This window comes from Oryctolagus cuniculus, chromosome 1 (genome assembly GCF_051225735.1).
Source record: "Oryctolagus cuniculus isolate XC-2025 breed Fujian yellow rabbit chromosome 1, ASM5122573v1, whole genome shotgun sequence".
In the NCBI taxonomy this organism is placed as follows: Eukaryota; Metazoa; Chordata; class Mammalia; order Lagomorpha; family Leporidae; genus Oryctolagus; species Oryctolagus cuniculus.
The window spans coordinates 127,876,260-127,948,348 of record NC_142867.1 but is presented as its reverse complement, the minus strand read 5'-3'; the positions used below and the strand labels follow the sequence as shown (position 1 = coordinate 127,948,348).

Sequence of the window (72,089 nt, the reverse complement as noted above, 5' to 3'; positions counted from 1 at the left end):
AGTGGGTGCCTGTGAGGAATGAGAGGACTGGGGTGGTGATCAGGAAGGAAGGGGAGAATTCCCAGCTCAGATTGTGTTCAGCTCCTGAGAATAACAACCTGTCAACCAGAGATCTTGGAAAGCTTGATACCCTGTGTCTCGGCTTTGAGGAGAAAGAGTTTTATTCTGTGATTACAAACATACTTCCTGTAGTCATATCTAATGGTCATATAATTCTTTTAGGACAGCTTTATTATCTACTGGTATTTATTTTTCTGCAAGTTTTTAATTAGGGATATAACCTAATTCTCTTCTCATTAATAGTTAATTGTTCTAACACCATTAAAAGACCCGTGCCTTACTAAGTTGAACCACAACCCAGATATGTGTTCCACTCATGGTTATGGATGTTTTCATGCTATTTTAATTGCTATAACTTTGTGAAATGCTTGTATATCCTGCCAGACAAAGCTGCACCAATTGTTTCTTTATTTAAGCTTTTTTATCTTCCAGATTAATTCCATAATCAGCTTATACATTTCATAAAACATTCTACAGACACCTTGGAGGTAGTTTAGTTTGTGGAACTTCTAGTTCAGTTGAGGGAGAACACTTGTGGTCCTGAGTCCTCTTGTCCAGGTACATGGCTTGCCTCTCTCAGGTCTCTCTTTTCTTCAGTAAAGCTGAAGATTTTGGGGTTAGGATTGTGGTGTGGTGGGTTAAGCTCGCATCCCACATGGTTTGAGTCCTAGCTGTTCCATTTCCAATCCAGCTCCCTGCTAATGCATCTGGGAAAGCAGCAGAAGATGACCCAAGTCTTTGAGGTGCTGCTACCCATGCGGGAGACATGGATGGAGTTCCAGGCTCCTGGTTTGGCCTGGCCCAGCCACAGCCTTTGCAGCTATATGAGGAGTGAAGCAGTGGATGGAAAATTCTCTCTCACTCTTTTTCTCTCTCTTTCTGCAACTGTTTTTCAAATGAAATATTTCTTAAAAAGCAGTAGAGTTTTGTTCATATTGGACTGACAAATTCTATTTTAGGCTTCTTCATGCATATTTTATAGATTTTCCCATTATTATAATCATTTCTATTACAATTCTGTAACTTAATATTGCGAGATATTCAAGCTTTTGATGTTGATCTTGTATCTATTCATCTTGGTGAAATGCTGTCAATTAATTCTAATAGTCTGATGTTTATTCCTTTGGGTTTAGTTTAGGTAGACAAGTATATATTTAACAAATAGTGACAACTTAGTTTCTCTGAAACATTTTTATTTTTTTTTCATATTGTGCTGTGAGGCTCCCATTATAGTGCTGTTCAGTAACGTTGAACTTGATGACTCACCAGTTAGTATTTGATTTGCTTAATTTTCTGATAAATCCTTATTTTAAGTTATTTATTTTATTCTAATTGAAAGAAAGAGTGACAGAGAGGGAGAAGGAGAAAGAGAGAGTGAGCGAGCGAGCAAGCAAATCTTTTACCTGCTGTTCCACTCTCCAAATGGCTGTAATGACTGGGGTTTGGCCAGGTGGGAGCCAAAAGCCTGGAACTCCATGTGGATCTCCCACATGGACGGCAGGGACCCAAGTACTTGCTATCTTCCACTGCCTTCCCAGGTGTATTAGCAGAAAGCAGGGTTGGGACTCAAACTGGTGTCTTGATATCGGATGCTAGCATTGCAAGTGGCTGCTTAACCACGGTGCCACAACACCAGTCTCCAATAATTTTTGTTAGCGGCAGAGAGACAGAGTGTGGGGAGAAAGAGAAAGCACTCCCATCTGCTTATTTATTACCCAAATGCCCATGATAGCCAGGGCTGGGCTGGGGCTGAGGAATGCAGTTCAGGTCTACCATGTGGGTGGCCGGAACCCAATTACTTGCATGGCCACTCTGCCTCCCAGGGCCTGCAGCAGCAGGAGGCTGGAGTCAGGAGTTTGGAGTTGGTACCAGGCACTCTGATGTGGCACACAAGTGTCCTCACCAACATTTTAATCACTAGACTTAGTGTGTGCTCCGGTAAATATTTCTTACTGAGTTTGCCTTACATTACAAATTTTCTAATTTTCTTCGTTGTTCAGAAAAAGTGAAGAACAGTTATTAAGCCTTCCCTTCTCCCCACCTCTGCCTCTCTTATTGTGATAAGGCCATGTGGGTTTTCTCTTTTAACTGCTTTAATTTTCTCAGAAACTCAGTGAGGCAGATATTCATATACACACTTTACAGAGAAGGGAACGGAACAGCATAGAAGTTGAGAAGGTTCCGCAAGATAGAAGAGTAGTGTGGAGCAATGGGCGGGTCCAGCTGGCTCTTCTGCATGTTGCCTGTGAAACAAAGGTGGGGATGGCACATGATCTGAAGTGCTGAATTGCTGCTTCCACTTTTGAGGATGTGCCCTCAGAAAACAGTGTGTGCTCAATTTATGAGCAGTGGCATTTACCACATCAAAAACTACAAGGAGAGAACAAAGTCGAAAAGTGGAATAAGAAATGAAGTGTCATCCATAACACAGTCATTGAACAAAATATTATGTCCCTATTAAAAATATTCTTGACAACTATTAGTCGCAAGAGAAATGTTCTTGATAACATAATATGTGTATAAAAGCCCTAAGTATAGTGCACTCTTGAAAATCTCTGTAAAGAAAACTGGGAAGAGGGACTGGTGCTGTGGCACAGTGGGTTAAGTCAAGGCCTGAGGCACCAGCGTCCCATGTGGGCACCAGTTCGAGTCCTGGCAGCTCTGCTTCCAATCCAGCTCCCTGCTAACACTCCTGGGAAGGCAGAAAAGGATGGCCCAAGTGCTTGGGCTGTGCACCCATGTGGGAGACCCGGAAAAAGTGCCTGACTCCTGACTCTGGCTTCAGATCTTTCCAGCTCCAGCTGTTGTGGCCATCTGGGGAGTGAACTAGCAGAAGGAAGAGCCCTCTCTCTCCCTCTTTCTCTTAAGCAGAGGCAGAGAGAGAGAGAGAGAGAGAGAGAGGTCTTCCATCCACTGTTTTACTCCCCAAATGGCCGCAACAGCTGGAGCAGTGCCAGTCAGAAGCCAGGAGCCAGGAGCATTTCCAAGTCTCCCATGCGGGTGCATGGGCCCAAGCACTAGCGCCATCTTCCACTGTTTTCCCAGGCTATAGCATAGAGCTAGATCAGAAGTGGAGCATGCGGGACTCGAACAAGCGCCCATATGGGATGCCGGCACTGCATGCTTTACTCGCTAAGCCGCAATGCTAGCTCCTGTAAATCTGTCTTTCAAGAAAATAAAGCTCTTTATGTGTTCTATGCTCACGTCTGGCCACAGCTTGCCCGAGTCATGGAAGAGCCTGCATTTCATGCTCTCTGTCTCTGGAATCCTCTGCAGCTCCCCTCCTCTCCCAGCAGCCAGCAGCTGTCACTGCCGGCTCTGTCTCAAGAGCCTGCACCCTTCATTTAATGACCCTCTAGACAAGGCAAATGAGGCGGCTCCACGGGTCCCTCCTCTTCACCTGGAAATGAATTAGTGGTCCATTAGCTTAATGAGGAACTCTTCCCACCTCCCCCAGCTGAGGGACTGGTGCTTTCAGGAATATGAAGAAGACATTTGGATCCAGGTCACAACCACAGTCAACCATGGGCCCAGGCTCTCTCTGCCACCTTTCCACTTTCTGAGCAATGCCTGTCAGCTCCTGTATTCCTTCCCTTTTGCAAGCAACTTATCATTTGATCTGCAATTAAGCAGCTCTGGCCTGCCTGGGGGTGGGAAGAGAACAGGTGGAGGGTGGTACAAGTGGCAAGTGCCTCAGAGTTGATGTGCCTGCAGAAAGAAAATCTCCTTTCTAGTTTGTCTCTTGTTTTTGTCTTTCTTTCCAAGACAGAGATCAAGACCAGCAAACAAAGTCTAAGCATGGGGGCTCTCTCAGGCTCTGCCACAGTCTGTCAGCATGTCAACCACACATTCTTATCATGTGCCAAGTGCTTTGCTAGGGCATTTTCGAAAGTTTTGAAATTTAAACTCGATGACCACATTTGTTGGATGCTATTACCAGCCCCGTTGTAGAGATGAGAAAGCAGACTTCAAGAGGACAAGATACTTGGCCAAGGTTTCTTTGCAAGCATGCCTCTGAACACGATAACAGCAGAGTTAACATTTGCTGAGTCCTTGCCATCTGCTAATCCTGTTAGCTACATTAGGTAATTTATCCTTACAACAACCATATGAAATAGGTATTAGTATCACCATTTCACAGCTGATGAAACCAAGGCTCAGCTGATAAGTCAGTTGCTTGCGTGGCCGAAATGAGGTTTGAACACAAATTGGACTGACTCCAGAAATATTAACCTCTACACTCAATTTCAGAAAATACTTAACTACTTCAATAAATTCATGGAAAGGTAGAACTAAAAGATAAGTTTATTTTGGTGCAAAATATTTTGAAATCCATGCATATAAGCAGTCTTCAAAAATTCATGGAAAATGATTATTACGAAGGAAAAAAAGAAAACCTAGGCATGGATTTTAAAATTTTTGCACAATAATAAACTTATCTTTTTATTCCATTACCCAGGAACTTTGCAGTGACTTAACAGGCAGTGTGGCGGGTTCCTGGAATCCCAGCTAGAATAAGCTCATGGCATCAGAGAGTGCATATTTCAAGGAGAAAGGGGCACAAAACAGTGCTGATAGAAGAGAGCGAGCAGGACAGGTGGGCCCTAAAATTACAGAAGGATCCTCAGGGAGAGACATTTAATTTCAATAGGAAGTGGTGAATCGGAATGAAGTCATATGTGGCCTGGATGAGGAAGCAGTGGAATGGTGAGGAACTGTGGGCACAGGGCTGGCATAGAAATCAGAATAGTGGAGGCACGACAGCTCAAAGGTACGTGGAGTGAGCCTGAGCGGGTAGAAAGGGCTTGAGGTTCAGTGTGGCTGGTGGGTGTGGAGATTTGGGGCTGGTGAAGCTGATCAGCAAGGCAGCCTCTTGATCAAAGAGTCACGACATGAGTAGGTGTTCCCCTAGGGTTTAACCAGTATTGGTTAAGATGTCTACACCCCACATTGGCACACCACGTCAGTTCCTGACTCCATCACCCTGAAGGCAGAGGTGATGGCTCAGGTGGCTGTAAACCTGTCACCCACTGGGGAGGCCTGGATTGTGTTTCTGCTTCCTGGCTTTGGCCTCAGCCCAACACCCTACTGTTGTGGACATTTGGGGAGTGAACCAGTGGATGGGAGTTCTCTCTACATGTCTCTCTCTCTCTCACCTCCAAAATAAGTAAATAAATAATTTTAAGATGAAGTTGTGGCATACCATAAGAAAGAGTTTTGAATTTATCATAGAGATAGCCAGTGGCTAATGGGCTTTCAGATCTGGAGAGGGAGGGAAGAGAGATTTGATGACTAGCTAGGGCTTTCAAAAGCATCTGGCTTGGAAGAAATGAAGGCCTGGAGAGCCTTTGTCCTGGTCCAGGAAGCTGACCTTCCCTGGGTTGCATGGAGAACCCTCCCCCTCCACATCAGGGTTCTGGGAACCAGGACTGGGGCCTCCAAAAGACAGAAGTTTGGTCTTCCAGGCTTCCACTTGCGTGGTGATGGAGAGGTGGAGTAGCAGGAGGTTCCTCTAGGCCTTCCTTTGTTGACAAAGTTTAACTTTGCAATTTCATGGTTTGGTTACAATGAGGTTAGTTAATAAAATTCATGAGCTGTTAGGGGAGATGCAGAAATCCCTACAGATCAGGACAACCGTGGCAGCAGCCACCAGCATCAGGAAGCACAGCTGCTCTGCGTTCTCCTTGGTGCTGTTCTGAGGCCCTGATTGGAGATTAATTTCTCTTGGGACAGCTGAGGATTGGGCACCTCAAATCAGCACATTTCATTCTACATTCCCTACTGGTGCTGGGAAGGGAATTCTTGGGAACTGTAGAGCAAAGAGATGGTGGAGATGTTGGGCTGGAGCTGGGATTGCAAAGAAAGAAAAAAAAAATCACTTCCAGTTGATTGGAAACTCTTACCTGGAAAGACTGTTTTCAGATGAACACTATAATTACCTTCTATTTATTTAAATTTTTAAAGATTTATTTACTTGAGAGGCAGAGTTAGATAGATAGATAGATAGAGGGTTTCATCCGAGGGTTCACTCCCCAAATGACTGCAACAGCCAGAGGTGGGCCAATCCGAAGCCAAGAGCCAGGAATTTCTTCCAGGTCTCTCATGTTGGCACAGGGGCCCAAGGACTTGGGCCATCTTCTTCTGCTTTCCCAGGCCACAGCAGAGAGCTGGATTGGAAGTTGAGCAATTGGGACTTGAACAGGGACTTGAACAGGATGCTGGCACTGCAGGTGCCGCTTTACCCTGTATGCCATAGCACCGGCTCCTATTTATTTAAATTTTGGGAGGCAGAAAGAGAGAGTTCAATCCAAAGCTAGAATCCAGGAAACCCACTGTGGTCTACCACCTGAGTGGCAGGGATCCAATTACCATGTCCTCCAATAGAATGCATTAGCAGGTAGCTGGAGTCAGGGGTTGAAGAAAGAAATTGAATTTAGGTACTCTGATGTGGGTCGTAGGTGTCTTAACTGCCAGGCTAAATGCCCACATCCCAGACCAGCACATTCTCACTGCTTGCTTCCTTTTGAGTAAGAAAAGTCAGAAATACATGAGTTGATTTCTTACAAAAATATTTTGGAAGCTGGCATTGTGGTGCAATGGATTACCTTATCACTTGGTATGCCTACATTCCATAACAGAGGACTGGTTTGAGTTCTGACTGCTCTGCTTTCAAGCCGCCCTGCTGTGAATGCATTCTGGGAGGCCTCTGATGATGGCTCAAGCACTTGAGACCCTGCCACCCTCATGAAAGACCTGCATGGAATTCTGGGCTGCTAGCTTTGGCCTTGCCTGGCTCTGGCTGATACAGGCATTTAAGGAATGAACTAGCAGATGGAAGAGTATATATATTATACACACACAAACACACACAACACACATTCTCTCCCATCTCCACTTTTTCAAGTGAGAGATTAAGTATTAAGTTATATTTATTTGAATAATATTAAATTATATATTTTAATATTTAATATTAAATATTAAAATAAATAAACATTTAAAAATATTTCGATTCTAACCATGTATCTAGAAAGTTGGGAGGCCTGAAAAGGTCATTTGTGTGATTCTGTGCCATCTATGGGAGCAGATGTTTGAGGTCAGTAGATTGGATGATCCCCAAGCTATCCCTAAACACAGTCTAAGGATGGGGACAGTCCAGAGAGTGAATCCATGAATGGGGAGAATGAGAGGATAGGCTTTTCTTTTTAAAGATTTATTTTATTTATCTGAAAGACAGAGTTACAGAGAGAGGTAGAGACAGAGAGAGAGGTCTTCCATCTGTTGGTTCACTTCCCAGATGGCCGCAATGGCCAAAGCTGCGCTGATCCGAAGCCAGGAGCCAGGAGCTTCTTCCAGGTCTCCCATGTGGGTGCAGGGGCCCAAGGACTTGGCCCATCTTCTGCTGCTATCCCAAGCCATAGCAGAGAGCTTGATTGGAAGAGGAGCAGCCAGGACTAGAACCAGTGCGCATATGGGATGCCGGCACTTCAGGCCAGGGCTTTAACCCACTGCACCACAGCTCCGGCCCTGAGAATAGGCTTTTTTTTTTTTTTTAAAGAGTTATTTTATTCATTTATTTGAAAGACAGAGTAACAGAGATGGAAGAGGAGACCAACAGAGAGAGAGAGAGAGAGCATGAGCGAGCGTGAGAGAGCTGAAATAACTGGGTCTGGGCCAGGCGGAAGCCAGGAGTTAGGAACTCTATCCTGGTCTCCCATGTTGGTGGCAGGGGCTCAGTACTTACTTGTACCTTCTTCACTGCCTTCCCAGGCACATTAGTAAGAAGCTAGATCAGAAGTGGAGCAGCCAGGTCTCAAACCAGTACTACAATATGGGGTGCCGGCATTGTAAGTGGCAGATTAACACACTGTACCACAACATCAGAACTCCTAAGGATTTAAATTTTTTTTAAAATTTTGAGATAATGTATTTATTTGCATTACCATCAAAGGCTTAATGCTCCATTAGTTGTTGGTATGAAACGTGCCGTTTGAAAACCTTTGCTTTTATTTCTAAGTCATATATGTGCGTGGAACAAAACGTAGATGGTAGCAGATGATATGCAGAGTACAAAACACATCTCCATCCTGCCACTGTCTGTTAGCATTATGTTGCTTTCTGCAAGGTAGCTGTGGTTATTAGTTTCTCGTGTTCTTTTCCAAAGATGGTCCATACACTTATTGTGGGTGTTCACGTGTATGTGTAATTTTTAAACATAAGATAGGATGCTACATATATTCTTTCTAACCTTGCTTTTCGGCAGCATCATTTTGAAATACCATCCACCAGAGAACCAGTTCTTTGATTCAGTTCGTTTTCAGTCTATTTGCGAATTTCCCTTGCACCTCAGAATACTTATGAGCTTCGAGCTTGAAATGGTATTAGCAAATTCTGACCCTTCAGCTTCAATTTTTCTGGACTGATGTTTTCCCTCCTAGCAACCGAAATTGATTGTTTGATTTTATAGCTGAGAATTTTCCACTTGTTGATGAACTGAGGAAGCCCACACGAAAGAAAGCATCCATAGGTGGACTATGCAAATAGTTACCAATTAATTTGATAGGCAGATAGTTCCAAGTGGAAGAGAGAATGGGGCATGACCCAGGAAGCACTAAAGCAGCACACTCGCTGGAGAGAGCCACAGGACAAGAGCAGTGCATGAACACTGTGAAATCTGAAAGGAACAATTGTTTAGTAAGCTCATTCAGCCTATTGGGGTGGAGTGGTTGCAAAATTCACAGGCAATTGTCCTGTTTCCAGATTGCCTCCTCCAGCTTGAGAATCACAAATCCCTGGGAATGAACAGCTTGATGGAGCCATGACTGCCAGTTTTTAGTCCGAGCGCTCCCGTGGGTTTTGCTGGGGGAATAAAAAGGCCAATTTAGCCTCATGCATATGTGCCATGCACTCAGGAATAATGTATTTTGACATGTGCATTTCCTCCAGGATCTCTTTTCTCAGCAAACACCCTGATTTTAGAGAAGTAATTACAAGGATTACAGAGGCAATAGAATATTAATTAACGTTCCTTGTAAATGGAAATAGTGCTTTGCCTGCTATTTCTCTTTCAGTAGCTGGGCTATTTCTATAATTCTATAGTTGTTTCCAATCTGCAGTGATATATATTTTCTCTCCCCCTTTAAAACTCTGTTTTCTAAGAAGGGATGGCCTCCCAATTCTTCAGTATTTTATGCAAGTATTTGGGCTTTCAAATAGCATCTTCTCATAAGTCAAGTTGCAAATACCCATTTATTTCCTAGGTATTTGCCATCACTAATATTAATTCTCATTAGCTTCCTGGGCTGCCAGCCACATCTGTTCAGTGACTCCATGGGAGTTGGCCTGCTGTGTACTGGCATGAATAGCAGCTATATGGGAAGTGTGACTGCCCCTTGTTTGCTCCCAGGACCCAGGAAAGCTACATGGCTCAACATATAATATAAAAGGTCTTTACAAGTCACTGAATCATTTTTCCAGATTAGATTTCCAAATGTCAAAAGAAACAGCAGCTCGTTAAAAGTGCAGCTGTAAAATCTACCAACACCACACGTAGAAAAGTGATTACAGAGCAAGCTTGATTAATTAGGTGTGAAAATTTAGGACCAGCGTGGTAATAAATGATGGAAATCACCCAGCAGCCTGCTTGCCTTCTACCGTGTTTTGCTGAATGGCCAATTTTCCACTTGTCTCTTGTAGGGAGATCGCATTTCAGAGATGGCGAAGTTTACATCTAAATCATGGCAGCAACAGAAGACCACGCATGAGCTGCTGGCAGGGTTCTGAATTTGACTTCGTTATGCCCTTTGATATGTTCCTAAGACATTCTGGGCCTCATTGACCTCATTTATAGGAGATGCATTTCTGTTCCTACCTATGTATCTTGCCTATTCATAGGAGCAATTTCATTTTAAAAGATGAACAAAATAAGCTTCACGAAGTCCTGTAGGTAGCTTTGAGATCTTTAAGTATGAGATTCTATGATACATAAATATTTTTTCTCATTGTCTCAGCTGGTTTGGAAAGCTGAAGTTCTGGGTTTGTCAAATTAATGTTTTGAATGGAGTAAAATAACATTTATAAAAGTGCCTAATCTAGGGCTTGGGACATAGAAGATAATAAATGTTTGATGACTCACCATCATCTGAATGGAGAGAGATTACCAGCTTCAAAGAATGACAATAGCAAATAATGCACTTATCAGGGCAGAACTACTATGGCGAGCATGATATAGTTCTTCTTTGATGACTCAGAAGAGCACGTCACGCCATGCTCTAGAGTCATAAATATTAATCAATAGTTGTGAATATAGTGTTGATTACATTTCATTTCTCCCAAGACCTTAAACTTCAGTGATTTCCAATTAACTACAATATAAAGCCCAGCATTCACGACCTTGTATTCCAGGGCATCTGTTACCTGGTTACTTCGCATCAGCTATGCATCATGCTGACCATAGCCACAATCAAGTGTTTACATAGAACAGCCCCGTTGCATTTAAGCATGCCATCTCCTCACTCTAACTTCTCCTTCTGTGATCTTCACTCCATTAGTCTTGAGTCTTATTGAAACTGCCAGTCTTTTACTCCCAGTATTTTTCTTCCCAGCAGCCTATTTTGCTTTCCCCTAATCCTCTAATCTATTCTCTGTCAATTATTGGATCCGTGAACTACTTCTGAAAATTTCAATGACCTTCTAGACGATACCCTAAACTGTGTCTCTCCACCATGCTAATCCAAAAAACAACCCTTCTGTCCACCTTCTCTGCTCTTAAATTGCCTTCTGTGTATTGCTGAAGACATCTAGCTGGGAAAAGACCACTACAAAAACCACCATCTTTTGATTCATTTGGGTTATTGATGGTGCTCATGGATCCTGGATGTGGTCCTCATCAGGGACCGTGTGGCTATTTCAGAACTCCTCTCTTCTACAATGACCAAATCACGAAGGGTCTTGTATTTCATGTCGAGAAGGCTGGGCCTTATTCCAAAGAACTATGTTCCTGATAAAAGATTTTAAGGTTTTTTTTTGTTTGTTTGTTTGTGTATGCATGTGTGTGTGTGTGTGTGAGACAGAGAAAGAGAGAGAGATTATCAGCTCGAGTAGATCCTTTCTGGAAGACATTCAGAGGTGGGCTTGAAGGGACAAGACTGGAGTTGGGGAGCCTGTTAGAGTAGTCCAGTTGAAGCTGATAAAGTGCTAAGCTAGGGTCTTGTTACTAGCGATAGGAAAGAGGAGAGAGATATGAGAAAGATTTAGTGAGTAAAAGTAGCCAACTCCAGCTGAGGCAGATAATATAAGAGGACATGACTTATCAGAGGAAAAACTAATGGTTTTAGTTTTTCATGAGTTGAATTTTAGTTGCCTGTAGGGTATTGAAGTGAGCTGTGATACACAAGTCTGCAGTTCAGAGGATGAGGCCAAAGCTGGAAATATAGATTTGGGAGCCACTGGCATATAGATGGTAATTAAAATCATGGGAATGACTGTGGTTGCCGAGGGAGCACATGCAGTGAGAAGACATATGGGTGGAGGACAGAACCCTGCAAAATGGCAGCCTCTACAGAGCAGATGGGAGAAGAGGAGCCCACGAAAGGGGCCAGAGAAGGAACTGTCCAAGGTACAAGGGAAGCCAGAGAATGTGCTGTGAAGGAAGCCCCAAGAAGGAAGGAGTGATTAATTGCATCACACGTAGCAAAGAAATCCAGCAAGATTAGGATTCTTAAACCCCCATTACATTTGACATTTAAATGCTACTAAGTGACATGATCTGAGAATATTTTCAATCGGAGGTAGGAGGAGAAGCCAGATTACTGAGGGTAAGGAAGGTGAGGAAGGGGATTCAGTGAGTATAAATTTCTCCTGAAAATTACAGAAAAGAAGTAGAAGGGACAGACCAGATGGCTACTACCTAGATGGCTACCAGGTAGACCAGATGGCTGTGTTATCACCGTTGCTGTTTTCCTTTGCTGGAAGGTTTTTCCTCTATAACGCTTCCATATTCTTACCCATAGTTCAAAGGATAATTACATTCACATTTCTTCCATGAATTCTCTGAAGATCTTCTCATGGAGACACACTATCTCCTTTCTCTGAACTCCCACAACACCAAAACTGTGGTCCTTTTACAACCTTCATTTCTGTTTTACATTTAACTTTGTATTATTTAACTGTATAATGATTCCTTTATTATATTGTAAGGATCTCACATATACATTCTATTTGTTCAATATTTATTTTTCTATTTTCCACATGTGTATATTTTATAATGTAAACCACCCAATAGACTGCTGTGAGATAGTAGGAATAATTATTAAAGTAATAAATCTGAACATCAGTTACAACTACTTAGAAATATTTTGGAACTTTGGTGAATGTTGAGGTTTTTTTTAGTGGAATCCTTTAACAGAAAGTGACTCTAGGTAGTATCTCCAGCCTAATTGTTGACAAAAATTTTTAGATTTGGCTTCCAGTACAGGTTATCCTTGGAAAAAAAACAGGAACTGAACTTCACACAAGGATGGCAATTCCAGGGGCTGGCATTGTGGCACAGTGGGTAGAGCTGCCACCTGTAATACCAGCACCCCATATGGGCACCCATTTGAGTCCTGGCTGCTTCACTTCCAACCCAGATCCTTGCTAACGTGCCTGAGAAAGCAGCAGAAGATGGCCCAGTGCTAGGCTCTCTGTTACGCATGTGGGAGACATGGATGGAATCCTAGCTTCCTGGTTTCTGCTGGCCCAGCCCCTGCCATTGCTCCCATTGGGGATGAACCAGCAGAGGGAGGATTCTCTCTCTCCCCCCTTCCTTCTCTCCCTTTATTTCTCTGTCTCTCGTTCTCTGTAATTCTTTCAAATAAACATAACAAAATCTTTGATAAATAGAAGGTGGCAATTCCTGCCAGTCTGTGGTTACCTTAAATTGTTGGGGAGAGAAGTCAACAGGAAGGACTTGGGTTTGTTCTTTTTTCTCACGTATTTGATAACAATGAACAATACCTTGGACAAAAACTGCTCTTGTAGGATTCACTCAAGAGAGTCCTTTGTAGAAATAAAAGTACACTTTTCCGTGTGTGTGTGTGAATGTGTGTGAGTGTGTGTGAGTGTGTGTTTGTCATTTTCAAGGGTAATGGCTGTCAAGTCACAGTTACCTTAATATTTAATTTATATGAAGAATTACATACACTGAGATCTCCTCATAGGATTATTTTAGGAATCAATACTTCTAGGGATTCATGCCCCGACCCTGCTGGAAAGTAATTGCTGAGAAAGGATGTGGGAAGGCAATATTACCAATTCCTATGGCTTCCCTAAAATCCTAGCACTAACATTATTTTCTTCTGAAAAAAGGAGCATTTCAGAGAACAACTGGGCATTTAAGAATGTAAGTGCATTTATTTCCTTCTCAAAGGCAGTCTCATGTTGGATCAGTTTCTACCCAAAGCAGGAAGCAGCGATTTTGACTGTTCTGGTGGGTAGAAGAAGCATTCTTAGAGTTCTCTGCTGCCAGTGACCCCTTTGGATCCTCGCTGGAAAAGTGGAAGTGCCTGCTTACCCACGAGCATTTCTACAGGGGAGATTAAAACAATGGTGGGTCTGGCTTCACAGGCCTGAGGCTCTCAGTGGGACTTCATGTTTGGTTTAATGGTCAGCTAATGATGTCTTGAAATTCTTCATAAAATTTTTTATTTATTAGAAAAGCAGAGAGAGAGCAAGAGAGATCTCCCATCTGCTGGTTCACTCCCTAAATGCCTACAACAGCTGAGGCTGGGCCAGGCCAAAGCCAGGAGCAGGGAACTCAATCCAGTCTCCCATGTGGCAGAGACTCAACCATTCCAGCTATCATCTGCTGCCTGCCAGCATGTCCACTAGCAGGAAGCTGGAGTTTGGTAGCTGGGTCTCAAATCTAGGCACTCTAGCATGGAATGTGGGTGTCCCAAGTGACATCTTAACCTCTGTGCCTGTGCCTACCCCAAAAATTCTTTTAATTTGCAAACAAGGGAGCATGCTTTCTAATTCTGTACCTGACCCTGCAAATTATGTAGCCAGTCCTCAATATCAGCATCCTTCCATGCGGAGGGTGGACCCTGAGCTCCATTTGCGTCCAGGACTGTAGTCTCTCCATCCTGTTGCAGGTTCAAACTCCTCATCTTCAGGGTCAGTGAAAGAGTGGGAAGACCTCAGCGCTCCCTTGTTAGTACTCCGGAGACAGCTCAGAGTGTTCACATGCCAGCCAAACCATCTTCATATATGATAAAGAGAACATTTTTGGTCCTTAATGAGACCATTGGAGTGTCTGTTCCAATTACATTTAGGGGAAAAGGAATGGACATGCCGGCATGAATGAAGAGCAACTGAGTGTTCATTTAAAAGGTTAAGTGCACTCGGTCTCTGCACTTGGTATGCTTGTCTCATTGCTGCAGCTCCCGGTGCCTTAATCAGATGCTTGTTTCAAAGTCCTGTGTGGCACACCCAGGGTTGGATGGGGCCAGTACATTGTGCATTTATTTGGGTTAACGTGCCTTTTATTAAGTTTTCTGTTCAAAGAACCTTATGCAGAGCAACAGAGAAAGAAGTTTCTGTGGGAATACCATTGGGGGACATGAAGGAAAGCATTAGCTGGATAAAAGACGTTTTAAGATTGTGAATTCAAACAAGTGAGTCGGAGCCAGCCCGGGGAGTGATTTTCTTAAAACAGTTGTGACAAAAATCTCATACAGATGCAAAGAAGATGTCTGGAAGCCTATAGCTATCTTTCACTGTGGATGACCGCTGAAGGCTGCAAATATTTGTGGAGAAGTTACAAGATGCCGATAGCAGCGTGGAAGTCACGGAGGAAGCATAATTCGGGTGTAGACAAGGACGGCAGAGCAGAGCTTCTTGATTAAGTTAATATGTATTGATATTTCTCCTGTTGTTTTGACTTCCCAGGCTGTTTAAATTCAGTCTTGTCACAACAAAACACAAAAGAGGCTGCTATGACATTGATTTTTTTTTTTAAATCCAGCCTGTGAAGGAGAGTGAGCTTTTCGGGGTGTGTGCATGTGTGTGTGTGTGTGTGTGTGTGCCTGTTTGTACTCCAAGGCTGACAGTCAGCAAGGCAGAAATGTTAACATCATGGCACAAATAATTACGTTAAATTGTTGAGCATAAATTACCAAGGGAAATACGTTTTGGTGGTAAGCACAAATCAATTTTATGCGTCACACCGTTGCCACCATAAGAGTTTGCTGAGGTGACTTATTTCTGGCAGCTGTGCGCACATGGCGCTGTGAAAATAGAAGCTCGGGTGTCAGAGGGCTCAGGGAAAATCTGGACTCACTGATTCAGGGGAGGAAACCACGAGTGAGCAAGGATTGTGTGCATGGAGAAAATGGCTATTTCACAGTCCTTAACCTGGGACGAGTGTGCATTTCCTTGGCCCAAAGTCCCTCATCAAGGCTTCGTCACGCGGATTTAGCTTCTTCATTGAGTGTCACCAGGTATACCTACGCTTCTAATTCAGAACCAAATTAAGCTGCAGACTTCCTATTCTTATACCATTGCATGCACCTCATCATAATTTTAAGACGTATTGGGCTTTAGCAGGCAGACAATACACTGTTATCTAGCCATCTCTCTATGATCTACTCAGAAAGAACCAGTAATATCTATAGCCCGACACCAGAGCGTCAATTTCTGCATTTGATACTTGGAGTTCTAAAGGCGGGGCTGGAGGGAGAGGCATGTTCACATTTGAAAACAGGTGCATCTAATCTGGGACTTTCCAATGCTCAAAACAAAATAATAGCACCTCTGTTAAGAAGCCCTGGTCAGAGAAGCGAGCGAGTTGTTTTTCTCCTGCATGGTGAGCCTCACTCAGCCCTTCTCTCTGTGAACAGACAGCATCACAGCTAACGCCAAGCCAGAGAAATGCTTCCCCACTTGGCTCTTTCTTGGGCATTCCTTGGCGCAGACAATGCATATGGCTATTGTGGTTTGGAAGGTCTGTCAGTTGGACCACAGGGTGCAAAGCAGACTCCAAGATCATGGTGATAAAGGGGCATCCCCAGTTTACTTCCCTGTGCCATGAGGTGCTTCCCACAACACTAGCTGCCAGAATTGAAGCTGGCCATGGCTTGCAGTGAGAACAACCTGTGCTGTCCTCCTGGAAAGCCGATGTGTCCCGAGTCACAGAAAATGGAGTGTGGAGCTGAGAGCACAGGCTCCCTGGTTCTCTCTGACCATGTTGACATTTGGCAAAGTGGCTAACCTCTTTCAACCTCAACTTTGCCACCCATGAAATGGAGACAAGCAACAGTACCTACCTGAAAGGTCTGTGACATGAGATGAAATCATTACAGAAGCTGGTGAGAAGACAGCATGGCGTTTTATAAAAACTGCGTGCTGCAGTCATTATTTATCTGGAGATAGACAATGCCGCATGCAGTACACCTCCTGGTAAAGGCGTTTGCACATAACCCTACTGAAGACCTCGCTTTTAAATCAGTTTCTACCCTTTGATTTGGACAGTAAAATTCCAGTATTTCCACCACGAATGCTTTTTAACAGCTTTTGTTTCTCCTATCCAGAGTGAGGCAGGTGTTCCAGTCAAATCTTTGGTGATCCTACAGGACTGTCCAAAAGCAAGGGGAGGCTGTGATGTCCTCCAAAGGAGAAGATGCTGTGTGAACCCCTGGGAAACTGACAGCTTTGTGAGTTAAATTAACCAAAAGTAGTCTGAATTGAACAACCTGTCTTAAAGTTCTTTTTAAAAAGAATACAAACAAGACAGCAACGGCAAAATGCTCAGATGATCTAAAATTGTTATTTGTAGAAAACAGAATTCTGTACAAAGAATAAGCAACACCTAAAAGCATAGGCCACCAAAGTATTCAGATATATTATTGACTTAAAATGTTCAAGTGCATTTCTATACACTACTGGTCACAAACTAGAATATTTAAAAAAATCTAAGACTCTACCTCCAACAACCCAACATAAAACAAAATGCATTATAATTAGCCAAGGATATACTGATATTTATGGAAAAATATAAAAATCGACTTAGGATATGTATAACTAATTCAAATATATATGGAATCATTTCATACCCTGAAGGGGATAATTTATTATAATAAGATGCCAATATTCCTAAGTTAATCTATAAATTCAATACCTTTCCAATTGAAGTTCTGGAAAAACTCAGTAAATTTATTCTGAAAAGTTTTTCTTAAAAGATTTACTTACTTTATTTGAAAGGCAAAGTGACAGCTGGGGCCGAGCCAGGTTAGAGTCAGGAGCTACAGGCTCAATCCCGGTCTCTTACCTGAGTGGCAGAAACCCAAGTATGTGGCCCATCATCTGTTGCCTCCCTGCTGTGCTAGCAGAAAGTGGAGAGTAGCCAGGCCTTGAACTGGAGCTCCAATATGAGACATGGGCATCCCAACCTGTGGCTTAACCCGCTGTACCACAATGCCCATCCTAGAATTCATATGAAAGAAAAAGGGCACATGCACAGCCAAGTCAACTTTGTACGAGGTGCACATGCTCTCCTGTGCTAAAATGTGCCAGAAAGTCATGAAAATTAAAATATGGAGAGGAGATAAATAGATCAACAGAGTAAAACAGTTCAGAGATGGACCCAAGTGGACGTAACACATTTTAAAGTAGGTATTGTTTCAGGAAAACCTGGTAAATAAGGGCACCCACTAAAGGTGAAAGGTGTGGAGAGACTGAAGAAAGGTGGATAGGGGCCAGCGCTGTGGCACAGTGGGTTAAAGCCTTGACCTGAAGTGCCAGCATCCCATATGGGCGCTGGTTCGAGACCCTGCTGCTCCACTTCTGATCCAGCTCTCTGCTATGGCCTGGGAAAGCAGTAGAAGATGGCCCAAGTTCTTGGGCCCCTGCACCCACGTGGGAGACCCGGAAGAAGCTCCTGGCTCCTGGCTTTGGATTTGCGCAGCTCTTGCCATTGCAGCCAATTGGGGAGTGAACCAATGGATGGAAGACCTCTCTCTCTCTCTCTCTCTCTCTCTCTCTCTCTCTCTTTCTCTCTGCCTCTCCTCTCTCTGAGTAACTCTGACTTTCAAATAAATAAATAAATCTTTCAAAAAAAAAAAAAAAAAGAGAAAGAGGTGGACGAAGGGTAACAGCTTCTGACTGCCATAAAACAAGGATTCTATAAGACCAAGGTAGACTGTGGCTAATTGCAATGTATTGGATTTTTCAAGGTATATTAACATTCACAAGAGACATTCCAGGCATCAGATAAGAGAAGCAGGTTATATTAATGACTTTCTTTACCCCATGAGGCTTGGGATGACCTCCAGGGTCACCTAGAGGGCATGATGGCAGTTATGACCCAGAACATTGCAGTCTTGTCACACTGAATCCCTACAGTACTAAGAAGCAATCAGGGAGAGACTGTCTCTTTGACGGAGGTGACTAGGAAAGCTGGCTTATCACATAGACAAAAATAAAAGTGAGTCCCTAGCTGAAACCACACACAAAAGAGGACTTTTATCAATGCCCTAATGAAGAATTAAAGATATTGAATACAATGGCAGGGGGATTTTTTGTGACCCAAAGCCTGGGAGGACTTTTCAAAATATCAAAAGTCCCAGAACTACACAGAGGGAAGATTTGATTACAATGAGATTAAGGCTACCTGTTTAATAAAGGATATCATGGAAAAAATCAACAGTAACAGATTGAGAAATGGTCTCTATGCTGATAAACTCGTTGGAGATTAACATCTAGAAACCCTTGCAACTAAGCAAGAGAAAGGCAGGAACTCTCACAGAAAAAGGAGATGTGACTAGCAAATTTGTGTAGATGAAACTAAGTGAAAACAAACAGGTAATACAAAGAGATGCCAAAGTATGTTTGAAATGAAAGAAAATGAAATGCTCCCCATAACTGGCGATAACTAGGAAGCTGGGTAATGTACTGATGAGGGTGTGGGAATGCAGGCAGCCTCTTGTTGGGAGTAGAGGCTGAGACCGTTAAAGACTGATGAACAAAATGGGAGGGCTTGCTTGAATTAAGTGTGTGTATACATATGCATGTATGTACATATTATATATAATTAATAAATATGAATTAAGTGTACATTTGTATATACACACATATAAAACACACACACTCTGCCATTAAGTAGTTAATTTCTGGGCATGTAAGTGTATCCAAAAGCATTTTCCTAGGCCAGTACAGACACATGTACAATGTCACTCTCACAGCATTGTTCATGGTAGCAGGGAGATGGAAGCAACTTGAATGTCTGTCGATGGAGGAATGGATAAATAAAGTATGATGGAATCACACTGTGAATTACAATGACACATTTAGAAGCAACAGAACAGATCTACCCAGCACAGCATGGCTAGATCTTAAAACCACAATGTGCAAGGCAGAAAGAAACAGAGTGAGGTCTACTGCATAACACAATATGGGTAAAGGAAAATGCATGTAAACAAATCAAATAACACTTCTACAAGAACATTTACAAATAAAGGGATACATATGTGTGTGTATGTACATCTACATCTGTGTGTGTAGGTAGCTATACAGCTCTATACATGCATTTGTCAATCTACCTCCATCTCTCTGTTATCCATCTATCTATCATCCTCATCATCATTATCATCATCTCTGAGATGTTAAATGGCTGCCTGTGGGAGAGAGGCAAACAGGAATGAAGTATGGCATAAAAATGGATCGGTGCATGAACTAGTGGTGTAGGGGACACATAAATAAGACTGACTTTTCCTGAAATCTCTGCACCTGCGGTCAACACACACACACCCACACACTCACACACGCACTCCAGAGGACTGGGGTGAGATATTCACAGAGCTGAGGAAGCAGCCTCCTCCATATCCCTCTGAATCCCTGTGAGCAGCCATCCACCAAGGGTGCCTCACGTAAAACCTCCAAGTGTCTGTGTTCTGGAATGACTCCTGTGCTTTTGTAAGCAGAAACTTTGATTTCTCCCATACTAAGGTTGATGTAGCTTTCTTTTTGGCACAGAGACACTTTTCCAGGAGTGTAATATCAAGGCATTCCTCTCCACCACAGCAATTTGGGATTTTCATTTACCTTCATTAAGATTAAACCTCACCAACCTGAGTTGCATTTTTCTCTGTGGTTTCTAAGGAAAAGGCAAGTTGTCTTCTAAATTTATGCAGATACTAGAATTCCGAGATGAAAAATAGTGGCAAAAAGAGCTCACAAGTCTCACATGTGAAGTAACAACAGCAAAGATTCAAAAACTGTTTCCAGATTTTCAGAAAATCTTTAACTTCATCAAGGGATAAATCAATTTGCAGGTGCTATTGACAGCTATTTAAGCTGGAGGATGGAATATCTTGATTGGGAAAACTAAATTAACAAAGGCAGCCTATTAACCCTTTATACATGTATCATTTAATCTATTTTCATAGACTTTGAAGATCTTAATTATACTTTCTAAGAATCTAATTATTAGAGGTCTTTTTTTTTTTTTTTTTTTACAAAAAGCTGTATGTTTAAAAATTCTAAATTCACAAAGAAAGGAAAGATAAAAACAAAATGGAGTAAATCACTCCGGTCTGAGATGCATTAAAACCCGGGCACTAGATAGTCTGTGTCTCCAGAGACACCCTGCATTTATTGCACCTTCTATTTGCCTAGTATTCGTGAGTATTAAACAATTATCTAGGTAGCATGGAAGTAAAAAGATGAGCTCAAAAGTGTAGTGGACTTCCACATTAACATTTTTCTCAAAGCCCTTTCCTATGCAAGTGGCTTGTATTAATTACTTTCATAGCTCTCATTCATTCATTCATTCTTCATTCATTCTCAAATACTTTATTTTACTCATGAAAAGTTGGATTCCTATGCCATGCCAGGGATTGCTCAACCCCTGGTGTCAGGCTGACTGCCCTGCATGTCCGTGGCAGAGCCCATGGTCTGTGTGCAGTCCCCAAATGAGCCTAGTCCACAGAAAGTGGGATGTGCATTTAAGGCTTTGCAGTAACTTTCCCCAGTCTTCTGTTCTTGCCTCCGGATTCAATCACACGCACAATATTTCCTACTCTTTGTGAGAAACTTTAGTTCCTATCATTATTCTTCAGCATCTGAACAAAGAAAACAACTAGCAATATTTGCTTGGTACCATGAACTATTCTAAGAATTTTACATACACTTTACAACTGGGTCTTAGCACAACCATTGGAGGAGGGGGAAAAAGGCCAGCTCACATCTCTCAGATGCTGAGAATAGTGAGCCAAAAGCTGCTTCCAGGTTTTCAGAAAACCATTAACTCCACCAAGAGGATAAACCAATTTGCAAGTGCTATTGACAAACAGCTACTATCAAAGCAGTTATTGTTCCCCTTTTACAGATTAAGAAAAACTGAAGCTTAAGGAATTAAGTCCGTGACATGCTCAAGGCTGCATTGTTAGTGAAGGAGGCATGGATTCCAGCATGGGACAGGGTTAAGTGTGCTCCAGGAGCGTCTCCAGGTGAGTCTCCACTGTATTTGACTTGGTTTGGAAGGTAAGAGGATCCTGTGCTGAAGGAGCCAGTTGTCTGAGGGAGAGCCAGTCTGTTAGCACCCTGCCTCCCTCCCTCCTGTGGCCTGGGATGATATCACTCAAGGCCCCTTGGGGACCTTGGGGTGTTGTTCCAGTACATTGATGAGCTGGGTGTCTGGTATGCTGGTGCAAGAGAGAGCACCTGGGAAGGGAGGGGAAGGGAAGGGAAGGGGAGGGGAGGAGAAGGAAGGGGAGGGGAGGGGAGGGGAGGAGAGAGGAGGGGAGGGGAGGAGAGAGGAGGGGAGGGGAGGGGAGGGGAGAGCAAAGGAAGGCAGAATGACTTTGAGAGAATGGACAAACCCAGAGCTGAAAGTGCTGAAGAGGAGTGTGCAGATGGCCGTTAAAGAAGGACCACAGGGAAAGCATCGGTGCTGAAAAGAGTGTTAGCTAGGGGATGTGTCACACAGCAAACTGTCCCAGCAGGGAGGGCTGGCTCTTGCCACTTCTTTTGTATTTGTCTACTTTAATGGAAAGCCTTCCTTTCCCAGGTTCCACCTCTATGCTTACCCCATCACAGGGGATTTTAAGGAGGGGCAATGTGCCATTCGGAATCTTCTAATGATATACCTATGATTTAAACTCTGAGATATGCCTCACAGAACTGGCCACAGCTTTTCTTCATTTGGGGGTGAAACAGCTGAGGATTCTTTCTTATTTTCCTTCCTCTTCAGTGAAAAGTTTCTTGTATGTCGAACAGCTCTCATAAACTAACATTCTGATGCAATTAGAGGCATACATATTAATGCCACTTGTTTTTTCCAAATTTCCCAGAGAATGGTCTTGAAGTACAATGTTGTAGGTTCTGTCAAACTCACATGTCAGAGAGGAGCTGCTTGAGAGCTGAATTTATTATCTGAATAGCCCCTCACTCCCCCAGTCTCCTCCCTCATGGGCCTTGCAGCACCACTCAGAATCTGCTAAGCCATCCATGGTGCCACTCTGTCAGGAATCCTGGCTGTGCCTTGGCTCGTGACTGCTGATTGAAGAATGTGGCATATGTCCCCTATATATAGAAGTGCACATATCTATCCATGGCTATGTAGCTACGGATAGGCACACTGACGCCCCCACACGTGAATCTGTGCAAATTTTTGTCTTGACTCTTTCCTTCAACCCAACGATTTCCTAACGATCTGTTACCCATCGAAGACAGATTGCTTTTCATGGTTCAGCGGGCCCAGCACAGACATTCATTTTAATCAATAGAGCAGTCAAAAGAAAGAATAGATTTACTTGTTTTTTCTTCTTTCCTTTTTTGTACATTTAATTGAAAATTTTCAAGTGATTACCAACTTGTGTAGATCTCAAAGTTTATGAAGTAGTAGGCAAATGGGACTGGAGGATGTACCCAGGCTCTTGAGGTGGAGTTGGGAACAGCAGAGTGGCTTGGTTTGGGTTGAGTAATGCCAACTGCTTCTGTGTAATAATCCAGTCCCTTGTTCTCTTTTCCCTTCACCATCAAACACTCCTACTACTTTGACCTGTCTGGGATTCAGCACCTTTCTTGCACCCTCACAGACAACATCTTGGTTCAGGTATGCCTCATCTCTCCATTGTGCTGCTGTACCTACAGGCTCCCCACCTTCACTCCTTTTCCAACTCTTCTTTGAATCAGCTTTCTAAAGTAAAAAATCCAACCACACCATTTTCTTGCTCAGAAACCCTATTTAACTCTCCACTGCCATGTGGCCTTGAGCTTGTTATTTCAACTCTGTGAGCTTCAGTTTCCAAATCCACAAAATAGGAGAACATCCAGATACCATAGCAGAGCAGACGGAGTCACCTTGTATGGAAGCGAGTAATCTGTGAACGCTCCACATCTTTCAACATAACCCGGTCTTGATGATCTTCTCTATTGCGAAATCATCACTCTTCAGAGAACTAAGTGTGTCGTGGATCTGGGTTCTCCTTGAGTGTTTGTTGGCCACTGCTGGATTATAGCACTAGCCATCAGTGGCATCTGGCCACAGACTCCAAGATGGCAGCCATATGCTTTTTTAATTCTACCACCACACCTATCACAGTGCCTGGTGCTCACAGGGGTCAACCAAGTGAATGAGCAGGCAAGTCGGTGAAGTGCAAAAGATCTGGTTTTTACAGTGGTGTTGGAGACTGATTCTCCTTCATGTTAAAGTCTGACCTGCTACACAACTCAGAGGGAAATTTCCTGTTCAAAGCTCTCTCCTGGTAGCTGTCGTGTAGGAATCTGAGGCCTTCTGGATGCTTGAGAGCAAGTTGTTAAGAGATAAAAAATATTTTGGGGGCCAAGGTAGAATGTTTGAAGCAGGTAAAATGTGTATGTTATGTCCTTCCACCATGTTTTCTCATACAGACTGTCTTGTATTTTCTGAGTAACACTGCTATTTCATGGGATATGTATTATCACTCTTCTTTCACGAGGGAGAAACTGAGGCCCTAAGGTGTGGCTTCTGTACTGTTTTTGCATGAAATATCACTTGAGGCAGCCTCATGGGTTGCTATCCAGACCAACTGGATCAGAATTCCAGGGATGGACCCAGGATAAGTTTTGTCAGTACTTTCCATGGGACTCCAATCTGCTGCCACGTTGTGAACACTGCCCCAGAGAATTTAGATTTTGTATGCAGGGGGGCTGAGAGGTGGCAAGCTCTGGGCTAGAACCAGAGCCCCTGGCTTCTGCTCGGTCTGCTTCCAGGATTCTTGCCTTTTCTTCATCCTGACCTCAACCCTAGCACATCGAATGCAGGCTCTGCCAGAGTGCCTGCTCCCTGTGGTGAGACCAGGGCAGGTTTTCTTGTCTCCTTGTCCCCATCCAAAAACTGGAGAGCCTCATAATTCCTCCATTAAAAGGCTTCTGTGTGAATCCAATGAGGTGAGACTTCATAGGTGGGGGCTGTTTTAAATCAGAGGGCTGCGCCTACTCTGGAGTTAAGAAATGCTGACTCTCATCATGCAAATAGATCCTTCTGGGTTGATCGGCTTCTGGTAGGAGTGTTGGTGTGATGCTGAGGCAGAGAGTGGGAAATGGAGGTCAACAGGTGCCCCTCCATGGCAGCTTCTGGGAACAGGAATTTTCCACATCAAGCACTGACAGTTATCCTCAAAGACCCACCTTGGGCAGGGTACATTCTTAATATGTTCTCTAGTCAGCTTTCTGTCTCAACGTTTATGGTAATTCGTCTACCCCTAAAAAGAGACCAAGTACACACTGAGTATTCGGCAGGCAAAATCATACTTGGAGTGTCTCAGGTTATCAGAGTAAGTGGTAGTTGTCTGATTATAAAGTGGAAAGATATTATTCAGACATGGATATATCTGTAATCAGCAATGATGAAAAAGGAGGTGTACAGGAAGTGAATGGTAATTAAAGGGGATAAAGGCGACTTTATGCTTAGGTATACTGAGGCTATCCTAGGTCTAGAGGATGACCTATTGTCTGAGATTTTCAGGGTCCCTTTAACACTGAAGCTCTCATGGAGTTGGGGAATGTGGATGCACATACTCGATTTTTGGAAGTATTCAAACAGCCAGATCTTTCAAAGGATCTAACAAAGTTTGCTTTCTCATCAAGAAAAAAGCCAAATAAAAATTCGTCTTCACCAGTAATTACAGAGGATAATTAGACTAATGTCTGCTGGTCCACACTCAGGAGAGCCATTCTGAGAAATCTGGGACTGAGAGAATGGAGTGGAAGAATTTTACTTCCAAAGGAAGGAAAACAGCAGCTGGATCTGGTTGTGAGACCATTGGATCGAGAGCCTGGAAAACCCGATTTTCTCATCTACCAGCTGATTGACTTGTGAGATTATGTTTTGTTGTTGTTGCTTGTATTTAGGCTTATTTAGCTTTAGACTACTTTGAAATACATTGAGTATGAGGTAAGCAAGCGTTACATAACTCTCTTGAACTCTGATAGTTAAGGATCTACACAAGTGTGTTTAGTAGCTTGTGAAAGAACTCAGCTTTCCTGTCTGTTGACTATGGACCTAGTGTCTCACAAAGTTAGCAACCTAGGCTCTGTGAGAAAGAACACGGTTGTAGTTTGAACAATTAATATGCACTGGCACAAGAAGCTACCTTACACACTCAGGCAATTAGACTTTCAGATGTTTCAAGTTTTAAAAATTCTATTTTTTTTTTTTGAGAGGCAGAGAGAGAGAGGAACAGAGAGTGAGCTCCCATCTGCTGGTATACCCCTCAGTTACCTGCAATGGCCAGGTTGGACTGGGTTGGGACAGGATCGGTTCCCATAATCCAGGTCTCCCACATGAGTGGCAGGAGCCCAACTATTAGAGCCATCACTGCTCAGTGCAGACCCTCCTTGGGTCTGCAGTAATAGGAAGCTGGACGTTGAACCCAGGGACCCAATATTGGAAATAGGCATCCTAACCAGTGTCTTAACCCACTAAGCCTACTGGCCCACGGCAGACTTCCTGTTTCTGTGCAGGTGAATGACCTGACCTCATGAACTAAGGGTGTGTAGAGATCCTCTCTCTAATGATGATGACTTCCTTTTCACTGGGAGCAAAGCAGAGGCAACCTTGCTTCACATGCAAATTGCAAGAAATGTTTCACCTGTCCCGGTGGATTCCCATGACTCAGAAAATCATTCATCTCCTTGCTGCCTTCTGGGAGCAAGTTCACAGCCCTCCTGTCCCTTTAAATGGATGTTTAATAAGCTGGAGAAGGAGAGCCTGTTTCCTTCAATGAATATGAAACTTTGAAAGAGTCCAAGAAGACCCTTGCAATCCCTGCTAAATGAGATTTGATTTCTCTTTAAGCTGTTTTTAATAGCTGGAATTACAGAACATTGCTGTTTATCAGCTAATAGGTTTGTAGCAGGCAGCTTGCTTTGAGCTCACTGTGATAACATTTAACACCTGTATTCACTGAGCAACCCCCTCGAGTTTTCTGGGCTCGTCACAAATCTAAGCGGAGCTTAACTGCTCGCTGGAGCCGTCCTTACCTTCTGCCTGGCTCTCCTTCCTGCTTCACTGTCACATCCTGGGCCCTGCCTCTGGGCCTTTCTCTGATTCCTCAATGTGTTTGTCTTTTTGTGGGGAGAGGTGAAGGAGTTTAACCCAAATTCTGCCCCTGTGTCTTGGAACCAGAATCAGGGATATGAAAGGGCCCCAGACAATTTGCTCTGATCGTTAATTAAGAGAAATGTAGGCCCCAGGCAGGCTATGCTTGGACCTCCTCCAGGAGCCCAGAGCTGCCTTTGTACATTTTATTCTGTGACATGACCCAGCTCACGAACATATAAATGTGTGGGAGGGAAGGGCAGCTGGGAGGATTGGGTCCAATAGGAAGGGGCAATCTGCTCTTATATCTAAATCTCCTACACCAAAATATGAATTAATGACAAAAATAAACACTGCTAATAATCAATATTCATCCTGGTGTTAAGCATTAGCAATGCCCCACATCCTACATGCACCTTGATGCTGACACCTCTTAGATGTGGGTGTAATCACTCCCATTTACAGAGGAGCCTGAGCCTCCAGGTAGGGCTGCTAAATTCTTGAACCCAGGACCATCTGACTCCAGTGAGCAGCTTGCAAGACGCTGGCAGCAAACACGTGTAGAGCACTCACTGCCTGCCAGGTGCTGTTCTAAGCACTTGACCTCTCTCCCACCCAGTCCTCATAGTGATGCTATGAGGCGGGTCTTTCATCATTTCCCAACGTCCAGCTGTACGGTACGTGCTTTGCACAGCCACATAGCCCAGTCAGGGAGCGGAGCTGCAGGGATACCAACCCAGACACTGCTCCTGAGGCTATCCCACTCCTCCTCGATCTCTGCTCTCCAGAGAGAGCATCTACAGCATTGGGATCCACTCAGATAACCAGGATTAAATGCCTACCAGATTCCAGGCCCTGCCATGCTCATCTCTGAGTAGGGACACAACTAGAAAAAACACTGCCATCTTGGGGGTCAGTGGTTGGGTGGAGAAGTGCAAGTGGGCTACCCATTCTCTTCTCTGAAGATTCCTAGGGAGTGGACATTTGGCCCAGCAGTTAAGATGCCCACATCGCACATCAGAGTGCCTGGATTTGACACCTGCTTCTGGAGCTCCTGACTCCAGTTTCCTGTTGATGCAGACCCTGGGAGGCAGCAGTGAAGTCTCAAGCAATTGGATTCCTCTCATCCACATGGGAGATTTGGATTGAGTTCCTGGCTCCCAGCTTTGGCTCCAGCCACTGTGGACATCGGACAGGAGCTCACTCTTTCTCTCTGCCTCTGAAATAATATTTTAAGAAGTGGGGCTTGTGCTTTGGTACAGTGGGTTAAAACACGACCTGCAGCACTGGCATCCCATAGGGGCACTGGTACGAGTTCCAGCTGCTCCACTTCTAATCCAGCTCCCTGTTATTGTGTCCGAGAAAGCAGTAGAAGATGGCCCAAGTGCTTGGGCCCCTACACCTGTATGAGAGACCCAGATGAAGCTTTGGTTCCTGGCCTTGGCCTGGCCCAGCCCCAGGCATTGCAGCTAACTGGGGAGTGAGCCAGTAAATGAAAAAATCTCTCTCTCTGCTCCCCCAACTCTGCCTTTCAAATGAATAAATAAAAAAATCTTTAAAAAAATTAAAAAGTCAACATCTACATATCTTCATAATTTGAAATTCTGCCCTTTAAGTAAAAGCAGGTGAGTGGGGTGTCCTTTAAAGTGCTGGCCTCCACAACTATCCAGATCGGGTTGCCCAGGGCCTCAAGCCCTCCTGTGCATGGCCCTGGGCCAGTGCTGTGGCACAGAGTCCACAGATGGGTAGGGAGTGGCCGAGTGAGTAAAGGAGTCCTGTAGACCAGCAAATGGATCTGTTCGCCCCAGGAGACTGAGCCCTCTCTGTGCCTACACTGGGAATGCCATATTAAAGGCAGGTGTACCACGTGATACAGTGGGCATCAGCAGAATTTAGCTTTCCTAGGAAAGCTGAGTTAGGAAATCCTTCATAGAAGGCTTTGCCATCTTCTGGTATCTTCTAGAAAGGGGAGCTATGGCACTAGGAGATTCATAAATATTTAAAAAGTCTCTGGAACCACTGTCCTGACCTGGGGCACGGTGCCTTTTCTCTCGGGATTCAGCTTGTATAGACCTCACCCATCACATCCCTTTACTTGTCTTTGCAGGTTCTCCTTCCTCATCCACAGTGGGTTGTGGGAACGTGGGGAATAACAGACACCACAGTGTGAAAGCATATTCATAAATCATTTCAAGTATTAAAATTGATATTGGGATTTTCTGCAATATTTTATTATTTATAATTTATTAAGCATGTTATTTGTCACCTGGTTAAGCAAGAACAACCAATATTTCATTGGTGGGTAGCATTTCTCAGTGCCCTTCACCAGGTAGGAATGGGGGAGAGTCTTTCCTGCAGGGAGTGGTGGGCTGCCAGCCATGTGATTTCTGAGCTTGTTTACAGGTTCTGAGGACAACCCAGGGCCCTCTGCAGACCCAGGGCAGGTAGAGGCAGGAGAAGGGCATGCATTATCCCCCTTCTAGTGTCTCCTTCCTCGTGGAGAATCCCTTTCCCACTGTGTGGTCTCTCCCATGCTTGCCATCATTTCCCAAGTACACATGGGACACCTACAAACTAGCGATGAGGCCTGCCCTTGTGGATCCCAGCTGCTGGCAGGAAGGAAGTAGACAATAAAAATAAATGCAATAGATTTGGAAATGTGATCATACATTAGCAGATCATCAGTGCTGTGTCTTAGCTCGGCAGCTGTCACAAATCACCATGGTCTGAGTAGTTTGCTACTCACAGTTCTGGAGGCTGGAGTCTCCAAGACCAGGTGTTGCTAGTCAGTGAGGACCTGCCTCCTGGATTTCAGATGCTGAGTCTTTCCATGGGGGCAGAGGGGCAGGGGAGAGGGACCAGCCAACTCCCTTGTGTCTCTTCTTGTGAGACCACAAATTCTGTGCATGAAGCAATATGGATCCTGTTCATGGTCATGGCCTAATCACCTCCCAAAGGGCCTACCTGCTCATTCCATCACCTTGAGGATTAGGGCTTCAACATGCTATTGTTGAGGAGATGCAAACATGTATCCTATACTACGCCCTGCAGGAAAAAAGGAAGAGCAGACAGAGGCAGGGTGTATAGGGCCACTGATAGCCTTTGTAGCCAACAGATTGCTATTGCTAAAGACCTACTAAAGACCTTGTTCCTGCTCTTTTCCTGGCCAGGATGGCATTTGGTTCCCAAAGAGTTGAAGCCATACTCCCCAGCCCCATGAAGTGTCTCTCAGCAAGGAAGGGCTTGTTGTGGCCTGTGCTGTTCAGTCCAAGCCCAGCCCCTCCACTCACTGACTCATCTGCCTTCCCTGGTGAGAGAAGAGCTGTGATGGTTCTCAGGACATGTCCTCCCTCATCTGTCTGTAGCAATGGCCATGCATAGGTTGGAGAGACCAAGTGAACTCACCCGCCACAGAGCCGCAGAGCCTTTGGTCCTCTTCCCAGGGGATGTCAGGCTAGCCAGGGACTGATCTCCACGTGGAAAGCCAAGGAGAGGAACTGCTTGCAGCGCAGACAGAAGACTGCATCTGCACGGTGGCAGCGTCTCAGCTGTTTCCTCTTCAGTCAGCGCTGACCACTCCCTCGCTGTCTGGCTCTGAGTTATTTCTGGATAGAAATGTGAAAGCTCAGACTTCATTCCTAGAGTCTGTGGGTGAACTTCTATGGTGAATGAATGTGTGGACACCGGGCTCTCAGGGCCAGTGTTTAGCTGATGCTGCTTAGCACGTGGCTCTGGTCGGAAGCACCCCAGTGTGTTCATCTAAGAAGCACATTGTATTTTTAATTCCTGGTTGCTGAGCATCCCAGAAATTGTGGAATGGGGAAGAACAGACAGCACACGGCAATCCCAACTTCGTTAGCCCCCTGTGCCACAGCAAGCCGAGCTTTGGGGACCAGTGCGGGAACGATGGAAGGGCTTATGGTTAGCATACTGAAAATCACATAGAATTCGTTGTATTTACGACAGTCTTAGGAAAGAAGCCTGATTGGACATGTGTCGGTCACACAAATGGTGTGTGCCAAGTGTATCAGAGAAAGAAATGGCTGGGGACTGTGGCTTGGGAGGGCACAGAGAGCGAGGGTCAGGAGTTACAGAGGATATTCAGTGTTGCCCAGATCTGCCTCATCTGACAAATTTTTCAGGGAACCCGAGAAAAGTGTCGATTTGTGAGCGCCACATCCCAAACCAATCAACCCATCTTGCAGGGGAGGAGCCTGGGACCCTGCTAGCTAACCAGCACTGCGGTGATTATTACCAGATGGGGCACATAGCTCTCAATGGGGCTGCACATCCAAATCAGCCAATGGGCTTTTGGTAACTGCTGATCCCAGAACACAGCACTCTCTCTGGAGATTCCATGGATGGGTGCAGAATACCACCCATTATTAAAGGCTCTGCAGGTGACTCTGACCTGTGGGTAGAGTGAGGCCCCTTTGTAACCAGAGTGTTCAGCTTCTACATAGAAGAGCTGAGTTGAAATGCCTTCCTCACTACTGTGCACCTTGAGGCTGGTGACTTCTGCATGTGTCCCTCCCCCACCCACACACAACCCCTGGCCTGGAAGCCCCACTTACTTCCAGGAGGGAAGATTCAAAGAGACACGGGTTGTGATGCAGGCTATGTGGAATAAGTCGTCAGCCCTGTGGCTGGCCTGCTGCTGCCGGTCTCCAGCTGTTTCCAGCCGTGCTTTCTCCTGGGTCTGTACCTGTCTGGATGAGAGATGCAAAAGGGCAGGATCAGTTGCTGTTACATGTGGTTCCACCTGCTGCACGTCCTGGTGCCTCAGGTAACGAGGAGGGCGGGCTCTGGGCAGGCAGCCCGCGTCAGAGCCGCCCTGTCCACCCCCACATTATCCTGACTTATTACACTGTAATAAATTGAACCATTCCACTTCATTATTTCATATTTGAGGAGATTTATAGATTGTCCTGGTGGCTGAAGAGGCAGTGATTAAAGAAGCAGCGTGCTAATGAATAAGGCTTTGCACAAAGCCATTTTAATTAATGCACAGCCCAGGGGCTGTAAACGGCTTGCTGATAACAAACCTGCCCATTGAAGGGTTGTACTGACAACTTCCCACAGAATGAAGGCTGACTGGCAACACAGGGAAGTTATTCAAGTGGCAATTAGGGCCACTAGGCTGAGTCTCCCTCCCCACAGCTAGGCTCACGGGAACAGAGACATCAATGCAAATGAGGGGGTCTTCTCAAAGTTCACAGAAGATGCACAGTCTGAAAAAAGTTATGCATGAATTTCAATTTTTTCACCAAAATGAACTTATTAAAATATTTGTAACAGTTAGTTTTTATTTAGAAGCAGAGAGAGAGTTGAGAGAAAGAGAGAGAGAGAATGTTCCCATCTGCTGGCTCATCCCCTAAATGCCCACAACAGCTGGGTCAGGTTGAAGATGGGATCCAGTAAAATAATTGAGGTCTCCCAGTGGATGACAGGGACCCAACTACTTGAGTCATCAACACTGCATCCCAGGGTGTGCATTAGCAGGAAGTGGAGTCAGAATCCAGAGCTGGCCATCAAACCCAAGTACTCCCATGTGGGATATGAGTGTCAGCCATTGGGATAAATTCCTGTCCCATCAGTTATATAATCCTACTTTTCCTCTGATTTTTTGAAATACTCTGGTATTTAACTCCCCCTCACCCATGCTCTTGAAAAATAGTTTCTACTCTCTGGTCCCTGGCACCTACTGTCCTTGGTTCTTCCCCTAGTGGTACACCCACAGCTCTGGACATTAGGATTGTCCCTGAACTTTCTGAAGGTCTTATTTGACCTAGATTTGGCCAGTAGATGATGCCAGCCATCTTTTTTTTAAAAGATTTTGTTTATTTATTTGAGAGGTAGAGTTATAGTCAGAGATAAGGAGAGACAGAGAAAGAGGTCACCCATCCACTGGTTCACCCCCCAAATGGCCACAATGGCCAGAGCTGTGCTGATCCGAAGCCAGCAGCCAAGAGCTTCTTCCAGGTCTCCCATGCAGGTGCAGAGGCCCAAGCACCTGGGCTATCTTCCACTGCTCTCTCTGGCCATAGCAGAGAGCTGGATCGGAAGAGGAGCAGTCAGGACACCAGCTGGCACCCATATGGGATGCCTGCATTGCAGATGGAGGCTTAACCCACTGTGCTACAGCGCCACCCCCACCAGCCATCTTTTCACCCCAAACCTCTCCCTGAGCTCGTCAGACTTAGTTGAATCTGATACACCTAAAATCATTTCTCTTTAATTTTGGGGAGTTTTACCTCTTGGAAGATTCCATTTCACCAGCCCTCTGACTGCTAAACAGCCTGGCTTCCCAGCCTTGAGGAGCTTGGGGGGGTCTCCAGAGCAAGCCGCACATATTCTCCAATCTTGTCACACAGCTCTGCACCCCAGGGACCTTGGTAAGTGCTCCTTCCTGACAAATTAAGTCTAAAGGGTGACGGGCAACACAATAACCTTTCTCGGTTCTTTGAATGGTTTCCTGCCAGGGTTTGATGTTTGGAGACACGAGAACATTGTGATAAGAGGACTTTTCAGCAAGTTGATAACTGTGATACTTTCTGCATTATTAGTAGGATGACAAACACACATAATAGCAATTCTCAAACCGAAAGGAATGCAGCCTCAATGGGAGATAAAAATCCCAGCCAACAGGATGGTTTGAGGGGAAAAATATCGATAATGAAGTGGGGTTATTGAATTAACTGTTCCATTTAGCAGACACTCTGCAGAACCACGGCGTGCAACGACTGTGACTGCTGTGACAGAGCTGCTGGAGACATGGGGATTGGGGGCCACCAGGCTGACTCCGCCACAAACTCAGGGCTGGGCTGCCACACAGCTCAGCAGCTGCATAGTGCAGAACAGACTTAGAGATGTCGGCTATGTGACAAGTGTGTGCAAGGGGGTCGTAGGGCTCTGGTCTCCTACCTGCAAGGACTCCTGTGACACGTGACTGTCCCCCTGGGACTGCTGAAATCTCTGGAGTGTTTGCAGTGTAGTTCAGCCCACCTGGGTTGTTTCGTGGAGCACAGCTGCATCCCACCTGGGTTGGTCCAAGGTGCGGGGCAAGGGCAGTGGGCCCGCTGTAACCTCATCCACAGACTTAAATATTTGCAAACAAAATTGCATCTGTGTTGAACAGGTCCAGACTTCTTTTTTCCTGGTTATTATTTCATAAACATATTTTTTTATTTCATTAATAAAGTAACAATGTTCTACATAGCTTTTTCATTGTGTTAGCTGTTTTAAGTGGTCTAGAGATGATTTAAAGTATAGGGGAGGGTGTGTCTAGGTTATTTGCAAATACTGTGCCGTTTACATAAGGGACTTGAGCATGGGAGGATTTTGGACTCTGCAGAGCAGGTGTGTCCCCGGAAACATCGAGGGAGCACTTGGCAGAACTTCCCTTCTTTCTTTGTTGGGTAAATGTGTCCATCTCTCTGCAGTCCCCCAGGGTGCACAGCAAGGGTCCTGGTGGCTTTCTGTTGCTTCAGTGAACCAGGGTTTATGACATCACCATTCACCAGCATGCATTGCTCTCTGGGTCTGTTTTTCCCACAGGGCATCACTGTAGCTGTTCTGCATCCCTCTTGTCCAAGTTGCCTGCCCTCTCCTCTCAGGAATATATTCTTCCCTCTTCCATATTTACAGAAAAGCTGGACTTTTAAGAGATTCCAGGAAACATGTGAGTGGGTCAGGAAATTCATGCTTTAATGTATTATATTAATCTTGAAAATAATAAGTTGATTGTACTGTTTTTTTTTTCAATCATTCATTTCTCCTAGGTTTTAATGGTCTATATTCATCTTATCAATTCACCTGCTTTGAATATCACCTCCCCTTGACATTTGGAGAAACTGAGGTAACTGGGAAGTAGGTGATTGAACCCAGAATATTGGAACCTATGAAAGCAGTCTGCTGCCATGGGGGGGGAGGGGCTCTGTTATCTCTGATTTTTGCTGGTTCCTTACTGCTGGGTGTTTTTTTTTAAAGATTTATTTACCTATTTTAAAGAGTTACAGAGAGGCAGAGGCACAGAGAGTGAGAGAGAGAGAGAGAGAGAGAGAGAGGTCTTCCATCCGCTGGTTCACTCCCCAGATGGCTACAACAGCCAAAGCTGTGCTGATATGAAGCCAGGAGCCAGGAGCTTCCTCTGGATTTCCCATTTGGTTGCAGGGGCCCAAGGACCTGGGCCATCTTCCACTGCTTTCCCAGGCTATAGCAGAGAACTGAATTGGAAGTGGAACAGCCAGACTTGAACTGGCACCCATATAGGATGCCGGCACTGCAGGGGGCAGCTTTGCTCGCTAGGCTGCAGGGTCGGCCCCTGGGTGTTTTATGATCAGGATAAGGAAGAGTCTGAGTCTAGAGTTTGGGCATGGGGGTAATGGGTAGAATTTTGCTAATTTTCAATGTAGTTATTCTTGATCCCACTTCCTGCAACATTCCCAGAGTGTCAGTCACCTTCCAGGTATAGTTTTGGAGTGAAATTGCGAGGAGTACATTTGGGAAACCATAGAATCCTCCACTAAGTGATCCATTAAGCACAGTTTTTAATGGTGGACAGTACCATGTATACACATCTGTAAATACTGATGGAGATGTCAGCCAGCAGTCTATGTAACATGGGAAACCCAATTTTACCCTCAAGCCAAGGGAAATGATTTCTTACCTCGAGCCCCACCCCTGGGAATCTACTCTCATCCAAGTACAATGAAAGGCCAGGCTGAGAAGGAAGGCAGTAAAAGAAATGGAAATCCTACAAGATTTCAGAGAAGAGGGAAGGCCCATTTCTTATTTTCTTGAATAGCATTGGCTTTTAGGAATTCTTGGAAAACAGGAAGAAAGAGGGGGGAATTATTGTCCAGTAACACAGATGCTTCTTTCACACCTACTGGGACAGAACAAATGCTTGGTGATTGAGATTTTCTAAATAAATTCACAATATACTTCTTTGCCATGAAATCCACATTTTCTGACCAGAATTTCTGTAATTTTGGCCATTTCCACCTGCTCTCTGCTTCCTTGCATGCTTTGTAGAGTGTGAGTGGATTCATCCTCTTCTTTGTGCCCCTTTGACTATTACCAACGGCGCAAGCCTCTATGGAGGAGAGTTCTATGTTTAATGTGCTTTGTAATACTCACGCTTTTTAAAAAATATATATGTGTATTTTAATTTATTTCTTTGAGGGCAGAGTTACAGTCAGCGAGAGGGAGAGACAAAGAGAAAGGTCTTCCATCCGCTGGTTCACTCCCCAAATGTCTGCAACGGCGAGAGCTGGGCCTATCCAAAGCCAGGAGTCAGGAGGTTCTTCTGGGTCTCCCACATGGTGGCAGGGACCCAAGTGCTTGGACCATCTTCTACTGCTTTCCCAGGTCACAGCAGAGAGCTGGATCTCAAGAGGAGCAATCAGGACATGAACCGGCACCTCAGGCGGAGGCTTAACTTACTGCACCACAGCGCTTGTTGCTTATGCCTTTTTTTATTATTTAATTATTTGAAAGGCAGAGTTACAGAGAGAGAGGAAGGGTGAGAGAGATTGATCTTCCATCTGCTCCAATCCAAAAATGGGCACAATGGCTGGAGCTGGGTCAGTCTGAAGCCAGGAGCCAGGAACTTCTCAGTCTCCCACATTGGTGTAGGGGCCCATGTACTTGGGCCATCTTCCATTGCTTTCCCAGGTGCATTAGCAGGGAGCTGGATCAGAAGGGGAGTAGCCAGGAATCAAACCAGCATGCATATGGGATTCGTGTATCAGAGGTGGTGGTCTTATCCACTATGTCACAAAGCCAGTCCCAGTCTTCTTATTTTTGTACCATTCACTTGATCAGAAGAATTGAATCAATACATGTCTATTTGAAAAAAATTTGAAAATATTGGAATACAATATTTAGCAAAGAGGGTCAAAAGTCTATCAAAAAATGGGTGGCAAACTCAGGGGCCCACAGTAACAGAAATTCCACAAAATGAGTAAGACAATGGTCATCCAGTTATTCCAAGTGGCTTCTACTATGACTAGAAAGAATAAGTGCCAAGGTGTAATTACTTTTTTTTAAAGATTTTTATATAATTATTTGAGAGGTAGAGTTACAGACAAATAGAGGGAGAGACAGAGAGAAAGGTCTTCCATTTGTTGGTTCACTCCCCAAATGGCCACAATGGCTGGAGCTGTGCAGATCTGAAACCAGGAGCCAGGAGCTTCCTCTGGGTCTCCTATGCAGATGCAGGAGCCCAACCACTTGGGCCATCTTGTACTGCTTTTCCAGGCCATAGCAGAGAGCTGGATAGGAAGAGGAGTACCTGGGACTCGAACAGGTACCCATGTGGGATGCCGGTGCCACAGGCAAAGGTTTAACCTACTGCACCTCAGCACCAGCCCCATAATTACTTTTCATGGTGTATTTATGGGCTCCACCAAGTGGCTGCAGTATAGTCAGAGGCCTGTGACTTGTATAAGGCAGTTAATTTGGGATACTGTTGGCCATGTGTTTCCAAAAATATGCACCTCCAAATTGTGGGAGGGCAACGTGCTTCATAGCCAAGGAAGCAAAGGGAAGGCACACTGTCCTGGGGACCCTCGTGTCAGATGGATGTGTCTTATTCTTTTTCATCAGCACACTACTTTCTCCTACCATCCTCCTACCCTTTCTTTTTTCCTGTCTTTTTTTTTTTTTGACAGGCAGAGTGGACAGTGAGAGAGAGAGACAGAGAGAAAGATCTTCCTTTGCCGTTGGTTCACCCTCCAATGGCCACCATGGCCGGCGCACCGCGCTGATCTGATGGCAGGAGCCAGGAGCCAGGTGCTTCTCCTGGTCTCCCATGGGGTGCAGGGCCCAAGCACCTGGGCCATCCTCCACTGCACTCCCAGGCCACAGCAGAAAGCTGGCCTGGAAGAGGGGCAACCGGGACAGAATCCGGTGTGCCGGCGCCACAAGGTGGAGGATTAGCCTAATGAGCCGCGGTGCCGGCATTCCTGTCTTTCTTAAAAGTTGTTTTCTTTCCCTTCATTTTCCATGCTTGTTTTAATAGACATGTTAAACGTGGGTGGAGACCAGAGTATTTCTACTACCTGGAAACCTTAAGGAGCAAGAGAGCCAGCAGGCTTCCCCTGTGATGACCCCACAGACTTGAAGTTCAGACTTGATGTAGGAGCCAGCGCTGTGGTGCAGCGGGCAAAGTTGCCGTCTGTGGTGCCGGCATCCCATACGGACACCAGTTTGAGTCTCGGCTGCTCCACTTCCAATCCAGCTCTCTGCTATGGCCTAGGAAAGCATGGAGGATGACCCAAGTCCTTAGGCCCCTGCACCCATGTGGCAGACCTGGAAGAAGCTCCTAGCTCCTGGTTCCTAGCTTTGGATTGGTGCAGCTCTGGCAGTGCGGCCATCTGAGGAGTGAACCAGTGGATAGAAGACCTCTCTCTCTCTCTCTCTCTTTCACTCTGCCTTTCAAATAAATGAATAAATACTAAAAAAAGAAAAAGACTTGATATAGACTGAGGAAAGGTGAATCCACAACTTCCAACAATGTCTCTCGCAGTTAACAAGTTGCTTTGAGAAGCTATTTCTCTCTTACCTAAACCTTTCTGATTTTAAAACAGTGTCTTAACAACATTAGTTACATTTAGAAAATATCACATTGCATAGCCAGTGTTGTGATAAAGCCACCTCCTGTGACACTGGCATCCCATATGGTCACCGGTTCATTTCCCTGATAATGGCCTAGGAAAAACAATAGAAGATGGCCAAAATATTTGGGCCCCTACCACCCATGTGGGGGACCCCGGATGAAATTCCTGGTTCCTGTCCCAGCACTGGCTGTTACAGCCATCTGGGGAGTGAACCAGCTGGTGGAAGATCTCTCTCCCACTCCCTGCCTCATCCTCTCTCTTTGTAACTCTTTCAAAATAAATAAATAAATTCTTTGAAAAATCGCATTGCCCCTATTCATTTCATTAGTCCTGATGTGTTGGATGTCATAGTCAACTTTTACCTCTGAAGCGTCCTTTACCCAGGTGTTGAGAATCCGGTTCTTGGTAATTAGATTCAGATGTGGTGACTTTAGAGCAAGAGGCTTAGCCGGAGCGCTCTTGGGCTCAGTTCCCATAAGGGAGTGAGAGAGGCAGCTGGGCAGTGGAGAGGATGAATGTAGCCACAGCAAAGGGCTCCGTATGTTCCAGGGGGAGTTCTGGACGCTAAGAACCCTCTAGAATTGCCCCTCAGACAAAGGAACCAGGCCCTCAGCTCTCGATGGAACAACTTACGATTTTTCAACCTCACGGTTATGCAAAAACCCTCCCTAAAAACTGCTTTACAGTTTGAATTTGGATCTTTTCTCAGACTAGTGCTATACAGCCCGATCTTCTCATGCTGCTGTGCGGTGAGGTTGAGTGCAGCTTCCAGTCAGCCCTGTGGTCAGGAAGGGGCAAGAACCAACGTATAGTAGGGGAGGGATACTCAATGCATTTTTAAGAACATCTATTTATTTCAAAGGCAGATTTATTTTATTTATTTCAAAGAGAGAAAGGGAAGGGGAGGGACAGAGGGAAAGAGATCTTCCACTCATTGGTTCACTTCCCCAGTAACCACAACAGCCAGGGCTGGGCTAGGTGGAAAACAGGAACCGGGAACTCCACTTTGGTCTCCCGCATTGGTTGCAGGGGCCCAAGTACCTGGACCATCTTCCACTGCCTCCCCAGGTGCATTAGCAGGGAGCTGGATTAGAAGTGGAGCAGCCGGGACTCCAATTGGCACTCACATGGGATGCCTGCATCACAGGCAGCTGCGTAACCCTCTGTGCCCCGATGCATTTTTCAATTAGTGGGTTTACCTGGTGGCCACCCTGCTGTGAGTCAAGGAGCTTCTATATGCGCTAGGGCACTGATGCCTTGGGCTGAGGGGACCTCTTTGGAGCCGTGAGTCAGCAGGCAACCTTCTGGCTAGTGAGAGCCTCCGTCTGCGAGGGGGATGTGGTCTGCGCACAGCATGTTTCTGGAAGGGTATGATTCCCACCCACTTCCTCTCTGGTCCTGATATCATTTTGTTTGTGAAATCTCACATGAGATGAGATTAACTTCTGGCTCTGAGAGTAGGAAGTGTGGAAGCCCCAATCTGGCTATTACTTCTGGATGAAGCACACTTTTCTTCCTCGACACTCTCCCTTTCTCCTCCTTCTACACATTTTCTGTGTACAGGGCTGTGACAATATGCACGGCTCTCTCCCCACAAAGCCTCTGCTGGCTTCCTGACAGCATATTCTTAGCTGTTTATAAGTGACATATAAAGCCTGTTCAGGAGAAAACAGAGATAGGCCACTGTATTTTAGGGATCTACAGCGCATTTTCTAAAAGGCTACTCCGGAGGAAGCAGTTCAGAAATGCTCGTTTGGCTGTGCGGCAGGTGTCACGAGGCTGGCGACTCCTTCGCCACCCACCCATGTCCTAATTAGAAAAGCTCTCCTGAGAAGGCATCCAAGGTGGGATTCTGAGCTCCTGTCTCCCTTCCTTGGAGGTAGCCAGCTCCACCTGTGCCTCTTGTCAAGCGGACTCTCCCAGGTGTGGCTAGGGCGAGTCGGCATTCAAGAGACAGGTGCACCTAAGCCCCAGCGCGCTGCTGACGCTAAAAAGAAAACAAGGTGCCAAAGATGGCGCCCGCGGTCCCCGCGTTGATGATATTTACAGGTGATGGATGAATGTGGCCAGCGCGGCAGCCTGGCCTGATCAGGGCGAAATGGCTGAGCTGGAGAACGGAGAGTGAATCAATCATGGGACCTGCTCCACCCGCCAGCTGGGTTCATCAGTTTCACAGCCGCTCTCAACAGGCTTATAAATTACCCCTGATGGAGGGCTGGCGTGTTGGGCCAGGTTGCGGTGACTTCTCCAGCAGAGATCAATAGGCTGCGGTGAACAGAAACAACACGGCTCCGGGAGAGTTGGCGATGCACTCCAACTTTGGTGCGTCAGCCGTGCTTGCTCTTATAAACCCATGTATTTTGTGCTCAAGCCTTAAGCCTCCATCACAGAAAGAATTCGGGCTTAATTGAACATTCACATGCAGCCGCCATAGCGTCTGAGAGCTTGGCTTCCAGACTCCAGCCCTGCCCTCACCTACTTGCGTGATTTACTGAAGCAATTTATTTGTGCCTTGGACTCCTCGTCTTTAAAGATGGCAATAATAATACGTAGCGTTCTTTCTTCAAGGAGCTCTTACTGCCTCATAAAGTTAAATTGGTTCATATTTATAAGCCAGTATTTAGTCATTCTATCATTATTGTTATTAGTTTGATCTTTTTGCCTGGTCAGCCTCAGCCACATTCAGTTTTGGAAGATGAGCTTCACTCTTTCTTCATGGAGAAGATGATGGCCTGCACATAACTGCGGATTCCACGCATCTCTCCTCACTTATTTGCTTCCCGTCTGAGAGGATGAAGTGTGTCTTCCATCACTCAAGGTCAGTGACCTTGGCACCTGTGACCTTCAGTCCATCTCCTCCATGTCTCTCTGGGTATAGTTGAACATCTGATGGTTTCAAGTTCTGTCTCCAAGTTCATTTTGTTTTCTTCTTAGTGCTCCCATGCCCGTACTCTGTACACCCAAGCCTCTCCTCTTCAAAAACAATAAATAGAAATCAAACAAGTTTCTGTTGGTCCTAAATCCCTGTCTAGTTACCCAAATGCAGGGCATTCCAAAAGTTCATGGGAAATGCCATTAAAAGATATTTACTTTGCTGTAAAAGTTTTTGAAATTCATGCATATTATAGTTATTTACAACTTCTGGAAAATGCATATGATACATATGCATGGATTTCAAAATATTTTTACACCAAAATAAATCTTTTTATTTCTATTTTTCCATAAACATTTTGAAGTACTTCTTTTCTCTCATATTCGTCTAGACATTTCAAAATAGTGTCCTAAACTTTGTATCTCTACTTCCTCACCTTTTCTTTTGTTACAAAACAGTATGCTAATCATTCTGTTAAAACAGCATCATGGGGCTGGTGCTGTGGCACAGTAGGTTAATCCTCTGCCTGTGGTCCCAGCATCCCATGTGGGCGCTGGTTCTAGTCCTGGCTGCTCCCCTTCCTATCCAGCTCTCTGCTATGGCCTGGGAAAGCTGTGGAGGATGGCCCAAGTCCTTAGGCCCATGCATCCACATGGGAGACCCAGAGGAAGCTCCTGGCTCCTAGCTTCCAATCGGCACAGCTCCGGCTGTTGCAGCCATTTGGGGAGTGAACCAGAGGACAGAAGACCTTTCTTCTGTCTTTCCCTCTCACTATCTGTAATGCTGTCAAATAAATAAATAAAATCTTAAAAAAAAAAAAAAAAGCCAGCATTATCCTGGGGCCGGCACTGTGGCGTAGCGGGTAAAGCCGGCACCTGCGTTGCTGGCATCCCTTATTGGCACCAGTTTGAGTCCTGGCTGCTCCACTTCCAGTCCAGCTCTCTGCTATGGCTTGAGAAAGCAGTAGAAAATGGCCCAAGTCATTGGGCCCCTCAACCCATGTGGGAGACCCAGAAGAAGCTTCTGACTCTTGGCTTTAGCTCGGTGCACCTCCAGCCATTGTGGCTAACTGGGTAGTGAACCAGCGGATAGAAGACTTTCTCTCTCTCTCTCTCCCTCTCCCTCTCTCTCTCTCCCTATCCCTCCCTCTCTCTCTCTCACTCTCTCTCTGCACCTCTCTCTGCCTCTCCTTCTCTCTCTGTGTAACTCTGACTCTCAAATAAATGAATAAATCTTTAAAAAAAAGCACCATCCTGGCCTGTTGAAAATATTTTAGCAATGGTCTTTTTCTCATCAATCTGATGAACATTTTTAGTCTTTGTTTTGTACTTACTTCTACTGCTGATTAGTCCTTCCTTGACTCTCTATTTTCTTGGCTTCCTGGAATACCAAGGTCTTATAATTCTCTGAAAATTGCTTTGGGGCAGTGTTTCCAGTATCATTCATCTATGTAGCCTAAAATTTGTTTTTATTTCATTTATTTTAAAATGTTATTTATTTCAGCCAGCACCGCGGCTCAATAGGCTAATCCTCACCTAGTGGCGCCGGCACACCGGGTTCTAGTCCCGGTCGGGGCGCTGGATTCTGTCCTGGTTGCTCCTTTTCCAGTCCAGCTCTCTGCTGTGGCCCAGGCATGCAGTGGAGGATGGCCCAGGTGCTTGGGCCCTGCACCCGTGTGGGAGACCAGGAGAAGCACCTGGCTCCTGGCTTCAGATCAGCGCGGTGTGCTGGCCACAGCAGCCATTTGGAGGGTGAACCAATGGTAAAGGAAGACCTTTCTCTCTGTCTCTCTCTCTCATTGTCCACTCTGCTTGTCAAAAAAAGTTATTTATTTTAGAGAGAGAGAGAAAGAGACAGGAAGAGAATCAGCCCTCATATGCTGATGCTGATTCTCTCTCTCTCTTTTTAAATATTTATTTCTTTATTTGAAAGGCAGAATTACAGAGAGAGACAGAAGGACAGAGAGGGTTGGGAGAGAGAGAGAAAGAGAGAGAGAGAGAGAGAGAGAGAGATCTTCCGTCTACTGGTTCACTCCCCAAATGGCCACAATGATGGGCTGGGCTAGGCTGAAGCCAGGAGCCAGGAACTTCTTCCAGGTTTCTCACTTGGCTGCAGTGCCTGGGATGGCCCAGGGCATTAGGCCATCCTTTGCTGCTTTCCCAGGCACATTAGCAGGGAGCTGGATTGAACATGGAGCAGCTGAGAATCGAACCATTTTCCATACAGGATGCAGAGCTGCAGGCTGTGGCTTAACCTGGTGCTCCACAGTGTGAATCCCTGTAAATGCCTTTAGTGTCCAGGGAGGGGCCAGGGCAAAAGCCAAGAGCCGGAAACACAAACCGAGTCTCCCACATGAGTGGCAGGAGCCCAATTACTTAAGTCATCACCATTGCTTCCCACGTTCTGAATTAACAAGAAGCTGAGATTAGGAATCAGACCTGGGACTCCAATCTAGTCACTCTAATGTGGAATGTACGTGTCAACCATGAGGCTGGACGTCCACTCTGAAATTTATTGTATTTTATTTTTTTAAGTTTTATTTTTTATTTCTTTGAAAGGCAGAGTTACAGGGAGAGGGAGGGAGGGAGGGAAAAAGAGAGAGAGAGAGAGAGAGAAAGAGAAACACTCTTTTATCTGCTAGTTCACTCCCCAAATGGCCACAATGTGGGGGCTGAGCCAGGTTGAAGCCGGGAGCTTCTTCCAGGTCTCCCACATGGTGCAGGAGTCTAAGCACTTGGGCTATTTTCTGCTGCTTTCTCTGGCGCATTAGCAGAAAGCTGGATAAGAAATGGAGCAGCTGGATCATGAACTGGTGCCCAAATGGGGTGTGGCATGGCAGGCAGAGGCTTATCCTGCCTTGCCACAACACTGGCCCTGAAATTTATTTTTAAATACATTTTGTGTATATGAATTATTTCCAAGTGTTACTCAATTTCAAATGAGTATGTGTTTACTTGTTTTTCTATCCTTTTTGATGTTGATATTTAGCCTTATTAAATTAATGTCAGAACATCACCTATATGCTTTGGGCTAAATTGACATTTTCTTTCTGGTCAAACTATGATCATGATTTTATCCATGCTTGATAAGCCTTTGAAAAAGAATCTATTCTCTATACATGTATACAAATATGCAGATAGGAAGACTAAGGGTAAGTCATGTTTGTTAATATTATTACAAATATGTAGCATATTACTATTAATAGTATTCAAATACCTTCTGCCACCAGCTGTTTTTTTTTCTTTGTCTCTTTGTTTGTCAGTTTAGGAGTTTTATTAAAGTCTTCCACTGTTTACTTCAAGCACTTTTTCCTGTACGTATTTCAATGCTGTGTTTGTCAATGCGTAAATGTTTATTCCTGTTGTATCTTCATGAGAATTGTCCCACTTAATTGCATGAACTACCCCTGGTGTAGGTCTCCTCTTGGACTCCTCTGCCTTCTTTAAGAGATGCTTCACTCTTACCCTGCATTCACACGCTCTCTGTGTTCCCTGAGGAACTGCTCTTGCTGTTGGGAGTTGAATGCCATGATATTGAAATGTAAAGCTTGCCTGTAGACTTGGGTCCAAGTGTGCGACTCTACTCCACTTCCGGATGGACTTCACCTGAGCGATACATAGAGTACTCACCCCTTTCACTCCTAACCCTCTGTAGACGGGCTTTCTGGATTATTCACCCCACTAAATATCTTAGGAGCTGGCAAACTCCAGTGATCTGGAGACAATTACAATAATTCCTTCCTGATTTTTCACAGTAAAATAAATGACAGCACGACTACCACTTCACCCCCAAGTCATAATGTGTCGCTCTTCTTCCAGATGGAACCAACCTAAGCCTGTGGGAGTAAGGAATGCAGCTGAGGCAGCAGTGGTGGAAGTTAAAGACCCTTATATGTGCTGCCACAAGTCCTGAATTCAAGTTAATTTTTGGATGGCCTTTGGCTGTTGGCTCTGGGGGGACTCAGTTTCTTTATCCTATTATTAGAAAGAATAAAATAGATGGAAATCATCTTTTCTTGAATACACCAGAAAATGAGTATACCAGAAATCTCATTATGTGCTTTCAATGGTTTGAAAAAGTTAGTGAATATATGTTTAGACTGGACTAAGGTATTCAAACACCATCTAAGATCATCTTTCTCTGGTATATCCTTGTATCGGGAGCAATGGTCTCTGGTTTCCTTAGAATAATGTCTTCTTTATTTCAAGATAGTTGGCCTGCCCTCTGCCTTTGACAAATCACTCACATTCACTTAACCTTTTTCCTGGATTTTCACTCTCCACTCCTTTAATCATTTTCACTGCTCTGCCTTGGACCTTCTCCAAATTCTCTGTGCCTTTGGAAAGTTAGAATCCCCAAATGGAACATAGCACTCTAATAAGGGCTAAGTCAATGCAAAATATAACTCATGACACTCGTTCTTGTCACTTGAGTGACAGGCAACACTGTTAAGACTTCTCAGGAGCTCAAAGAGCTTTAAAAGGCACACATGTACATGGGAGACCCCAAGATCAAACTTCAAGGGTGTGAGCATTGTGCAGTTATGGAAGAACTTAATGCTATTATTGATCCACTCGGGCGAGTGAAGATGTGTGCCCAGAATTTCTAGAGGATGCAGCTTAATGTGGCTCATGCATGAACCCAAGGAGGCAGGTACACACTTGGTATGTGGGTGAAAAGCATGGTGTTCATTACTTAGAGGTTCTTGGTAATAATAGTGAATTCTTCTACCCTACCATTTCAGGATTATCTTAATGCAGTTACTATGACTCTAGTTATTCAGCTTGCCTGACTGCTTTTAAGTTTCCTTCTTCCACAGACACAAAGCCTTTAACTTTCTTACTTTAAGAGCAAAGCGTTCCACAGGGACTAGTAAGAAATAGAATCTGGAGCTGCTCTCAAATTAGTGCTGATAAGGAGCCTGATTCGTGTCCTAGAAAGTCTGAAATATGAGAGGCTTATTACAGAGTAAGTACTACGATTCAGCAAACTATGGAGCAAATGATGCAGCAAGAGATATTAATTTAGGAGTAGGGATGGTAGAAGATCTTGGTTCAGAAATTTTTACCAGGGTTAGAAGTTTAGGACATTGCAATGAAGATGGAAAGTGGTGATTTTTCAGCGAGGAAGTGGATTAGACAGTCCAGCCTAGAGGCATATCATTTAGGTGTGTTGCTCTCCCAACCTTCTGCTGGGAGCAGCTAAGAAGTTGGTAGATCTTGTAGTCAGATGTCCCTGGAGTGAGTAGCACAGGTAAAGTAGATAGCTGGCTAGGTAGGCTAGATAGGTTGTTAGCAGGATCTCTCATCACTGGGTCCCAAAGGCAAAAGTAAAAGGTGGTTGTATTATGTTACCCACTATTGTCCTTTTCAATGGCTCATGGCAGGAATCAAAGCCTTACCCCTTCCCCTTTCCTTGCCTGGACCTCATAGCTCATGCTGAACTGGTTAAACTTTTTCCACAGTTCAAAATGATGGAGTGTGGGTTGTTTTGGCTTGAAGTGGATGAGGACAGGTGGTGCCACCTGCTACAAGTGATTTCCTTCCAGCTGGCTCTAGAACCACCATTCTTGGTCTTTTTTTGCTGTTTGGTGAGATTGGTGTGGAACGGAGAGGCAGAGAGGGGATGTGGAGGCACTTGAATTGGTCAGTAAATCACAACAGACTTGCATGGATTGGCAACCCCTTTCATCTATTGCAGCAGATGCACTGGCATTGAGAGATGGTTGTAGAAGGATATATTTGAATTATTGATGCTCCAGGATCCCTGTGGTGGCCTCTTTCTACTGCAGATGCCAGAGATATTTCTGTATTTCATCAAGGTGACAAAAAGTGCTTATCTTTTTGGAAGGCTGGCATTACTTGAAGCCAAGAGTCCCCTGTAAGTGACCCTGCAAGAGCCCTGCCTTCTTTCAGCTATTTTTCTAGTGGGCATCCACTTCCCTACGCTGTTTTGTTGGTGGACAGCCCCTCAGTCTGCAGAATCTGTCCAACAAAAACTTCTGGGTCTTCATGAAACTCAACTACAGCAAGCGATTAGGACCATCTCTCTCTGAAGCAAGAAGATTGAAGTGGGGTATCTAGAAGTTTTCTCATTAGTTATTGGAGTAGACAACACAATTTCTTGCAAGCTCTGCAAGTCCATCTTTCCCAACAGTTGCCAGGGTTTGGATACAGATATGTTCAATCTTGGAAGGATTCTCTCATGGAGCTGCTATGCCTGAGAGCAGTTTGCAGTAGACTTGTTCTTTGTGCCTCCTCTCCTTCTCGTGTGAAAGGGATGCCTTGTTTACACATAGCAGGCAGGAAAAGCACAAGTGGCCCCACCATCCTTGGAGAGAGAGAAGTTGGGATGAGCAAATGGATCATGCACCCTTGGTGATTCTACTGACTAAACCTAGAGACCCCCTCAGCTTCCATGCTCTATGTCTGGCTGTCTGGGACTTCTGGGTGCTTCTGGAGATCCCAAGAGTGCCTTGCCTTCTGTGGCTCTTGACTGCCTTAATGTGGCCAGACCCATACTCAGAGAAGGGTACACACCACACCCACTGCAGAAGGATGTCTTCCCACTCATTGAATATCTACCAAGCGTCAGGCACCAAACCAGGTCCTTTGCATTTGCTATTTTTGGTTCCAACTACCCCTCCCCAGGGTAACCTGAGGGGTTGGAGCCACAGTATTTGGGGCAAGTGGGAGACACTAGTGTCCTGCAGGGGTCTGGAGGGCAGGGGCCAGCAGAGCTGCGGAGGTGGATTGAGCAGGAGCCACCAGTGTGTGTGGTGTGGGCTTTGGCTGTAGAGGAGAAGCCTCTGCCTGGGGCGGGAATCCAGGCAGACCTTGTTTTCCTAGCTACTTGGACTGTGGTTCCCAGTGTATCCCCGCTCACAGAACCAGGCAACAAAGGAGTCTGCAGCATCCACAGGAAGGAAACAAAGCAAAACAAAGCCCAGACCGGTGCGGTGCTATTAATTCAAATTAATGACCCTCCCCTACAAATAAAGCTGGTGCCTGACAGATTGCTGGCTCTGGGAGGGCAGCAGATGAGAACAAACGAGGGGCTCTGCCGTCTGGCGAGCTGATCGATGCCTCCTCCCCGTCCCTGTCTGCTCACAGCCACCTCCTACAGGTGTTCCTTACCGTCTGAGAATTTTCCCACCCTGCTCCCCTGTTGCCCCAGGGGGCCTGCAGGTCCAAGAGCCCACCCAGGGGTCTCCAAAAAATAAAAAGTGAGCCTGATGACATTGCCCCAGTGCACAGTCACACTGCTTGGAGTTACTGGCAGGTTCCTGGGCGGGGAGATATGTCTGAAATGAGCAGGGGCCCCTGGGTGCAGCTCACAGGGAAGTGCTATTGTTACTTAGGCACATTTGTATCTAGATCTCTCCACCCAGTCCTTATTTGTCTTTGCCAAAATAAAGCTGCATGTGTTTATAAGGGCTTCTTTTGTCCACCTACCCTGTCACTCAGGTGATACAGAGGTGAATACAGCATGGCTCTTCTTAAAACCACTTTGAAGGAGGTAAGTTCCCTGGGCCAGGGAACAGGAAGGTTAAATTCTCCAAGGATCACTCACAGGTACATGGGAAAGACAGCATTTGAATCCAAGTCCCTCATTCCAAAGATTTATTTTAATTCTACCATAACATCTGTCCTATGTTTTCCCCTTGGTACACTTTAGTGCAAAGGCAGAACCTTAAAATAACTAATTTCCAGAAGAATCACAGTGAGAAAGAACTAGAATAGTGTTTGCGTATCACCAAATATACCCACCCTGACTTTGCAGAGAGAAGCAGAGGCCCTGGGCAGGAAGGGGAAAGTTTCCTGCCCTTGCATGTCAGAGGGAGGCAGGTGTTTCGGGGCCCATCTCTCTTTCACTCAATAAATGCGCTCAAGAGTGAAAAGGTTGAACTGCATGCATTTTCACACCTGCAGCCACATGCAAGGCTCCAGGGCACACAGACCCCTAAAGACAACCTGTATTCTTTGCGCCATGTATTTCTGTTGTCATGTCACTAAGAGCTGTCTTCAATGCTTAAACAGCTCTCCAGCAATATGGGGCTATGGCTTTTGTTCTAAGATTTTCTTCCAGGTGTGAATGGAAATCCAGGGGATCCCTACCCCACTCTTGCACCCCTGACCCAGTTCCCTGGGACCCCTTTTTTTTTTTTTTTTTTTTTTTTTTTTTTTAGAAATCCAAACTTTTATTTTCCTAGACTGCAGCCTTCACGAAGAAAGTCATTGCTATTGAAGTTACTTGTTTCCTGTTCTGTAAAGAAGGAATCTCATTCTTCCCTAGCTTTTCCTTATATCTGATTGCAAACACAAAAGCCCCTGGGCAGTTAGTGGATCTTGGATTTAACTGATGTTTGCTAATTACTAGAGACCTTTCTCTTTAAACAAGTGCTTCTTTCTTTGCAGTCTCTGCACAAACACAGCTTTGGAGAGAGTTTATATTTTTAGGGAAAGTAAATAACTGCATTGTGCTAAACTAGCTACTGTGATTGATATAGAAATCTGGGTGTCAGGTCCAGGACTTTCTGCTTTAGGTGCTGTATCCAAATACTTCTCTTTATTATTTCATTTCTTCATTCAACTCACTCATTCATTCAATAAATCCATATTGAATATTTCTAACTTCTAGGCTCTGAGCTCATTGCTGAGACTATATAGGAGACACCATTTCTAAACCATTCTCTCAATGCTCTCACAGTCCGGAGATGGACAGAGACTAAAACAGAGGCCATTATACAGATGAGAAAACATGGAACACTATGAAACAGAGGAAAGGTTGTGGAGGGAGAGTTTGTGAGTTTCCTGGGAGAGGAAGTTAACTTATGGATCAAAAATGAGGAACAAAAAGAAATGAGCATCGTGGAGGAGTGAATGTTCAGTATAATTTAAGTTGAGAGGGCAGTTTTCTAAAAACGTTCATGAAAGAGAATGGTGGATTTCAAGCAGTTTCAGTTGATGTAAGGTCTGTGGAACAAAGCGGGGTATGAGAAGGTAGAGTGAGACAGGAAACAGATTATGAACCTTCTGATTGAATGTGTGCTGTTGAGACAGGAGGTGAAAAATTGTCCAAAAGCAGTGGACTGCTATGAAATATTTTAAGCCTGATAAAGTCTTAATGTATTAGAATTTTAGAAAAGTCGTTCTAACAAGAGCATCGAGAATGCACTGGAAAAGGACAAGTCCATTTTGGAATGTTTGATGAGGACAAGGGCTGAGGAAGTAGGGAAGAGACGGCCAGTTGTAGACATAGTAAGGAAGCAGCATTGACAAGACCAGAAGATGAGTTGTGCGCAGGAGGATATGAGGGAGAAGAGAGAATGATTTCTGGGCCACTGGTGCAGTGATCTCAGAAAGCTGAGGAACGAAGGCCATGAGTTCCTCCCAGAGCCTGAGGCACCTGCACAATATTCAAGTGGAGATGTCTAGAGAGCAATTTCATTTAGGGTTGAGCAAAGAGACCTCCTAATGTTTAGACCTGGCCCTGAGGTGAGCTGTTCCAGAGAGGTGATTTTAGTGGGGAGGGATCCCGGGCGATGGGGATAAAAAGGAGCTCATGAAGCTGCTGAAACCTAGCCACTAGGGATAAGGTGAGAAGCAGGTCACACATAGAAATCAGAGGAGGGTCATTTCAAAGACAGAGCTCCTGGTATTACCTGATGCCACACAAAGATTATGAAAAATCAGAGATGAAAAATATGCATTGAATTTTAAAACTGTGGCGATAACAGGCAATCTTGAGAAGGTGAGGACACAGGGAAAGCTTTCAGAAAGCCTGGCTGCTATGCTAAGAACAGAAATAAGTCAGTACCAGGAAAGTTGTGTGAGGCTGAGGGAACTGGTTACCCCCAACCACACAGTGTGGGCTCTGCATCTGTGATGTACAGTCATGGGTAAGAGACTGATGCAGGGAAAAAAAAATCTAAGTCATGTCCTGGTCAAGCACTAAGATGATTGATCAGTAGAGGAAGTTGTTCCAAGAGAAAATGCCGTTATGACAGGAATGGCTCATTGAAAACAGTTTCCTGATTCATACATGAGGGTGAGTTTCGGGTTGGGAACTCCATCTCCTGTAGCTTTGTGATTAGGAGTGTGGGCTCTGTAATCAAATTTCCTAGGTTCGGATTTCTGTGAGCTGTGTGAGCTAGGGAGAGTCCCCTCATGTTTCTGTGTTCAGGTTCCTGGCTTTTAAATGGGCATCGTGAGAGAACTGGGCTTATAGCATGTCGACAACAATGGCAAATACGTGTCTTTAAAACACTTTGCCTCATTTCTGAATTATCATTCAGTGAACATTAGCTACATTACACTTATAATATTTAACATCTATATAGTGCTTTTAGTCATATGTAATGTTTAAAGCTTCTGCACACATTTATTAACACTGCAGAACACACAAGGAGTATGGAAACAGGGCAGTGTTATATCTGTAAGCCAACTTGTGGCAAAATTGAGAGCCAAGGACTTGAGCGACTTGTCCAAGGTTATACGGGTGCAGGTAGAGTCAGAACTTATACCATGTTTCCTGAATTCCTGAGCAGTGTTTCTTCTTTTAGTGAACATCATAGAAATTTAGATTGATTTATTATTTTATTAATTGCTATTTTATTTATTCTCGAGGGACAGAATGGTGTGGGGGAGAGAGAGAGTCTCATTTACTGGTTCACTCCTAAAATGCACACAACAGTCAGAACTGAGCCATGGCCAAAGCTGGGAGCTGAGAACTCAACCCACGTCTCCTACATGGGTGGCAAGGGTGAACCTACTTGAGCCACCACTGTTGCCTCCTAGAATCTGCTTTAGCAGGAAGCTGAAGTCAGGACCTGAAGTCATGAATCAAACCCAAGTATTCCACTGTGGGACACTGGCATCTTAAGCAATAGGTCAAATACCTGCCCCAACACTTTGAATTTCAAGGATATTTTTAGTGGTTGTAAGAGGAACAATTTTTCTGTAATTATAACCATCAAATTGACATTTTGGGTAATATTTTACCAATGGCTATTTTGGTTAGTATTTTTTTTCATATCTTCACTTTCAAAGTATTAGCAATTGTTTGTTTACATATATATGCATATATATGTATATATATATATATTTTTACATTTTCTTTTATAGTACTGGGCACACAGCAAGCACTACTCTTACTCCTCTCATTGAGTTTCCTTATCCTCCTCTTCTTCCTCTTATTTTCTTGGTCTCATTTCCTTAAGGAAATGGTCCTCAAACTTAATATTCATTAGAACTTCTGAGATATTTGTTTAAAAGGAGAGTCCTGGGCTTTACCTCAGATAATATGATTAATCAGGTCCAATATAAGTACAAGAAGAAGCACTTTTAGTACATATCTTCATGGTTTCTGTTACTGGTGGTCCCACCCTCCAAAATATATTTTCTTGTGTGATTAGATTAAATCCATTGAAAGAACTGCAGTTGCTAGATGGGGGCATTTTATATTTTTTATATATATAATTTTTGTTTTAATTTTTAATTAGTGTTTTTAACAGATTCAATGTCATTGTAGATACACTTCTAAGAACATATGACATTCATTTCCTCCCTTCCTTCCCCTCTCTCCCTCCCACCTTCTTTCCTTCTCCCTTTCTGTCTTTTTTGTTTAGTTTTTAAAAATATTTTTATTTTATTTATTTGAAAGACAGTTACAGAGAGAGGTAGAGACAGAGAAAGAGGTCTTCCATCTGCTGGTTCACTCCCCAAATGACTGCAATGGCCAGGGCTACGCCGATCTGAAGCCAGGAGCCAAGGAGCTTCTTCCTGGTCTCCCATGTGGGTGCAGGGGCCCAAGGACTTGGGCCGTCTTCTGCTGCTTTCCCAGGCCATAGCAGAGAGCTGGATCAGAAGAGGGGCAGTCAGGACTAGAAGCGGCAGCCATATGGGATGCTGGTGCTTCAGGCCAGGGCTTTAACCCGCTGTGCCACAGCACCAGCCCCTGTTTAGTTTTTTTGATACCATATGTTAAAACTGCATTACAGTAAAAAGGCTTAATACTTCAGCAAATAAGAAATTTAACACGTAAAAGGCAAAAAGACCCTGGCTTAGTGGGAATATAGACAACAGCTATATACACAATAATTGAATGGAAAAACGACCATTTCATCCATTTACAGTAAATTTGAAAGTAAGTGCAGATCATTAAAACTACAATAGTATAACATTCTTAATCATTGGATTCTCAAAGGTATAAAACAAGAGTTTTACAAAACTATATTTGCAGCAATACTGATACAGACATTTCTTTATTTTTTGTTTTTTAAATTTTAGCTCCCACATATAAGGGAGAAAATGTGATATTTGTCTTTCTGCATCCAGCTTATTTAACTTCATGTGATTTCCTCCAGTTGAGTCCATTTTGCTACAGATGGTAGAATTTCATTCTTTTTGTAGCAGGATAATATTCCATTATGTGCATATATATATATATATATATATATAAATTTCTTCATCTGTTCTTCTGATGATGGACACCTTGGTTGGTTCCAAATTTGGGCTATTGTGAACAGTGCTGCTATAAACATGGTGGTGCAGGTGTCTCTTTGATACACAAGTCTTTTACCTCTCTCTGTAGCTCTGTCTTTCTCTTTGATACACAAGTTTTTGTTTTGTTTTGTTTTGTTTTGTTTTTGGCAGGCAGAGTGGACAGTGAGAGAGAGAGACAGAGAGAAAGGTCTTCCTTTTGCCGTTGGTTCACCCTCCAATGGCCGCCGCAGCCAGCATACTGTGGCCGGCGCACCACGCTGATCCGAAGCCGGGAGCCAGGTCTCCCATGGGGTGCAGGGCCCAAGCACTTGGGCCATCCTCCACTACACTCCCTGGCCACAGCAGAGAGCTGGCCTGGAAGAGGGGCAACCGGGACAGAATCCGGCACCCCGACCGGGACTAGAATCTGGTGTGCCGGTGCCGCAAGGCAGAGGATTAGCCTATGGAGCCGCAGCACCGGCCTTCTCCTATATTTTCTTTCAAGAACTTCGTAGTCTCAAATCTTAAATTTAGATATTTTATACATTTTGAGTTAATTTTTTATATGGTGACAGATAAGTATCTAATTGCATTCTTCTACATACATACATCCAGTTCTGCCTGCACCATTTGTTGAAGAGATTATCCTTACTCCACTGCATGGTCTGAGCACATTTGCTATGTATACATGGATTAATTTCTGGGCTCTCTATTCTGTTCCATTGATCTAAGTATCAGTTTTTATGCCAGTACCAAGCTGTTTTAATTACTATAGCTTTGTAGTATGCTTTGAAATCAGGTATTGTGATACCTCCAACTTGGTTTTTCTTTCTTAGGATCACTTTGGCTCTTCAAGATTTTTTGTGATTCTGTACAAATTTTAGGGTTTTTTTCTAACTCTGTCAAGAATGCTATTGGTATTTTTGAAAGGGATTTCACTGAATATGTAAATTGCTTTAGGTAGTATAGACATTTTAATGATACTTATTCCAATCCATGAGCAAAGAATATCTTTCTATTTTTTTAGTCTTTCATCATTGTTTGATAATTTTTACTATAGAGATCTTTTACTTCTCTGGTTAAATTTATTCCTAAATATTGGATATTTTGTGGCTACTGTGAATGGAATTTCTTGATTTCTCTTTCTGTGATTCCATAATTAGCCTACAAAAAAGGCTACTTTTTTGGTATGTTTACTTTGTAACCTGCAACTCTTACTGAATTGGCTTATCAATTCTAACAGCTTTTTGGATGAGGACATTTTAATTTTAGGTAAGTGATATAGAGCCACAGCACTGGTGCGCTTCAATCTTCAAGTCTTAGCTGAGCATGGAGTTTGGAATCTGAATAGAATCTACAGTTGGGATTTACTTGTGTTACCATTAAACATCAAAAGTAGCTGATCCAAGAAAGGGCTCTCAAGGGGAACGTGGCTTCTCCTCGGAGAGCTGGAGATCCAGATGGTTCTGAAGGGAGTGGGGTACACCCAATTTAGGTACTTTCCAAATAGGCAGCCAAGATGTCTTTGGTTAGGTACTATTTTAATGTGTCTTGTTAGTTTGCTTATTCTTCCACTACTCAGTAAACATTTACTGAGCCACACTGTGGTGTGCAATAGGAATATGACGATAAGCAAGGCATACATCTGTCTCCAAAGCCATCTTGGATTAGTGGAGGACTGCAGTGTATAGAGCAGATATTACAAAATGAAAGAGAGATGAACCAATGGAACTATTACATGGGCAGGGAAGTTCACATTGACCGTGAACATTCTTTGAGAGGCTTCAGAGAGAAGCTAAAGCTAAAACTAGTTCTTGGTGACCAACCCGAGGTTTCCCAGAAGTGGAAGAATATACTACAGCAGATGGGATCGTATGCTACACAGCTACTATAAAATGGCATGATTGTAGCTCATCATTGGGCTTAGGGGATACTTTTAAGAACATCAAACTAATATTCCATGAAGTGCCTGTCTGGTAGCTCTGTCTTCTGAGTTCATACAGCATTTGTGGAGAACTGCCTGTTTCTGCAACTAGCATCAGGTGTGCCTGTGGCTCTGTCCTTACCAATTGGCTCGTGGTTTGCTTGTCTCGTTCCATTCCCACTGGTCTAGTTCTTTGCTGTCCACGACAAGGTGGATAATGGCAGCAGCATCTACCTTTCTGTTAGCCTCCCTTTATCCTAGCAAAAACAGCTAGGTCATCTCAGATATTGACTTATTATTTTCTCATTGTGTAAAGTTATTAACTTCTTTTGAGAATGTCAGTCTCTGAGGAAGATAAAGAGAGGTTGCTGAGGGCGAGGGCCTAATAGGGAGTCTTGACCGACAGGGTGAAATTTCAGGGTAAGGATAATGAGGATAAGGTACTGTCAGCACCTGAGAGTTGAGGAGCCCTTTTTGAAGGTACGTGGGACTGTGTTAAGAGGCATCTCTTGTTTGCTGAGCAGCAGATTTGCAAATGATGCTGGACTTGCTTATTTGGAATGTTCTCTTAGTTTTGAGAAAACTGGGGCTTAGAATGCTGGTGAGGACTCCTGCCTTCAGCAAAGGATAACGTCTGGCACAGTGTGGGGCTGTCTAAGAATTTACATCTCTGTCCATTGCTCTTTACTTTCTGTCTCAACATCCTCCCATTCTCACAAGTCACATACGTTTTGTGTTGACCTTCCCCCTGGATATGTGAGACCAGAGTAAGTCAGATAGAAAAAGGGGTGGAGTCTGGCAAAGCCACTCTTTGGAGCAGTAAAGGATGAAAGATGCTTCAGGCAATAGGCAGGAAGTAGCTTTCCCAAGGCAGGCTGGGTACAACATGGTGGGTACTGGAGAGCAGATGCCCTCTAGTCTATGCCCCTGCCTTCAACTTGAACTTCAATTAAATCACACCAGGAAGGTCAGAGTTTTTATCATTATTATTATTATTATTATTTAAACACCAGAAAAATGCACTTTCTGAAAGACGTAATGATAAAACACTTTGCTGCCTAATAACCTTTGCATTAAGAAGACCATTTTCAAAATTAAGAAACACTTCCTGAGCTTAATCGTCATTCACTGAGTACTAATTATGAACCAGGAGCGGTTCTCAATGCTTGACACATAGGATGCTTTTAAAGCTAAACAATTGCATTAAGTGTTACTAGATTTACTGCACAGATAAGAAACTAAGGGTTATAGAAATTACTTCTTCAAGGTTAAATAGTCAGCAAGTGGCAGTGCCCTAATTCCTTCAACTCTAAATTGTGTTTCTGGTTGCTACTCTCTATTGTATATAGCACAAGACATAAGGATGTGTTTGAAAGTACAAGACACAGTCTCTAAATTCAATGCTTACATCCTGTTGTGGATTCCAAATTCTTCACACTTCATTTAAACTTACCAACTCTCTTTTAATCTTAGAAAAGAGGAGAAGAAAAAAAATCTGTATATAATCTTAATCTTAAATAGAAACAGTTACTGAGCTACTTCTTGAGATTTCTTTTGATGGTTAATGAATCATTCTATAGCTTATTGTTCAATGTTGTTCTTTGTTCTTTTTTAAGCTTCTACTGATGTCTCTTACATAAGTCCAAGTGACTTTTTTAAAAAGATTTATTTAGGGCCGGCGCCGTGGCTCATTTGGTTAATCCTCTGCCTGCAGCACCGGCATCCCATATGGGCACTGGGTTCTAGTCCTGGTTGCTCCTCTTCCAGTCCAGCTCTATGCTGTGGCCCAGGAAGGCATTGGAAGATGGCCTGCACCTGCGTGGGAGACCAGGAAGAAACATCTGGCTCCTGGCTTTGGATAGGCACAGCTCCGGCCGTAGCAGCCATTTGGGGGGGTGAACCAACGGAAGGAAGACCTTTATCTCTGTCTCTCTCACTGTCTAACTCTATATGTCAAATAAATAAATAAATAAACAAACAAATAAAAGATTTATTTATTTATTTGAAAGACAGAGTTAGAGAGAGAGGTCTTCCATCTGCTGGTTCAATTCTTAAATGGTTGCCATGGCCAGAGCTGGGCCAATACGAATGCAGGAGCCAGGAACTTCTTCCTGGTCTCCCACACAGTTACAAGGACCCAAGCATCTGGGCCATCTTCTACTGCTTTCCCAGGCCATATCAGAGAGCTGGATCAGAAGTGGAGCAGCCAGACTTGAACTAGCGCTCACATTGTTCACCAGCCCTGCAGGCTGGGCTTTAACCTCCTGCACCACAGTGCTGGCCCTGTGACTTTTTTTTTAATAGAGAAACACCTTTCTTATACATGAGTCTGGTGTCACTTTGACCTCATCTTTCTTTGTTCCCAGCCAAATCCTCAACTTGAAATCTAACAGCCAAAAACTGTGACCTCTAAAATATTATTAATAAGAACTCAGAATTGAGGGTTCAAGGGTGCTGGTTGATCTTGGCTTCTAACATCTATTACTTCTCCTCACAGCTCTGAATTTTCCTCTCTTCCATTGCAAACAACCAGTCTCTGCCATCTTTTAGCTGAGCTGGACAACTAAAGTTACCCTCATCCTATATTCTCTCTTTTGAACATTAAGCTGATAGAAAAAAGATGAACATGACTTAGTCCGTTCCTTTGATGACCCTGGTCCTGTCACAAAACCACGCTTCTTAGACATCTGGAGATGCTTTAGTTTGGCAGGTTCTCAATATCAACAATTCCTTTTTTGCTAAAATGGGCTATGAGTGGATTTCCTTGCCCTAGCTGAATCTCTGTTTGTTTACCTCCTTCATTTACTCAATAAATACTTATTAAAATTCTACTGTGTTCAGGTACTTGGTAAGGACTTGACATTATGACTGTAAGTAAGGCAAATGACAACTTGTCATAATAATGGTCTCATTGCACTTGTGGAAGGTGCACTTAAGCAAGTCTTTCAGAAAGGTCAATCAGAGAACACTTCCTGGAAGAAGCAGAATACATATTTAAGGTGGAAGGACAAGTAAGAGTTTTTGAGGTGAAGAGGCAGAAGATTATCGTCAGGGAATGCAGAGGTCATATGGACCCCTGGAGATAAGAGAGAGCAGATGCATTTGAGTAACCAAAAGCCACTGAACCTGCAGGGTCACAGAGCGCAATAGGGGTGGTGATGAATTAGGCTGAATATGTAAAGGAGGAAAAGCAGATCTGTGGGGCCTGTAAGTCTTGTTAAGGAATTTCTGCCTAATAGAAGTAGTGGGAAGCCATCACACTTTTTAAACAATGAAATGACATTTTCAGCTGTGGGTTTTGAATGCCATTTCTGACTAGAGTGTAGAGAATATCTTGGAGGAGGCGTATTGGCCTTGCAGAGACCTGTTGCAGAAATCAAGGCTGGAGACTGCAATGGCTGAAACCAGAGATGTACCATCATGGATGGAGAGCAGATGGGTAGAGAGGCAGTAAGGTGTAGAGTACAGAGGGCATGGTGGTGACTTGGATGAGAGAATCAAGGGAGAGTGGAGAGCAAAGGGTGAGGAACGAGTTTGTATGGTGAGCAACCAGGAGGAGAGCTATACTCTGAGACTGGGAGAACAGAGAGAGAGGGCTAGATTTTGGAATTAATAATAAGCTTATTTCTTCAAAGTTGGCTTGTGCTCTCTATGAGCTCACAATCTGAAAGTATTGGAGAGTATTAATAAGACAAGCAAAGTTTGTGTGTGTGTGTGTGTGTGAGAGAGAGAGAGAGAGAGAGTGAGTTTGTGGGTGATGGGAATTAATTTTTTGATCTGCTTGAAGATCTTGGATGTAAAGGGTGTAGAGAATGAATCAAATGCTTGAGAAAACTGAGGATCGTCTTTGTCTGACAATCTTACACAAAATGTGGACTATGGAGGGTCATGGGTGAAGCTTGCTGTCTGGTGTCTGTGTCCTTTGGGGGAAAATTGTTGTTGGCTGTGGCAGAGCCGGCTTTGCATTCTGTTAGCAGCAAGAGCCTGTGGTGTCTATACCTCAGGGCTGTTTGTCTCACTGAGGGCTGGCATGGGAAAGCGTTTACACTGGGGTTATTGCAGCCCAGGCTGGTGGATAATTAATGAGTTTGTTTTTGAGCTGGTGAGTTGGAGCTGACACAATGCCGGCAGGTGCCTTTGTCTCGGTCCCCTCCATCCATCTTTATCGGATTTGCCAGACTCCCCTTCACTCCCTTTCCTTTTCATTGAAGGCAGCTGGGGACGGATCTGCAGAAGGATTCTCCCAGGACAATAATAATAGAGAGCGCGTCCTCTGAGTGCCTGTGCCTCTCTGACGCTCATGTCTCCCACCCCGATGCCAGCCCATCCTCTGCCTTCATCTGCTATGTCTTGAGCAGACAAAGGAGAACTGCGTTCTACAGAAAGTTACAGACAATTCTCAGGATGCTTTTTTCAGGAATGAACTTAATTGATCTTTCACTTTCTCTCATGTTCTCTTTCTCTTTGTTTTTCTTCAGGTATGTGATGAGGGAGACTGTTGGAGGTTTGAGCCATGGGTTTGTCTTTTTTTTTAATATTCATAAATTAATGCATTTACTTTAGGCTTGTAATTTCCCAAGTGGTGGAGCTTCTGGTATTCTCTCAATGCCTGCAGCCTTCTGGTAGCAGATTTTACCGTGATGGCGGACATAGTGCTGTATGTGCAGGCACCACCAGCTACGGTTTTGAGGCAGGAACCACAGTGTCGGATCCCCACAGCTTGTCTCTTTACCTTGGTTTTGCTGCAGAAGGAGAAGTTTACTAGGAATACTGGTTGAATTCAGCTTTCTCCACTGTTTTCCCAAGGGAGGCACCATAGCAGGTCCCAGATACACTGACAATCCCCACCTTCTTGGTGTGTTTCATCTTGGTGTATTTCGTCACAACTCTGCCCCCTCTCTCTGACCTCAGAGAGGCCTCCATGGTCTTATATGAGACTCAGATGAAACATTGGCTCGCAGCTATTTTATTGTTTTCTCTTCTGTCTGAAAAACGTGTACTTAACATAGATGCAACCTTCACGCTATCTTCTGGTGAGAACCCCTCACCCTGCCACACGCTGGTCCCTGCCACTTCTCCTCCAGCAACAAACCAGAAACGTGGTGTCAACCTCCCCTCCTCTCTAGTCCTCATCTCTCACATCCAATCATTCATTAGATTCTGCCATTGTAGCTGCTCACTATCCCTTGTTAATTTTGTATCTCTGCACCCACAACATTTCCAAGTCGTTATCATTTTTGGTTGAATTTTTGATTGTAGAATTTAGAAACTTGAAACTTCAGACAGGTTGTTATGGCATGCATATAAATTATTTTCATCTGAATTATTTCAAGAGCATCCTTATGGAAGCCCTGCCCCCCATTTTGCCCTATTTGCACTTCCCCAACCCACACTTAGAAGAGCTCAACAAAAGTGAATTCCCATGGCTCTCCAGCCTGGGAGATGCCAGGCCTCCTCTGGCTAGAGCTGGGCTTCCAGGTGGAGCTCTCCTTCCCCTCAAATTCTTTTACCATTCTTTTCCTTGACAATTCATACTTCATCGTAAATATGTCAAAATCTAAACCTACCCTTCCTCTTTCCTTTGATGTTTTCACCCTTTCTCCTCTTTCTTTCACTTTCACTCCAGTTAATTTTACTCACCGTTCTTTTTAAACTTATCTGAGGGACTTGCAAAAATTTGTGAAAAGCGAATGCTAGGAGAAAATTATCCATGGCTTAAAAAAATTTGCACCAAAATAAACATTTTTTCATTCCATTTCTCCAAGAACTTTGTCAAGTACCCTCCCATGTGGTGTCCACTGGCAATATTTTCCTGGCCTCCTTGTCTGGACCTGACATGCCTTCCCACTTGTTCTGGAAGCTCCCCATATTTGCACACATCACCATTCATTACAGTTTATCGGACCTCTTTGTACATTGTTTTTGCAGTAGATAATATGCTATTTTTTTAGGACTGCACCTCATTCACTTTTATTTTATTCTCAGTGATTATTCTGGTATTTCAGGTGCTTCCTTTTTGGAAGGCGACAAGCAGTGCTATTTATTATTTCCCTAAATTCTCTGCTGGGCACGCTGTCTATTTATGAAAACAAGAGCAGCGTTGCTTTGTCATTTTCTGCTCTGTGTCTCTGTCCCCCACTAGGTGGTGTGTTCCTCATTGGCTGGGATTGTATAGACTCATTCTCTGAAAGGTGGGGGGGACTTAATGCAGTTTCTGGAGGAGCATTGGCCCCTGCTCCATGCTGGTTCTTGCTAGACACTGAAGGTGTGTAACAAGCAGATCCGTGTGTTCCCAGCATTTACATGGTTTATGTCCCTGTCATTAGCCAGCTGTGTGGTCTGAAGAAGCAGCTCTTGTCTGCAAAAGGAGTGATTCCTAGGCTCAAGGCTTCTTTCAGCACCGGCCTTCTAGAGTTCTAGCTCTTAGTTTGTATTCTGCTCATGCTGAGATCCTTATGGAATGAAAGATGTTGACATGTCTTGCTGTTCTTCCTTAATGCCTGCTCTGTGGTGAACTCCTGCTCAATGCATGCAGCTAAGACTGGTTTGCAGATGTGGGGAGAAAGGTTTGGTGCTGTTGCTTGCATACCGCCCCTCTTGCAATCCTTGGATCCAGGCAGCCTCCTGTGGCAGGCCTAAACATCCTCATAAGGTTACAATGGAATGCAAACTCTTGTGCTGAGTCAGAACTGGACTGGAGTGGGAATTCTTGCTACAGTCAAAAGCCTAGTAGCAGCTCCACCACATTTTAAGGAGAAGCTGAGACTCTTGATCACTTTTCCTCTTCCTACTGTGGATGCTGATTTGGGAAGGCAAGTCAAGCCCTGTTCATATGGGCTTTCTCATTCCTGACAAGTGGGGATGATATGGAGAAGATAGTCTGTGAATCTGTCAGCAGGAGAAGGGTCTGCACCTATGCAAACCTTTGTGAATGTGTCTGGAAACAAGAGGCTTTGCCTCCGTAGTGTCTTCCCCTTCCATTTTCCATTAACACTGAGGGCACCCAGAGATACTTTCCTCTCCCCTTCTCAAGAGGTGGACAGGGCATCTGTGTCTTGCAGCTCCTTTGTCTCCCCTCTTCCTCCTGTCACCTCACTACTGAGTGTCAGTTGCTCAAAGTTGTCTCCTTGGCTCCCTGAAACCGATCTCCTCATAGCAGCCTGCCTGGGAAGCCAGATTCTGCAAATCCATTTAGGGAAAGAAAAGCCTTTTAACTTAATTTCTTCCTCAGAATAATTTATGTCTCTGGTCAAAAAAGTGCTCTTTTACCCTTGCAGTGTCTTCTAAATGATGTCAGATGTTACAGATGTCACCCAGCGGCAGAATCCTCGCGTTGCGGGCTGCTTAATGCTTTGGAAATGATGTAAGGCTGAGAGCTGAGTGAAGTGCAGTGGTGGAGAAAGCTTATTTCCAGGGTCCAGCATCCCCAACTCATCTGAATTAGGGAGACCCGTGAGTTATGGCAGCTGAGCAGGCTTCAGGATGGATGGTTCCTTCGATTGCTAGAGACAGACCTAGGAAGCTCCATTTACCAAAGTGCCCTCCCGTGGCTCCCTTCCTGGCAGGCACTAAATGTATATAATAGAGAAGTCTTGGGCGGTTTTCTCTCTTCCCTGATCTGGGTTCATGGGAGATCTCCGTGCTGAGCTGCGCCCCTCTGAGGATCAGGGTCAGCTTCAGTGCCAATCCCCTGTTGTCTCATTGCCTGGGGTTTCCCCAGCTTGGTCGGACTGCTGGAGAGTGCAGAACAATGGTGCCCTAAAGACTAAGATGCTCTTGTCTATACAATGAGCTTTCCTTCACAGCATTTCATCAATCAAGGCACTTTGCACATTTTCAGATCTTAAATGTGAAACAGTTGGCTACTTCAGAATTTCCACCTCATTCTGTTTCACCTTCATCATCGCAGTCATCATCCAACAAAATCATCTTGTTAAGGTTTGGTTTTTGGGAAATTGTTTGTCTTTCTCGTGCCAACACCCACCAGAAATGTAAGATCTAGAGGCAGGGGATTCTGTGTTTCCAGGTTCTGACTATGATAGATTAAGTTATGGAAGACCAGTGTTCTCTCTGATAACTACAAATGCCAAGTAAAAAATATCTGTTTGAGGGCATCAGAAGTGTACTGAACCATTGAGGACAAAAGGTCCAAAACACCAAGAGAGGGGCAGCCTTAGGGGTGTACCTGACTACAGTTCTTTGTTTTCCTACTTGGGGAATTGGCTGATTTCTGTGTTTCAAACAAAAGTCTGTGAGTTCAGATGAAGGCGTGAAGCAGAGGAGCACTGATGCACAGAAACAAGTGGAGCTTTGGCAGTCTTCCGGGGCTAGAGATACCAAAAGTGGAGGCTTAAGAGGCTGGGATCCTGGTCAGATAGGAAGCCTGGAGAATTGAGCATAAAACCGTGGCCAACTTTTGCCCACGACATTTGCCAAAGTTTGAGATTGCAGAAATACGAATCTTAGCAGAAAATCTTTTAAAAACAAAGCATAGATTTTGTTAGCCTTGGCAATCTTGTAATAAAAATGGGATGAGAATTAAGATTCTTAGAATTAGAGGTAAGGGTCTACAACAGCCAGTTACACCTGATAATACACCTGGATTTCACTAGAGAACATTAGAGGGCAAGCAGATGTAGACAGAGCCTTATGGACACTTCCACAGAGTCATTTTGTTAAGGAGCATCTCCACGCTCTGCCTAGAGGGGCATGGGTAAACCCCTTAGGAGGACGTGGAAGTGCCATAATTTATTATTTTTGATGTGATTCAGCCAGTGGAAAATTGGCATGACAAGAAACAGGACTGAAAGCCGACAGCGGATACAAAGCACATAACTCATAACTGCAATATTCAAATCACCTCTACATCTTTATGAGGCAAAAACTTAAGCAAAAAGCCAACAAAGCTTCCAATTAAAAAGACAAAATTAGAATTGCAAGGAACACTTGGATGTATTCTTTTTGAAAAAATCAAATGGTATGGAGATAGGCACATCTACACATGTGACAAAATTTTCCAGAAATGCAGACATATTATAAATAGGTTATTTTCTTTGTTAGTAGTTAATCCTCTTGTATGAACATCACTGCCTGGGCTGACAAATAAAGGCGAACTCTGTACTATTTTTTAACATCTTGTGAGGGTTAAGTTATTTCTAAAAAAGCAGCTAGAATATGAAGTGACTGAAAAAAATAAAATGCAAATTTTAAAACTAAAAATATAATGGGTAAATTTTAAAATAGGTAGATTTAACAGTAGATCTCACATAACAGAAAAGCATACAGGTCAATACTAAAAATCCAGACTAAGATACAAACAGGAAAAATCTAGAAATATATAAAAGAGATTAAGGAATATGTTGGATTAGAGAACAATTAAAATAATGTAATTGTATTTCCAGAAGTAGAAGAGAACCAGGATGGGGTACAAAGAGAGTATTTGCATATCTGGTGATTTTGCCAATCTGTTGAAAGGCAGCAAACTACAACTTCAAGAATCTTTTTGATCCCTAAGAAGGGAAAGGTGTAAAAAATAACCTACACACATTGTAGTAAAACCACAAAAAATTAGAGCTAACATGAAAACCTTAATTAAAAGAAGAAAGTACACATAACTTTTAAGAGTTTAATGAAAAAAGCTAACAGATGACTTTTCAACAGAAACAATGGAAGAGAGAAGACAATAGAATTTCAAATTTTGTAGGCTGAATGAGCAAACTTCAAAGTAACTCTGTCAATATGGAGTGATAAATCTAGTGAAATTATTCTTGAAAAATTGAATACATTTACAGCTGTAAAATATGAGATCTTTTTAACAGCATATGTGTTCTAAAAGAATTAGTGACAGGAATTCTTTATACAGAAGTGTAACCCAAAAATCCAAGCAAATGCAGAAAAAAGTGAACAACAATATAGTGTTAATATGTAGATACAAATTAATATTACCTACACCAAATGATAATAACTTCTTGTCTGCCAGCATTTAAAATAAACATAGGATTAAAGTGTATACTAATTAAAACACAAAATTTGTGAGGAGTGATGATAGATTTAAAATATTCTAGGAGCTGGTGCTGCAGTGTAGCAGGTAAAGCCACCATTTGCCGTGCCAGCATCCCATATAGGTGCTGGTTTGAGACCTGACTGCTCCACTTCTGATTCAACTCTCTTCTATGGCCTAGGAAAGCAGTGGAAGGTGGCACAATCCTTGGTCCCCTGTACTCACATGGGAGACCTGGAAGAAGCTCTTGGCTCCAAGCTTCAGATTGGTGGAGCTCCTGCCATTGCAGCCATCTGAGGAGTGAATCAGTGGATGGAAGACCTCTCTTTCTGTTTGTCTCTGCCTTTGCCTCTGCCTTTCTGTAACTCTGCCTTTCAAATAAATAAATAAATAAATATTTAAAATAGTCTACGATTGTAGCATTGAGAGTCAGTGATAAATCTCATAAAATTCATTATGATGTTATTAGTTAAAATATAGGCTATAATCTCTGGGGTTACTCACTAAAGAATTATGGCTAATAAGCTAATGGGGGGAGGAAGTGAAATAATAATAAAGATTAACCAAAATTAAAAGTCAATAAAGGAGGGACAAGAAATATGAAACAGATCAATCAAAAAGAAATGAATAGTAATCTTGTAGGTAGACATCTACATCATTCAGTAATTACTTTTACTACAAATGGATTAAATATTCCAGGTAAAACACTAGGATTATCAGGATGTATATATTTTACTGATCAGAAACACATCCCATTACATACAATTTCAAAATGAAAAAAGTAGCTGAGACGTTCAGTGAGACGATTTTCATCAAATTATCATCACATTATTTCAGAGTAATTTATCCCATACAATTTATCTAGTAATTTATATAGAGCAATTTCCTGGTAACTTTCTCCTCTTCACAGGAGTTACTTCTTATTCTTACTCCTTATTTTCTTCCATAGTCCCCTGCTCTCCTTCTCTTCTGACCTTTTAAATCTTTTTCAATACTATACAACACAATCACTATCTTCTTTACTGAGAACTATCTGTATTATTGAAGGAGAATGTTGTGTAGACAAATAAGGCTGGTTGTTGAGTAATTATCCATAATAGTTACAGCAGAGATGAGTAATAGGTCATATGTAGGCTGAACCAGGATGCAATTTGTGTTGCTGTTACTTTGCAGATTAGTTGTTCATAACTGGCCTTAACATAGCCTTGTCTCTAAAATAGTGTGAACCCAGTAACAAACAACAGAATCAGGACTGCTATGTAGGCAACCCTAGCATCACATACTGAAAACATTTTTTTCTGTAGTTTTGAGGTTTTTTTCTGGTTACAAGTCCCTTTCATGATTTGAAGAAAACTGTAGACTAAATGCTTCTTGGGCTTAATGGGCATCCCATACAAAAATCCTGCAGGTACTGCTAAAATGAAGGTTCTGTAGATTGTGTAGGTATGGGTGTGGCTTACACTCTGCACTTCTAGTGTGTTCCCAGGTGATGCCAATTCTGCTGATCTTCTGACCACAACTTAAATAGAAAAGCTTTGGACCAGTGATTTCTCAATCTTGGCTGCACATAAGAATCAAATGGAGAATGCTACAGATACCTATGCCTGACACTCACTCAACATGAATCACAGCAAAGCCTTTTAGTATGGGACTCAGTGTCTTAAAAAACAAAAGCCTCTTTCTCAGGTGTATATAGAGGTTAGAACAGCAAATGTATAACCCTCAGAATTACTAGAAAAGTACACATATTTATTTTTGTGAGAAATTTCTGCAAGGCGAAGGACCTTCAGAACCCAATCCATAAAAAATTAGGAAGTTTTACTTTAAAATAAATACACCTTAGAAAATAGCACAGGCATCCTCCTAATGTGTTCCATTAGTAGATAAAATTGTGTCTCCCCCTCAAATTAATATGTTGAGGCTCCAATTCCCCTCTTTGTTCACTTGAAGAAATAATTAAAGTATAATGAGGTCATAAGGGTTCAATGTAATATGCTATTGGCAGGTGTCCTTATAAGAAGAGAAGGAGACACCAGGAACGTGTTTGCACAGAGAAAGGCCTTGCGAGTGCACAGTGAGAAGACAGCCATCTTTAAACCACAGAGCAAGGGTTTGGAACATAAATCAAAGCTGCTGACACCTTTATCTTGGACTTCAGCCTCCAGAATTGTAAGAAAAAAATAATTCTGTTCTTAAATCACACAATCTGTGATATTTTTGTCTAGGGAGCTCTAGCAAACCATAATTCCCATAGAAAATTCTCCTCCAACTTCTCAAACTATCTGTGTCCATATACTCTTTCATGTGTTCAACAAGCAGGTATTAAATTATGACTTTTGATGTCCTATGTGGAAGCTAGGAATAAATATTCAAAGGTGGCATAGTCTGCCACCTGCAGTGCCGCCATCCCATATGAACGCCAGTTAGGGTGCTGGCTGCTCTGATTCTGACCCAGCTCCCTATTATTGCTCCCAAGAAAGCAGTGGAAGATGGCCCAAGTTACCTGGGCCCCTGCTACCCTTGTGGGAGACCTGTAGGGACTTCCAGCAGGCACCTGGCTGTGGCCTGGCCCAGCCTCAGCTGTTGTGATCATTTGGGGAGTAACCAGCAAATGGAGGATCTCTCTCTCTCTCTCTCTCTCTCTCTCTCTCTTCGCCTTTTAAATAAAAAAATAAAAAATCAGAGATGTAAGAACTTAATGCTGTCTCTAAGATTTCCTTAATCTGTTGTCAAATTATCCCTCTAGACATGAGCAAACCCCAAACTTTATTTCATTCTATTTGCATGGGTTACAAGTGATAGTGTGACTGTGACCCTAAGGCCAATGGAGAACAGGGAAGGGGACTGTCTCTGAAAGAAAAAAAAAAATAGGACAAGAGCTTTTTTCAGGGAGTGACTTATAATGTGATAAGCAGGAAGCCCACAAAATTGTTAAAGGAATTCTATCAACTTGGCCTTACAGTAAAATCGACATTATAGAAAGTGGTCTTTAAGAATTGAGGAAAGTGCTAAGTTTAAAACAGAGGTTATTTCTTATGGAAAAGCAGAGAAAATGAGATGGATGGAAGTAAGAGTTCAGAAGGAAGAACAAAGATTTTTTTTAATTAGGACTAGGCCTTAACCAAGATATTTCAACATGTACATAAGATTATTACAAAACTATGACTGTCATGTATTACTTATTCTTCTCTTTTGGAACAAGGCGTATTGTGGTTATCCTGCACCTGCCTTATGTTATGGGGTGGGTGAGTGGGCACATGGCTAGCTTTATTTCACAGTGTATCCAAGAAGATACACCCCAAAGAGTTCTATCAAGAGAGGCTCATTTGCACCTACGCCTAACTTAGATGACGAAAGCTTCATTTTGAGGTGTTTCTATAATAGGATGGAACTTTACTGGCCTTGGGAGAGGATGAATATCTTTTGTGTAAGAGAGTTGATACATTGTTGGAGTGAAGGGTGGACTGTGGTAGCTCATCCTCCAGACACATGCTACCCTTCCCTGCCTTGCTTGGAAGCATTGCCCCATTGAGGTGGAGTCGATTTCTACCCTTCCCTTGCATTTGTATGGCCTTCCTAACCTGCTTAACTACAAGAGTGATGGGAGCTGTATTTCAAGATTTATTTTTTAAGGATTTATTTATTTAGTTGAATGTCAGAGTTACATAGAGAGAGAAGGAGAGGCAGTGAGACAGAGAGGTCCTCCATCCACTGGTTCACTCCCCAATTGGCCGCAACGGCCAGAGCTGTGCTGATCTGAGGCCAGTATCCAGGAGCTTCCTCTGGGCCTCCCATGTGGGTACAGGGGCCCAAGGACTTGGGCCATCCTCCACTGCCTTCCCAGGCAACAGCAGAGAGCTGCCTTGGAAGCGGAGCAACCAGGACTTGAACCGGCGCCCATATGGGATGCCAGCACTGCAGGCAGCAGCTTCACCTGCTATACCACAGTTTCAGCCCCATTCTAGGACTTCTGAAGTTGAATTCTAAGAACACCTGTGCTCCTGGGGTCACCTCTTCAAAGACTTAAGTTATTGCTTAAGATTACCATAAGAATGCTAGCCATGGGGAGCTGCCCTCTGTAGGGAGAGAAAGAGAGATGTGCTCAACAAACTCCCAAGGTTACCAGCCATCCTAGCCCCACTGCATGGTTGGGAAGACACTTCATCCACCACAGGACTATAACATTATGCAAGATCCTGGGTGGGAACCACCAGTTTGAGCCCATAACCTCCCAGAACTATGAGTGATAATAACATGTCCTTGTTTTGAGATGCTAAATATTGCTTTGTTATGCAGCAGCAGATAACTAGAACAACTGGTAGCATTTCATTGTTCCCCTGGACACATTCACAAGTACTTCATCTTTAGAAAAATCTGTGGCCATTGAGCCCCTACTGAATTACTTAGGCTTCTTGTCATAAAGGTAGAATCTAAATGGACATTCAATTAAAAAATCAGAGTAGTAGAGAAAATGCCAGGTTTCCAGTCCTGATTTTGCTACTAAGTAATTATCTTTGTGCTAACCAGTTAAATGCATTGGTCCTCAATGTACTCATTTGTAAAATGGGACTAATATTTTTCCCTTCCACATAATGATGCTGGAGAAGGCAAATGTTGAATGTGAAAATCCCTAAGAAATTCTAAAGCAAAGTGTAAATCAAAGATAAGGAGCTTTTAGTGAGTTTACTTGTAGGAAAGACATTTGTTCTTGGTGTAATATTCTATTTGAATGGAAAAGAAAGTGTTCAGTCAGTGGGGACAAGCTCTGAATGTCTGTCCCAGAGACAAAGGCACACACTTTGTTATCCTAGTGGGGATATAGCAAGGACACTGATAGAGAAAGGTGGTGGGAATCTGAGACACACAGCAGGAGAAGGCTCATCGCTTCTCTGTTCCTGTGTGGGACATTTCCCCAGCAATGTGCCTTCGCCATGTCGCAGCCCTCTGTGGTTCAGGAGCCCAGGAGTGACCAGGCTGTGTGATTCCAGCATGGACCTCTCCAGGAGGTTGCAGTCAAGTGGAGGCTACGGGTGCCTGTCATCACCCAGTGATGCATTTCCAACACGGGTCTCACACGAGCAGTCCATGGTAGGCTGCAGCATCTCCCACCCCCACCCCCAGTGCTGCCTCAGGAGCGTCAGCTGAACTTCTGGGGCGATGCTCCTGAGAGAATGCAAAGCAGAAACATCACAGCTGCGATGACCTCACCTCGGACGTCGCGTGAGCTCATTTCTGTGCCATCCCATGGTTTGCACAGATCACCCTCTTCCTTGTGGTAGAGAGGGGCCATTCCCAGGCTGTGAATACTGGGCAGGGGCTTTGGAAGGTGAGACACCATGAGAGTAGAGTGTGTACAAGTAAGGGAACAGGGAGATGAGGAGGAGGAGGAAGAGGCAATGCACTGTGGGGAAAATCCACACAAGGAGAAGAAGTCAGTAGGTGAAGTGGAATTGAGAGAGGGAAAGGGGAGGCAGGTACATTTGCCATTGTCCCGGCACCTGTCTCATTTAGCCTCCTACTCTTGCAAACCACACTCAGTAGAAAGACGCCACACTGGGAAGTGGCCTCACCTGCCGGGAACCACTTTTCTCTGAAGCACCCTGACTCAGCCTGGGGTCCCCCAAAAGCACTGACAGAGTGGCAGAGTGATGCAGACACACAGCTGCCAACCGGCGGGCTTGAATTCAGCCTTGAGCTTGCCTGATGTCACAGCCCTGGTTCATCCCACCATACCCTCACCCTGCAATGCAGGACTGAGAGGAGCAGGAGAATCCCAGCTTTCGGTGCCTGCCCTGCTCTGAGCCTACCTGCCTGCTAGCAGGGCCTGGCAGTCTCCGGATTCCATGTTGAGATCACAGCCTTCTTGGTCATCCTTGCTGCCTGCTCCTGCCTTCTTGTATATTTCTACCTCATTGGCTCCCATCGTCTTTCATATCTCAGCCTCATACTTCTTCATTTCTCTCTCCCTCTGTTGTTATTTGTCTCTGTTAACAGGGTCATTTATCCCCATAACGCATCCTGAGAGACAAGGATTGAAGGCTGCTGCTGCTGAGTCACGAGGTGCTGAAGGCCCTCTGTGGGAGATCGTGGAGGCAGAGACACCTCTTCACCCGGCCTAAGTAAAAGCTCACAGCTGGATCGCAGAGGCGGACTTGAAACTCCTTCTCCATGGGGATCAGGAGCTCACACAGGAAGAACCTCAGAGAGCAGGCAGGTAATACACATTTCTCTGGTTTTAGTGCTAAGTGTAGACTGCTGGACTTGGAATGGCCTCGCTCTGACCTGCATCCTATCATTGTTATTTCCTTTGCTGGACAGGGGACATGAGCAGGCCAGGGAAATATCAGGGCGGTCAGTGAGACCCAGAATCGTGGCTCTGGGCCAGGGCCTATGTCTTCAGCTTCACTTCTTTGAAGCCATCAAAGGACCTTGACTCAGTATACATTCTCACACACTCACCCTCATGCAGACATGCACACATAGTCACACACTCACACTCTCACACATACACACACATGCGTAGTCACACATTCATACATTCTCACACACTCTCAAACTCAGACACACACA

The 72,089-nt window shown here is 44.1% G+C and overlaps 1 long non-coding RNA gene and 1 pseudogene across 6 annotated transcripts; one reads left to right on the top strand and one right to left on the bottom strand.

Moving 5' to 3' along the window:
* The first annotated feature begins 39,422 nt into the window (after positions 1-39,422).
* On the top strand, positions 39,423-45,105 carry LOC149128614 (uncharacterized). 6 transcript variants are annotated; one of them, XR_016222082.1, is made up of 4 exons: positions 39,423-39,606; positions 40,887-41,056; positions 44,378-44,423; positions 44,929-45,105. It is a non-coding gene; the product is annotated as an uncharacterized LOC149128614 (long non-coding RNA). The 6 variants fall into 6 exon arrangements; XR_016222087.1 differs by having other exon boundaries at positions 39,424-39,606; positions 40,909-41,056; positions 44,373-44,423; XR_016222077.1 differs by having other exon boundaries at positions 39,425-39,606; positions 40,909-41,056.
* A 14,945-nt stretch (positions 45,106-60,050) lies between these two features.
* LOC138846165 (large ribosomal subunit protein eL43 pseudogene) lies at positions 60,051-60,385 on the bottom strand (annotated as a pseudogene).
* Positions 60,386-72,089: the final 11,704 nt, after the last annotated feature.